This window comes from Glycine max, chromosome 10 (assembly GCF_000004515.6).
Source record: "Glycine max cultivar Williams 82 chromosome 10, Glycine_max_v4.0, whole genome shotgun sequence".
Taxonomy (NCBI): domain Eukaryota; kingdom Viridiplantae; phylum Streptophyta; class Magnoliopsida; order Fabales; family Fabaceae; genus Glycine; species Glycine max.
The window spans coordinates 31,846,080-31,918,168 of record NC_038246.2 but is presented as its reverse complement, the minus strand read 5'-3'; the positions used below and the strand labels follow the sequence as shown (position 1 = coordinate 31,918,168).

At 36.0% G+C, this 72,089-nt stretch overlaps 1 protein-coding gene and 1 non-coding gene across 3 annotated transcripts; both read right to left on the bottom strand.

Annotated features, from left to right (window-relative positions):
• Positions 1 to 42,121: 42,121 nt before the first annotated feature.
• Positions 42,122 to 42,228, bottom strand: LOC112998294 (small nucleolar RNA R71). The gene has a single exon (XR_003263330.1). It is a non-coding gene; the product is annotated as a small nucleolar RNA R71 (small nucleolar RNA).
• Positions 42,229 to 55,138: 12,910 nt separating this feature from the next.
• LOC106794834 (sulfite exporter TauE/SafE family protein 3-like) lies at positions 55,139 to 59,444 on the bottom strand. Of its 2 annotated transcripts, XM_026124090.2 has the most exons (6): positions 58,663 to 59,443; positions 57,877 to 57,940; positions 57,504 to 57,592; positions 56,809 to 56,949; positions 56,215 to 56,287; positions 55,139 to 55,496 (listed from the first exon to the last, which is right to left on the bottom strand). In XM_026124090.2, exons 3-6 carry the CDS (start codon positions 57,517 to 57,519, stop codon positions 55,490 to 55,492), a joined length of 237 nt encoding a protein of 78 aa, XP_025979875.1. In that variant the 5' UTR covers positions 57,520 to 57,592; positions 57,877 to 57,940; positions 58,663 to 59,443; the 3' UTR covers positions 55,139 to 55,489. The 2 variants fall into 2 exon arrangements, with proteins under 2 accessions (XP_025979875.1, XP_040862299.1); XM_041006365.1 differs by lacking the exon at positions 57,877 to 57,940 and having other exon boundaries at positions 58,663 to 59,444.
• Positions 59,445 to 72,089: the final 12,645 nt, after the last annotated feature.

Genomic DNA, 72,089 nt, shown 5'->3' with positions numbered 1-72,089 from the left:
TTAGATCATTGATTTTTCTTGCAGATCAGACCCATTCTGTGAGCTCCACTGTCTTATGCAGTGTTTGAGGAACTTTAATTTCTATTTGAGAACATAACCACCCCAGCCATTAGGATGATAATTACCCCAGCTATGAGCCACCATATTCTGAAAGCCTTTGTCCTTCAACCACCAATCCATTACCTTGAGAGGTTTAGGCCCCCAATCAATGATTGAAGACCTCAAGAGGATGGGGCAGTGGTCTGAAAAACTTCCCACTTGTTGGATGAGGTTGTGTTGCTATCTAGATATCTGATACAGCCTTGGAAATTTTTGCATTAATGCAACTCCTTCACCATTCCAGCAATCGGTAGTGATCATAAAATAGAAAAACTAACATGAATTTAATTTAAATTACTGCTTTGTTATCATTCTTGATGGATGTTCTAGCATTCATGAGTATTGACTTTGGTTTAATGGCTTCCATTTCTTACTATATGATTAAATCCTGCTCTGATATTGGATGACCATTGGTTGAAATAAATACCAAAATCCTTCTCCAAATGTGTCAGCCATGTCCATGACCATTGGTTTTTTTTTTTTTAGGTTATCATAGACTACTTTTAATTGACATTGTTGTTGAAGGTCGTTCGGGTTATAGCAACTCCAGGTACGTACGTAGGAACTAGCATGTATATACTGTTGTTTCATTTAAAATATTATATAGTGGTGTTTGCTTTAAAATGTTATATACTGATGTTTGATGTAAAATGTTGCATACTGGTTTCAATGAATGAGGAATTGAGTCCCTTAGGAAATGAATTGATGTAAAAAACAGAAAACCTTCTGCAATGCTTATTTTTTCACCCACATTTTTTTTATCAGCCAAGATAAATTATATTTATATATATTGTGAGTACCAGAGGTACAAAACAGTACATGAATTAGATTGACTTGCCAGCAACATGGTTCCAAGCTCAGACTGAGATCAGTCTCGCAAGGAACCAAAGCTATGTATTACAAAGACCTACAACACCCACTGTCTATGGTTTCTACCCCCCTGAAAAGACAAATCACGATGCTATGTTAGATGACCAATAGCTGTAGGTGAAGGCGAAGTCCTTCTCAAAGTTCTTCAGCCATGTCCATAGTGTAAAAATAGTATCCTCCATTAACTTGTTACCATCAAAAGTTTGATTAGAGAAGATGATTTTATTCCGGTGCTGCCACACTGTCCATGTGAGGGCCAGCCACCAACTTCTCCATCGGTTAAGACGAATTCTACTAGGCAAACAGAACGCGTGCTGGGAAAAGTGCTGCCACGGTTTCTGCAGAAAAGCTCCATGAATGTTGACCCATGTCATAGATTCCCACCATAATGGAAGTATTCTATCACATGTCAAAAATACATGTGCTTCATTCTCCTCAAAATTCCTATAGAATGGGCATAATGTGTCATTAATTGCCACCCTTCTCCTCCTCAAATTTGTCTTTGTTTGTAGTCTCTCCTTTAATTACCGAATATTGTCCAGTAGGGTCTATTTTCCAAATCCACTCATCTTTTTTGTGAATCTGAATACAGCTGCCAGCAACATCATTACGAAAACAATCAGCCATCTCAAGCTCTCTGTCAAACAAGTGTCTTCTCCATTTAAAGTTCCACTCCCACCCTTTTTCCACCCACATACTGCAGATGCTGCAGAATTTCTGCCTTAAATAAGTTGCAGTGCTTATTTTTGTAAAAGCTGCAGTGCTTGTACATAACTTCAATTAATTTGAATCTGCTTTGCAAATGCTGCAGAATTTCTGGCTTAACCAAATTAGGATTTTCCACCCAGAAACCATCAATTTGCAGCATGAAGACACGACTCCTCAGATTGACCAAAAGCTTGTAAAGCATTGATTTGATACTACTTCCCTCATCATGTGGCTCATGATGTTTACAATTTAATGATCCTTTGCTACCCTGCAATGAGACACACACAGATACACAAACACACACACATAGAGACAAACACATGCAGACACAAACACAAACACAAACACAAACACACACACACACATAAAGATACACACACACACAGACAGAGTCACGCACACATAAAAGATCATGGGTTCTCCACCTGCCTCCACTACTCCTCCTCCTCCTTCTCCTTCTTCTCCTCCTCGTCCTCTTCCTACTTCGGACGCATCGGCTTCGACGTCTGCCGTGAAGCGGACACGCAAAGCCTCACGTCTACGATCGTTGTCCACTAGACCACCTGGTGTTGAGAGACCAGTGGTGCATGTTGATCCTGCTACCGGGAAGGCCGACGGTCCCCATAGGAAGAAATTAAGAACATATTTGGGGATTGTGGCACGTGATAAGGTGGAAATCACCTACGAGAACTGGAAGGAGGTCCCTACTGCTCAGAAGGACCTGATTTGGGAGGATATTCAGGTATTTCTCTTTTCTTATTTGATTTTGTGTAATCAATAGCCAAAAATTTTCAATATTGTAACAAATAAACTTTGTTTCATGTTGTCAGGCGGAATTTGATATCCCAGAGGCTTCTGACAGTAGGACAAAAAGGAAGTTAATATAGACCGTGGGGGAGAGATGAAGGCAGTTTAAATCAGACCTCACGAGGAAATGGGCCCTTGCAGCCGATCAGGACGGTGTCGAGGACACTGTATGTGACAAATACGGCATCAGCAAGGAAAAGTGGGCCTAGTTTTGCCAGACCCGCAGAGACCCTTCTTGGGAGGTATGTTCCTTTGCCATTTAAGTTGTTTTTCATATTAAACATGATGTTGTTATACTTCATTCTACCCATTTCAAACATTATTGTTTAATTTTTCCAGGATGTGCGCATCATGGCACAGGTCATCCAGAAGCAGAATATTGCCCCCCACATTTTGTCTCGTGGGGGTTATGATTATTTGGAGTAGAAGCTCCTGGCTGAGAAGACCAAGAAGAAGCTACACAATCAGGAAGCGTTGATGGCGTCATCGACCCTCCATCGCTGGTCAGACGCCACGTGAAGTGGAAGATGGCCCGCACCAAGAAGACAGAGGAGATGACGACTGAGGCCGCAAAGGAAATCGCTGAGAAGATTGTAAGTCATTTTCAACTAGCCATTACAATTATGTTTGAATATTTTGAGAATGCCATGTACCATTTTGTGTTTTCTGTGCAGAATTCGTTTGAGGAGCAGGCCACACAGGGATTGTTCGTCCCCCATGGACATCAGGATGTTCAGGCCGCTGCTATTGGATGTCCAGAGCACCCTGGACGTGTCCGTGCTGCTGGAGCCGGTGTCACCATCAAGCAATACTTTGGATCGGCTCCACGAACGTCCCGCAGTGCTTCCTCCCTATCTCCTGACGAATTACAGCAGCTGACTCAGCAGATCAGGGACCAGCTAGAGGAGTCCATCACAGAGAAAGTGACGAGGCAGGTCATGGCATCCTTCAGCCAGCTTCAGTCACAGATGCAATCTCATGGACCTCCTGAGCCTCTCTGGTTGGTCCTGGTCCCTCCGATCCTCGGGTGAGCACAAAGGGGAGTTGTGTTGATCCCTCAGGAAACGATCCTGAGACGGGTGACTCTGACAGGTGCGGCTTCTACATAGAAGCAGATCCTGCCCGCCTAGTTTCCGTGGGGAGAGTTTATGAGGGATCCACTCTTGTTCATAACACTCCTTTGTTGCCTGACCAAGTAAAGGTGAGTGCGGACGAGGTTAAAGATGCAGATGCTCCAGTTCCTATACCCACTGATGATGTTTCCTTAGTGGGGCAGGCACTTCACACCTTCCTTGCTTGGCCGACACATCTGGTCAAGTCTTTATCACACCAGGTACTTATTGTCCTTACTATATGTTTCTTCTTTTTAAATTAATTCATTAAGCGTGCCTCAAATTTGGCTATTTAACTTTGTTTCATGAACAGGTAGCTGTGTCTCCGCCAAAACCACCTCTGAAGCCCGACCCGAAGGTCGATGATCCGCTTTATCTGATGACATTGACCATCCCAGAGCTTTTCTTGAGGCCTTATCAGGTTAGATGGGATGCCACCGTGTTCGAGGTCGTTAATCCAGATTTCCCCCTGTACATAAAGCACGAAGACCTCTCCAAAATCGTACACGGTGGTCAATGTCTCAGCATATCAGTGTTACAGTTGTGGATTCTGTAAGTCTTTATATAAAAGGCTTTTATTTACCTAAGTTATGGCTTTCAATTCATAAATATTTAAATTTGACTTAACATAAACAGGCATCTCACTGAAACATGTATGCGAGCGGGGAATTCTGATATCTATGGATTCCTCGAGCCTCAGTCCATTCAGAGGTCTGGGCAATCGCAGTTTGAATCTGAAAGTTACATAAAGAGTTGGATGCAGAGTTCACAACAGGATCTGTATCTTGGAGCCTACCTAAATGGGTAAGTCACAAAATAACACAATTTAATTAATGTTTACTAATGTACTAACCCATTTTAGGTTCCACTGCAGCGGACACTGGCAGATGGTGGTCATCCTGCCCAAGGAACACTTAGTGTTCATTGCATAACAGGCCAGACAACTACCTTAAGGGGATTATTAATAAGTTAGTGTTCTTTTCAATGCATTTGCATTGTAATACCTCAACGTACAACACCAGTTTTTAATTGTTACTCATATGGAACAGTGCTATCAAGGGTCTTGATGATGCTCCACAGCCTAAATAAAAGGCTCCTGCTAGGTGGATGGTCGTCAAGGTACGTCATTTACATAAAACTTCCACTTATATATATTTCTTTATGTGTCAGTACACTAGTTGTTTAATTAATATCCAAATTTCATTATGTATTTAGTGTAATAGACAAAAAGGAACTACTGAGTGCGGCTACTATGTCATGCACTGGATGTCCACCATCATTTTAGGAACTTTTAGAAATAATTGGGAAGCGATAAGTTTATTTCAAAGAAAATCGATTTATTTATAATTTGTATTACATTATTAACTTAATATGATTTATTTCATCATGCAGTATTTTAACGATCCTAGACCATTGGAGCCTGAGAGATTAAAAGCATTGTGGATCCAGTGGGCACAATTTTATCTCCAAGTTAGAGATCAGGCCTAGGATTTAGGGACATTTTTTAATATTTTTTACATTTTCTATGTAACATGAACATTGAATTCATTTGTTGATTGTTCTTTATAATATATAAATAAATTATTTGATGTTTATTATCATTAAAACTGCTTGAAAGCAGAATATAATGTTTATTTGCTGTGAATTGGGCCTCCTGAAATTGCATTTGACAGGTACAATTTTGGGTTTACTGTAAAAACAGAAAGTATATATAAAAAAAATACTTGAAAATAACATCGGTTATTAACAAAAACCGATGTTAATATCATAACCAACATCGGTTATAATAGAAAACCGATGTTAACGTTTGTATATTAACATCGATTTTTTATGTATAACCGATGTCAGCGTTTGTATTTTAACATCGATTATCTGTAGATAACCAATGTCAACTATTGTACATTAACATTGGTTAATTATAAATAACCGATGTGAATATTTGAATATTAACATCGGTTATTTATAATTAACCGATGTTATACACAAAGAACTACACCAAATAAGTGTATGCATCATCAACGTTGACATCGGTTTTCTAGCAAAACCGATGTTAAGGGCATATATTAACATCGGTTTTTTTAGAAAACCGATGTTAAACTAACATATTAACATCGATTTTACTGGAAAACCGATGTCAACGTTCATCATGCGTACACTTTTTTTTTTGTTGTTCATTGTGTTTAACATCGGGTATTTAGAGAACCGATGTTGTCATATGTATGTTAACATCGGTTCTCCAAAACCGATGTTAACATTCATACATTCAACATCGTCACTTTCAACATCGGTTTTAGAACCGATGTAGAATGTTCTACATAACCGATGTTGAAAGTGTATTTTCTAATAGTGAAAGTGTCAACTTTCTCTTCATTTTGTCTATTATCACTTGTTGCCAAGTAATGTCTTCCCAAGTAAACAAAGGATATTCATAGTTGTGAAATTTAGGATGGTTGCACATCTATAAACATCACTATGCTCCATGTGTATACTCCAATATAAATAAGGAACTCTATATCACTGAATCATGCCTCCTCAAAATCTACTTTAAATACACAACATGACTTCTCCTTAACTTTCACATCATGTATTAACTCATTTTGCTATGATGACAACTCCATTAAGCATATCTCTATTGATTCAGATGAAAATCGATTCAGTTTTGAAGCAGTTTTTTTCACATTTCTACTTAACTATAATGCAATTGGTTATAGGAGACATAACTACCGATTTCATGTAGGTTTTTTTTTTTTTTATTGAGGGGGCTTTAGAACTTCTCTTTCTCTCAAAGCTAGATTCTTCTTGAGTTCCATGATGCTTCCATATGCACTTTCTCTCTCAACCAGACCCTTCTTCAGTTTCATGATGCTTCCATCTGCATTTACGTTGATCTTGGTATTGTAAGCACTATTATCCAGGTATATGAAATAAAAGTTTCAAACATGTCTCAATATTTGAATAATTTCATGTGTCTTGAAATTAATTGATTAAAGTCTTATGAATTCATCACCTAATCGTGACAACTCGACCTTTATTCACTAAAATAACAATATTTTGAGTTACAAAATTTGTTTTGAGTTATTAGAAAACCATTAATTGTTGGCTAATATCGAGTTCTATATTTATTATGAAAACACCTAAAGCTGATTCAGTCACCAAAATTCAATTTGTGAGTTAAATTCGCTAAGCAAATTTCCCCCAACAATTTCACCCAACCAGCAACCAGAATTTTTCAGAGTGAAAATATTTCACTCACCAAATTTCCTCCTATTTGCTAAGTGAATATTTTACTCAGCAAATTTTCCCACAAACATTCCCATTTTGACCCAATTTTCTCTCCATAAATCTCGACGCATAGAATGTCACAGTTTTTGCATTTTTCTTATATATCCGATGAGAGTGGTGCGAGTATGTGGTGGTGGGGATTCACCATGTGCGATGATGGCTTTTGTGGTGGTCTCATGTAGTTGTGAGGTTATTGTAACTAGTTCACGAGAATTTGGAGGGTTTGTTGGATGATAACATAATGGAGGTCATAAAACTTCTGATTTAGGTCGTCTACTGTGGGAGAGAGTAGACACTATGAAAGTATTAATGTTATATAACTAAAACGAAGGCTAGTGCAAATTAACAAAAATAGAGAAAGAATCAAGAAGCTAAAGAGATAATACTGACATAATTCATTTCTTCATATCCCTAATTACACAAGAATATTAGCTTAAATAATATATAGCTACTAACCTAATTGGATAACAATCTACCTGTTTCCTCATCTTTTTTTTTTTCTAGATCATAGATATCCTCTACTGGAAACAATCAGCTTATTTGAGCAAGATATAACAGAACCATTATGGATAACAAAATTCTCCCTCTAAGTATTTGATGTAACTGTATACCTAGAACTCAAACCTCAAGACTACAAGTTAAGCTAAAAAAATTTCACGCCAGTTGATTCCATCATCATACAACTTTAGAGAATAAAAGAAAAACACAAAACATCATATTATTTTAATAACTTAATTTATAATTACTAACTTTTTTTTATTAACAAATGTTAATTTGTTAAAATGATAGTTTTGTTTGTAAAGGAGATCGAACCTGTGATTTTTTTTTCCTTCTTCCTTAATCATTCAACCCACGTTATATCTATAGCTACTAACCTAATTGGATGACCATCTACAAGTGTCATCATCTAACTTTAGAGAATAAAGGAAAATTACAAAACATCATATAATTAACCTAACATAACTTCAAATAAAATCTTTCAGTCACTTAGGTTCATCTCTTTTGGCGATCACATCCCAAACATATATAATTATATCATGTGTTAATTCTCTCACCAAAAAACAATTTTATGGACGAATTAAAAGAATAATAAAATTCATATTTCGTTAATTCAACAAAACTTTGGGTTATTTTCTTCTTTTAGTAAAATTAGTGATAATTCTATATTTTTCACAAATTTCTGTTGACCAAACATAGCCACACAATGTAGAGGGACCACTTGAGACTTCAAGGTTACACATCGTCTCTGCGCATGGAAAGTAATGTAGAGGGACCACTTGAGACTTCAAGGTTACACATCGTCTCTACGCATGGAAAGTTACATATCGGAGTGTTGCCACCATCGCTTTAATGGTTGAGAATCCGAAACCCAGGAGAAGGCACTCGACAAGGACGTTGGCTTTCAGATGCAACCATCCACATATGAATAAATTTGTACTGTAGGCTTTCCATTTATTTTAATGGACTCCAACTACAGCAGCGTGCACCTTGTGCTCCTAATCAATGGCAACATATAAACATTGTTGAACTGTCCTATATGTTACTGCATGTACCTATCATGTGGTGTCTAATGAATAATGGCTAAAATGTTTCTTTTCATCGTCTCTGTGCATGCAAACTGCATCTTTATAACATTCCTCCATTTCCTAAACAAGAGCGGTAAATCCTAAACAATTAAGATTTTTTTTTCTAATCATGATACTGATACGAAATAATTTTCATTAGAAATAGTGACTAATATTTGTTAAAAATAGTAAGAATTCACAAAGTGAATATTTTTCTCTTAACATAATTTATTTTATATTCAATTAAAGGTCAATCGAAATTCTAATCCTGAATTACTTAGTTAAGAAATATAAATCACAAACACTTATGTGGTAAACAACTAGGTATTTGCTTTTGTTGTCCAATAATGATTGGACTTTTACATATAAAAATTGCAAAACCATTTATGATATTCATAGGTCAATTTTAACGTTTTAATAGACTTCCCGGCAAAGAACCAATGCGTAGAGTATCATTATCAACAATATTGGACAACTTGATCTCTGCTGTTTTTTCTTTTTGTGTGATTGAACAAAAGTGAATAGAAAAAGACTCTTATTTTATTAAGAAATATGTATTTTCTATTAACTCATGAAATGGATCTCAGCAAAAAAAAAAAAAGAAACCTCATGAAATGGACATTTTTATGTTTGCTAACACAAAAGTATGGACAGAGGAATGCTTCCTACCAAAAAAAAAAAAAAGACTAAGAATTGGTACTTTTATTCTATGTTTCAATCCATAGAACATGAATTACTGATGTTTTATAAAAGGGTAAGATTCATGAATTCGTACGTGTTCATGAGATTTTATTTTAATTTTTTAACCTCAGTTTGGGATATGTTTTGATATTTATGATAGGCTTAAATATATTTTTGGTTTTTGTAAGTTAGTATTTTTTCACTTTTGTTTCCTATAAGTTCATTTTTTTTAATTTTAGTCCTTGTAAATATATATATTTTTAATTTTGATCTCTATAAGATATTTTTTCATTTTTAATTTTTGTAAGTTTGCTTCTTTTTTTTAATTTTGTTCCCTATAAGCCTAAACTTATGGAGATTATAAATGAAAAAAAATAAAATCTTAGAGAAACCACAATTAAAAATACAAAATTATAGAGACTAAAAATAAACAAAATATCTTATAAGAATCAAAATTAGAAAAACATTAACTTAAATAATAAATATTAACATATGTCATAAATTAAAAATTAGAAAAGTATAACAATATACTATCGAATGCAACTATTTTATAAAGTATCATAAAGAAAATATATATCTTCAATAATGAATGGATTACGTTCTTCAAGTACAAGTTATTTTTCTCAAAAATAAATGTTTGCTCTTTTTAACAATCATTGACAAAATTAGTTGAAAACTGAAAACATTAGTTGAAAGTTAAAAAGTTAATTGTGTAGAAGCAAGCTTCATGATGTTGAATCAAGATTGATTCAAGTTGTTTTGATGATAACAAAGATGATGACAAAAAGCCCAAGAGAATGATTTCAAGATTGAGTCAAGAACAATTCAAGAATCAAGAGAAATTTGATTTCAAGATTCAAGAAAAAATGAATTCAAGATTCAAGAGAAGAAATCAAGAAGACTTCACAAGGAAAGTATTGAAAAGATTTTTCAAAAAACAAACATAGCACAGTTTTGTTTTTCAAAAGAAGTTTTCACAAAATTTTCTAAGTTACCAGAGTTTTTACTCTCTGGTAATCGATTACCAGTTTCCTGTAATCGATTACCAGTGACAAAGTTTGATTTCAAAAGTTTTCAACTGAATTTGCAACGTTCCTATTGATTTCAAAATGGTGTAATCGATTACAAGATATTGGTAATCGATTACCAGTGCATCTGAACATTGGAATTCAAATTCAATTGTGAAGAGTCACATCCTTTCATAAAAAGCTTTGTGTAATCGGTTACAAGGATTTGGTAATCGATTACCAGTGAAAAGTTTTGAACAAAAATCAAAAGATGTAACTCTTCCAATGATTTTCAGGTTTTTCTAAAGGTTATAACTCTTCCAATGATTTTCTTGATCAAACTTGAAGAGGCTATAAAAGCAAGACCTTGATTTGCATTTGAACAACACTTACAATACTTACAACCTTTACAAACAATTATTCCACATATTCTTTTACAACCTTTGAATCTCTTTGAACTTCTTATTCTTCTTCTTCTTCCTTTTTATGCTTTTCAAAACCTTGAAAACAAAAGTGTGCTATTCATTTTTTTCTTTCTCTTCTCCCTTTGCCAAAAAGAATTCGCCAAGGACTAACCGCCTGAATTCTTTTTGTGTCTCCCTTCTCCCTTGTCAAAGAATTCAAAACGACACAGTCTGAGAATTCTTTTGATTCTTCCCTTTTCCATAAACAAAAGATTTCAAAGGACTAACCGCCTGAGAATTCTTTTGTTTCCCCCTTCACAAAGTTTCAAAGGGCTAACCGCCTGAGAACTTTGTCTTAACACATTGGAGGGTACATCCTTTGTGATACAAGTAGAGGGTACATCTACTTGGGTTGTTGTGACTGAGAACAAGAGAGGGTACATCTCTTGTGGATTAGTTTTAGTGGAGGGAACATCCACTAGGTTGTTCAAAGAGAACAAGGGAAGGTACATCCCTTGTGGATCTTTGCTTGTAAAGGATTTTACAAGGTTGAAAAGAAATCTCAAGGACCGCAGGTCGCTTGGGGACTGGATGTAGGCACGTGTTGTTGCCGAACTAGTATAAAACTCTTGTGTTTGTCTTCTTCTTCCCTACACTCTCTAATTTCCGCTGTGCACTTTAATTATCGCTTTTACTTTTGGTTAAGTTTATATTTTTGTTCTTTACTTACTTAACATTATAGTAAAAGCCTAAGAAGGGTAGATTTTAATTAGTAATGGTTTAGTAATAATTAATTGAACTCATTTCTTAATTATTTCAAGGGCACTTGATCCAACAAATTGGTAACTTAAAGCTAATAGTTAGTACGTAACTTATAATTGATTAATTAGAAACTTTTAAGTTAGCTTATTAAATCATCAGTATTCAATAAAACTAACTTTAAAGTAGTTTAGAAATATAAAATGACATATTTAAAAACGATAATTAGAAAATCAAATAAATATTTTAAGAATAAAAGGAAAATAAAATATAAAAAGATAGATGTTACCGTTTTAAAAACATCAATTCAAGTAATATTTAAAAAAATATTAAAGTTATGTTTGAAAAATCTAGCTAAAAAATTACACTGAATATGAAAAACTAACTTATTAAATTACAAGTGTTCAATAAAATTAATTTTTAAAGTAGCTGAAAAATAAAATGATAAATAATAATAATAATAAAATTATAATTTATTTAAAATTGGCAACTAGGAAATTGAATAAAGACTTTGAAGATAAAAATAGAGAAAATATAAATTGCTACAAGCTAGAAGTTACCATTTAAAAAAACATTATTTCAAGTAACATTTAAAAAAACATTAGAAATTACTAATTTTTTTTAAAACATAATTTATATACCAAACAATCTAACAAGTTTTTCAGCTAAGAAAAAAAATTAAAAGCCAGCTGAAATATCTTACTAATTAAACATGGCAAAAGCTACTAAAAAAATATCTTCAGTATACAATGGGTGCTCTAACCCTTATAAAATAGTGTTTTTGCGCTAAAAATACATAGAGGTACATACAGCTAGATTTATTGCCCAATCGGTGAAGGAAAAAAGCCTTCATTAAATCCAATTAGTGAACCTTCACGAAATCCAACTAATGAATCATACAAACAATAGTTGAGTTTCGGATCAACCATAAAGACCATATCGTTGCATGTCAAATGTAACGTGCAAAATTTTCTGTCATATTTATTAGACTGAAATACAAACAACACTCTTCTTCCCTCTAATTGCTTAGTATTTTAAAGGTTTTATTTTTGTTTTGATTTGCTTAAGCCTTAAGAGACTTTCTAAAACTAAAATATAAATTAAATCAGGAACATAGGATAAAGATATAGACTGAATTTCTATCAAACATGCAGGTAGATTGTTGCTTAGAGAATGTAAAAATATAAAACTCCAAAAATTTGAAATATCTAGCAGCTCAAGCTTGCTCGAGATAATAGCTCAAACTTAGGAATCCAGGAAAGCCCCATCTTTAAAGTTCTAATTAAGGTTAGATTAAGAATTTTAAATGCAAATTACATTATTATAAGTAATATTGAATACCTAATTAAATTATATTTTTTAAGGAACCTAAATAATCTAATTAGATTTATTCTATTTAATTTTAATTAATATTCATTAGTTAAAGTTGATCTTAGTTGATTGGATAATTAAAATTAGTTTCAAGTGAGAATAAGGACTTACATTTTTTGTTTAAGTTAAAATCATTCTAAATTACTATGCTTGGAAACCTGAAAATTAACTAATTAATACATTTTTTATGATTAAATTAAACCACACTTATATTCTATTTAAATTTGAGTTAACTTTTTTTTAAGAGAAATTTGAGTTTACTAAGTTAGTTTAAACTAGGATTAGTAATGTAATTAGAAATAAATTAAATCAAAATAAAATATCCAGAACTTTGATTGAATATGTTAAAGCTAAGTTTTAAAATAAACAAAAATAACTTGAAAAAAAAAACTACACGTTAATAATAAAATCAACCTGTTGTTATCATTCACAAAAATCATAATTTCACCTAACATAATAGGTTTGGTTAACTACTCAAGTAAGATAAGAAAAATCATTATTATACATGTAACAAGAACCAACTGAATCAATTAAAACTAAAACTAAAATCTAAAATCTAAAATCTTATTATAAAAACAACTTAGAAGCAGATAATATAGAAAAAAGAGAAAACAAAAGAAAAAAAAAGAATTGATAGCTCTAGTATATTTTCATAAATGGAGTAACCTACTTAAAGGTCCAAGTTGTAAATACATGGTGAAAAATGATTTAATTGTATTAAGACAAAACATAGTCATAATGGACCGTCACTATTAAATATTCAAAATACTTCCTCTTGGATGTTCATGGTTTAAAAATGTGTCTTGTTAAAATCTTACTATTAAAAAAGTTTGTGAAACAAAAACCTGGCAAAGAAAAAAAAAGATATCATTCTTTAATACGATATCATATTTTGTCTTATTAAAAGAAAAACACAAAACATGCATCATATAATTTTATTAACTTAATCTATAGTTACTAACCTTTTTTATATTGACAAATGCTAGTTTATTTCAATCTTATTTTTGTTAGCACAAGAGATCAAACCTGTGAATTTTCTCTTTTTTCTTATTCCTTAATTATTCAACCCACGTTATATCTATAGCTACTAACCAAATTGGATGACAATCTACAAGTGTTGTCATCTAATTTTAAAGAATAAAGGAAAATTACAAAACATCATATAATTAACCTAAGATAACTTCAAATAAAATCTTTCAACCACTTAGATTAATCTCTTTTGCCTATCACACCCCCAAATAAAATCCCAGGAGAAGGCACTCAACAAGGACATTTGCTTTTAGATGCAACCATCCACATATGAAAAGGTTTGTATTGTAGGCATTCCATTTATTGTAATAGACTCCAACTATAGCAGCACCTTGTGCTCCTAATCAATGGCAACGAATAAACATTGTCGAACTGTCCTATATGTTACTGCATCTTTCTATCATTCCTTCGTTTCCTAAACAAGAACGGTAAATCACCAATAAATAATTTTTTTTTTCTAATCATGGTATTGATACGAAGAAATTTCCATAAAAAATAGTGACTAATATTCGTCATGAGTGCAAACAAGATGAATATTTTCCTTCTAACACAATTTATTTCATATCCAAACAAGGGTCAATCGGGATTCCAATCCTAGATCATTTGCTTAAGAAACACAAACCACTACCATTTGTGTCAATCGTTGTTGTTGGTAAACAACTAGGTTTTTGCTTTTGTTGTCCAATAACGATTGGACTTTTACATATAAAAATTACAAACCATTTATCATATTCATAGGTCAGTTTTAACGTTTTAATAGACTTCCCGACAAAGAACCAATGCGTAGAGTATCATTATCAACACTAGTGGACAACTTGATCTGTGTTGTTTTTGCTTGTGTGATTGAACAAAAGTGAATAGAAAAAGACTCATTTTAGAAAATGTATTTTCTATTAACTCATGAAATGGATCTCAGCCAAAAAAAAAAAAAAAAAAACCCTCATGAAATGGACATTTTTATGTTTGCTAACACAAAAGTATGGACAGAGGAATGCTTCCTACCACAAAAAAAAAAAAAAAAACACTATGAATTGGTACTTTTATTCTATGTTTCATTCCATAGAATATGAATTAGTGTCGTTTTATAAAAAGGTAAGATTCATGAATTCGTACGTGTTCATGAGATTTCATTTTTATTTTTTAACCTCAGTCTCGGATAGATATACACTTCTGATATTTTTGGTCTTTTAAAGTTAGTGTTTTTTTTTTTTGGTCCCTAAATTTTTTTTTTTAATTTTAATCCTTATAAATGTATGTATTTTCAATTTTGATCTCTATAAAATATTTTGTTCATTTATAATTTCTTTTAGTTTGCTTTTCTTTCTTCTTTTTTTTTTAATTTTGTTCCCTATAAACCTAAACTTATAGAGATTGTAAATGAAAAAATAGAATCTTACCGAAACCACAATAAAAAAACATCAACTTATATGAATTAAAATTAAAAAAAATAAACTTATAGAAAAAAAAATTTAAAAAAATACTAACAAAGACTAATTACATATTTAACCCAAAAATATTAATCCATGCTTTGTGTAAGGATTTTTTTTATAGAATACGCGAATTAATTACATGATGGGGGAAGTAGTATTCATACTACTGCCTTTATATTACAAGTATGGTTCAGATCAAGTACATGCATGCTCTTGTAAAACGGATAAAACAATTCCTTTGACACCTAACGTTATTTATTCTGCGGAAGACAATTATAACCTTTCAATAAGTTTTCTTTTCAGAAATTTTAATTTCATTTTCAGCTTATCTCGATCGACCATATGCAATTGTTCTTCCTTAGTAATTAAAGTAAAAATTTAATAAATAATAAATATTAAATATTAACATATGTAATAAATTAAAAATTAGAAAAGTATAACAATATACTATCTAATGAAATTATTTTATAAAGTATCATAAAGAAAATATATATCTTCAATAATGTATGAATTACGTTCTTCAAGTACATGTTATTTTTCTCAAAATAAATGTTTGCTCTTTTTAGCAAACACAGACAAGATTAGTTGAAAGCTAAAAAATTAGTTGAAAATTAAAAAATTAATTGGTAACTTAAAGCTAATAGTTAGTAGGTAACTTATAGTTGATTAGCTAGAAACTTTTAAGTTAGCTTATTAAATTATCAGTATTCGATAAAATTAACCTTTGAAGTTGTTGAAAAATATAAAATGACATAAATTACATATTTAAAAAGGATAATAAGAAAATCAAATAAATATTTTAAGAATAAAAATAAAAAATATAAAAAGATAGACGCTAGCATTTTAAAAAATGTCAATTCAAATAACATTTCAAAAAATATTAAAGTTATGTTAGACAAATCTAGCTAAAAAAACTACCTAGAAGCTGAAAATTTAGCTTATTCAATTATAAGTTGTACTTACCAAAATTCACTGTTAGGACACGTCAGGGTGAATATGGCCAAAGTCGGCTTCTGGATTTCGCACGTTGGCTTTGAGAGGGGCCTTTGTCAAGAGGACAAGAGGGGGGACCTACAAAACAAAAGACTCTGACGTTCAAGTAAGTATGAGTTAGGAGATAAAAAAAGTATATGCTTGAATGTAAGCTCGAGTGAGCAATATATATATATATATATATATATATATATATATATATATATATATATATATATATATATATATATATATATATATATATATATATAGAGAGAGAGAGAGAGAGAGAGAGAGAGAGAGAGAGAGAGAGAGAGAGAGAGAGAGAAGTGCACAGGCATGTTGCTCATGTGTTGAAGTGTGTGTTGGATGTGTTGAGGGTTCAATGAAATCTGGTATTTATAAGAGTGGAGTATAGCTGCGGGTCCTTGTTCGTAGGGGTTGTTATAGCCTTTGCAGATAATTCTTGGCTTATAGATAATAGCTGATAGCTTGCAGATAATGTTAGAGATAAACTGTAGCTTATAGATAAAAACTAGTAGATAATTTTACCTTGTAGATAATGTGTGGCTTTGTAGATAATTAACTACCTGCCAATAGATAAAGAGATTCAAATATATTCAAATATTAATAGGTTAGATATAATCTATCAGTTATAGAGTTCGTGCTCCTGTTCCAAGGTTGGCGTAGAGGGTTGACACGTGTCTTGGAGTACCATGTAGGGTGCCACGTGTATTTTGTGGGCCATGGATAGTACATAAGCCCCCGAAGCTTTGAGCTGGCTTGTAGGCGAAAGAGATTGTCCTGTATTGAGGGAAAATATTTGATATCTGGGTAGTAGTCTTGATGGGTAGAGGATGACGAGTTTATCAAGATCTCAGGTGTGGACGAGTGTTTGCCCAATGTTTGGTGTCATGCCCCCGAGCCTGGACAACTGTTGTTCGGGCTGCTTCTGTTAAGTTGTTCAGGAGGGGCATGTCTTTGGCGTGTCAAGTGAGGGAAGTCTCTAGGTGTGGACGAGTGTTTGCCCAATGTTTGGTGTCATGCCCCCGAGCCTGGACAACTGTTGTTCGGGCTGCTTCTGTTAAGTTGTTCGAGAAGGGCATGTCTTTGGCGTGTCAAGTAAGGGAAGTCTCTAGATTTGGCAACTCTTCCCTTTTTTGACCGTTGGAGAGTGCATTGAAGACAAACATTACGTTCTATTTGCTGCTGTAGGTGTTTGCAGCACATGTGTAGTGCTCTTGCATACGCGTCACTTTCTGAGTGAACACGTACTGGAGATGCGGTTCGTGCCTAGGTGAGTGGCATGTCTCCCTTTTAAATGGAGTGGACATTTGATTTCGAGTCACCGTTACTTTGATCTCTTACTTCCTTGCCTTCTGCTTGTAATCTCTTTTCTTATTCCTTCACTTTCTTCAATTCCTCAAGGTATTTTGTCTTCCACAATGTCTTCATTCTTGCTAACTCTGCCATCGACATGGGTGACAATGATTCTAGGGGCTCGATTAAGTAACCCATGATGGACTGGGAGGTTATTTCTATTGGTAGTTCCTCGTCGAAGGATACTCACTGTGGTGCCTCCAACAATGAGTCCTCCTATTCAGAGATGGTGAGGGCTTCACGCAAGACAGGTGAGGGATACTTCTCGCCCTCGCAGGAGGGCACAACCTTTCGCTGCTTCGAGGGATCATATCTCGGTTACTGTAATCCTCCCCCCTTCTGCTTCTAGGGGTGTAGGAGAGGTAGTTGTAGTGGAGATGTCAGGGTGTCTCCCCACGTGCGACGTAGCAATAGCGTTGGGTCGCTGTCATCTACCCTTGCCATCACTGGCTATGAGTGGGGGAGGGATGAAGTTCTGAAATATAAGTCCTCTCTCACCTCTACGAGGAGTGTTGCTACTCTTCAATGCCAAGTGAAGCTGGCAAGCCCTGAGGACTCCTGCAAGTTAGCCATTTAGGCTTGCGGGAGTGATGACTTCCTTTTCTTCAAGGCAGGATTGGACAGTCTGCCTTTCTTTTTTATGTATAGGTGTCAATTCAAGGACTTGGGTCTCATTCTCCCCTTGACCGCTTTCCAGTGTGCTCTGCTTGGACACTTCAATGTGGCTTCTTCTCAGCTTCACCCAAATAGTTGGTCAATGGTGAAAGCTTTCGAAATCTTGTGCCCTTTCTTCAACATTCGGCCCTGTGTGTCGGTCTTATTGTTTTTCTTCCAGATGAAATTAACTGGCAAGATTTGTTGGGTCTCCTTGAACAATGTGTCAAAGAAGCTGTCTGAGTTTGATTCAAATATCTTTTTCTACTTTAATGTCTTAGCTACTAATATTGTAGCTGATGGTTTGCCACTATTGTTCAACAGGGAAGGGGAGCCCCACTTCCTATTCTACTGGCAGTCTGACCCTACTAGGTTCACGTCATTTGATGATGATCTGTTGACCCTTGTGGAGAGGATCAACAAAGCTATTTTGGAGCAACTGTCAACCCTCGCAGGACGCACAGGCCATTCTATCTTTTCCTTTCAGTAAGCGATCCCCTCACTGCCTTGGACAATAAAGTGCCCAACCTTGTCTTCTTTTGTATCTGAGGTCGGTAACGGTTGAAACTAACACTTGCTTGTGCTATTGTTACTTGTTTCGCAGGTATTATGGGTGACTTCGCCTGGAGGCCACTTGTGAAGCAGGTCGAACTTGCGGGTGGGACTGTGCCACTGTCTACTGCTGCATCTGTTGTTGGAGAAGGGGATCAACCTGCTAGTGGGATTGGCCCTATTGCTCTTGTTGCTGAGGTCACCTCTGGTACCCCTTCCTTTATTTTGGCAAAAAGGAAACAAGATGATGGTGTTGGGCTATATGGCCGTAAAAAGTCAAAAGCCCTTATGAGCCTTTGTGCCCTAAGGAAACAAGATGATGGTGTTGCACCCTTGTTGAGTGTTGGTGTGGCAACTGCTAGTGCTCTTGTAGTGTCACCTCCTCTTTCTTCAGCTCTATCGGTTCCACCCTTTGCTATATTAGTGATGGCATCACCTTCCTCGTCTTCTTGCCCTCGTGTCTCATTAGATCACCTATACACCTCTAGCGATGCTGATTCATTGTGGGGTACAAGTTATAGGCTGGAGTAGAAGACCCCAGCTGGCTTTGTGTCAGCCTTCGACAAAAATTTGATTCGGCCGACTGGGATGCAAGACACTACGGATTCTGCCAAAGTCTTTCTCCAGAGAAGTTAAGAGATTCTAGAGGAGAACAAACAGTGGCACCAAAAGGCCTTGCACAAGGAGGCGTCCTTGGAAATGGAGGTTGCCAAATTGAGGGCTACTGCTCGCACTATTTGGAGAATAGAGCGCCCTAAGGTGGCTAATGCCACTATTGCCTTTGTTGAGGCTGTAAGGTTGAACCGCCAACTATCTTCCAAAGTTGGCGATGTGTTAGCCAAGTTGTTGCGGACCAGGTTGGATGGTGATGAATTGTTGGCACGTTGCAAAGGTGTGTAGGAAGATAAAAAGGACATGGCTTGCAAGATGGAAGGCATTACGACGGAGACGGACGAGCTTGCGAAGGTGGTCGTTGATTTAGAGGCCCGACTTAAGGATTCAGAGTCCAGACTAGAGGAGTCCAAGTTGCGGGCTGCTAGGGAGAGGGATAAAAGTAAGGAGCTTGAGGAGGAGTTGCTCTTTTACAAGAAGAAGGTCATGGAGGAGCATGAAAATGGCTTCAACAAGGCCATCAGGCAGGCCGAGTTCTTTGGTAAGGACCTAGACTTGGGTCTCTTTGACCTTTTCAAGGATGTGAAGGGCTGTGTTCTGCTTGACGAGGAGGAAATTGTTGCAGAGGAGGAGGTTGTTGATGATGAGCAAGGTGCTGAGGAGTGAGGTGATAATGCCCGTGTCTAGGCCGCCTTTGCCTTTATCTTTCTTCTTTTATTCATTATTGGAATTTTGGCTGTACAAGCCTTGTAACTATGTCAATTATTTTTATTTTTCTTTAATGCATATGCTTTCTTTCGTTGATGATTTTTGTCCTATGTGTATGTTATGTATGTTGCCATTGTCTATGCAATGCTCCATATTTGTGGTAGTATGAATAGGCCTTCATGATGATAAGTGTGGAATCCTTAACGATGCAGGAAGCAAGACCTTATCGATGTAAAGGTAGGATCGTGGTGGTCTTGTAAAAAATGGATGACATGAAATCATCTTAGGTTTGATTTCAACTTGATTAAAGGTCTTGTCACCCATTTGGTGGGGCTTTCTTCTGCTTTGTGGAGCTTCTCAGCTGATGCTGGTGAGGAGTATGTTTGACTTGCCCCTGGTTAAAGGTCTTGTCAATTAGTCTGGGGGTAGGTATGAGGAGTAGACCTGTTGAGTTTCTCCTCTGATGGTTGTGAGGAGTAAGCATGAGCTGCACCTGATTGAAGGTCTTGTCAAATGGTAAAGTGGTAGTTCGTGTTGTTCAACTTGGACCTTTGATGGTGGTCATCGTAGTTGCTGCGAGTGAGCAGACCAAGGGGGTGCCTTGGGTTTTGTAAGAGTGCGTACCAAGGGCGGACCTTGGGTTTTTGATATACTTGTATTCCTGCACAAATAAAAATTAGGAATATAGAAGATTATCTAGGTTAGACCTTGCGTACCTTGAGTTCCTATGGAGATGGAACTTAGTAATAGAAAGGGCTCGCCAAAGGTGAACTTGGGGTTTGCCGAGCCTTAGACCTGGGATGTGTTTGCCCTGGGTTTTGTCAAGCCCGTGGAGCTACATCGAGGCTTACCAAGGATGAGTCTTGGATTTTGTGAACCTGTGAGGATTACCAACCATAGAGCTTGGGTTTGACGAGTCTTATGTACAACGCATGTGCTATGCTATTGCATACATGGCATTCGCTATAGGTGGCATGTACTGGAGATGTAATGGTGTGCTCTTGCGCACGTGTCACTTATGAAGTAGCACGTACTGGAGACATAGTGGTGTAAATCAGCGATACTCACCAAGGGCAGAACTTGGGTTTTGTTAGCCCTTTGGATGATCAACCAAGGAATTATCTGTCCTGGGTTTCGGGCGTTGTGCTATTGCATACATGCCACTCATCGTGGGTGGCACGCATTGGAGACATGGTGGTATGCTCTTGCATATATGTCATTCGCCATGGGTGGCATATACTAGAGTCATGGTAACATGCTTATGCGTATGTGTCACTCACTGTGGGTGACATGTATTGGAGACGTAATAGTGTGCTTGTGCATACATGTCACTCGATGTGGGTGACACATACTGGAGATGTAGTAGTGTGCTTGTGCGCGCATGTCACTCGCTGTGGGTGACACATACTGGAGACTTAGTTGTGTGCTCATGCGTACATGTCACTAGTTGTAGGTGGCACGTACTGGAGACATAGTAGTGTGCTTGTGCGTACATGTCACTCGCTGTGGGTGACACGTACTGGAGATGTAGTAGTGTGCTCATGCGTACATGTCACTTGCTGTGGATGATATGTATTGGAGACTTAATGCTAGAAGAAGGGTTCACAGAAGGCGGTTCTTAGGTTTTAAGAGCCTTAGAGCTACGACCATGGATACTCTTGTCTTGAAAAAAGAAATACGAAAAGGAAAGGATGTAGAATTTTTATTCAATGCATTTGATTGCGTACAAATTCCCTTCGTTATCCTAGATGTGCCTCGTTAAAACCTCTAAAGTTAAAACCCTAATTTTTCTATTTTGGGGACAAAAGACCTAAGTAGGAAAAAGAGTACAACATTGGGTTTGTATTTAGGTCTATTGAAGTAGAACTTCGGGTAGGTGGCATTCCATGTTCTTGGAATTGCTTTGCCATCCAATTCTCTTAGTCTATATGCTCCATTGTCAAGGCTTGTTGTGACCTTGAATGGACCTTTGTTAGTCCATGAATACGACTAACGTTTGTGTAAGAAATATGTGAAAATTGTATCTAACGCTTTCCATTTATGGTTATTTTGTAGTGTTGTAATTAATTTTTGTTAAAGATAGGTAATAAATACTTAGTACTCACTTTTTTTGTATTTAATAATCATTTCCTCTCAATTTCAGGTTAATTAGGCAAGTTTGTGAAGTGCTGATTTTCATCTGCTCGCTAAGCCAATCTGCCAGCTCAGCGAGCCATTCGCTGAGCAAAACACTCCATCCGCTGAGCGCAAGGAAGAATCTGGAAGAAGGATGAGTTGTGCATGTTCACTGAGCGAGGTGTCATCCCGCTAAGCGCACCGCTTGAGTTCATCCGTTGAGCGAAAAGATGCGTGCTAAGCCGAGATTCACTAATGCGCGCTAAGCGGTCTAGATTCGCGCTAAGCGCACAAGCACCAACAAGGCCACCTATTTAAGCCTGAAATCAGAAATGAAGGAGGAGTTTGGGCAATTCTCAAAGCTTTTGCATGTTTAGAGATTTCTAGAGAGAGAAAGGTCCAAGTTCCAGAGAGTTTTGAGAGTTTTTGCTCTGGGAAGACTGGCAGAGAACTGAGCATGAAGAGGAAGCCATCCTGAGAGCATAAGATGAGTCTGTGAGTGATTGTGAGGTCGTAGAGGTGGAGGAGACATCCCCACTACTTGTATTTCTTCAATCCTTCATTTTTCTCTTCTCTTTGTTGTAAAGGAAGCTTCCCAAATATGGAGAGCTAAATCCTCTGTTGGTTCTTCCTTGTAGGTACTTGATGTAAATACATGTATATCTGTTTAATGATGTTTTATGTGTTCTCTGTGCTATCAGTATGTCATTTCAATGTGCTTTTGCCTTGATCATGTAGATGCATGCTTTGTTAGGATCATTCAATAGTGGAAACTAGTCTGATTCTTAAAACTTGATAGGACAGGGCTAGTTTATCGTATTATCACGAGGGATCGGGGTACGGTAACCTAGTTGTTTGTATGTTTGTCTTAATGCGGTTCTGGTCGTGTTTAGTCTAACAAGAGGAATTTAAGGATGATGCTTGATCAAGATTAGGCTAGACTATCATGAGGAATCGGGTTTTAGCATTTCAGGAGACACCATAGAACATATGAGCATTGTTAAGTAGAGAATATCCTTACAACATCAGGCACCTAATAGGAAGACCAACATGTTGTCTACTTGTCTTTACACATCATTACTCACGTGATTTTCCTTTTAATAGTTAGTTTACATACCTGTTCATAGTCCACACATATCTTTTCATACTAGACACCTATTCACTGAATATAGTTTTACCAAGTAACACAAGTTCCTCGAGAGTTTGATACTCGGTTCTTACCATTTTATACTACTTGCGCGATTCGGTGCACTTCCCGGGTTCGAACAAGTTTTTGGCGCCGTTGCCGGGGATCTTCTTTCTATTTGGAAAGTTAGTTCAGTCCTAGGTGTCTATTCTTTATTCTTTGATTAATTGTGAATATTTGCTTTCAATGCATATTTGTTTTCCTCTTGAATTAACTGTGAATATTTGCTTTCAATGCATATTTGTTTTCCTCTTGAACTGGATAACCGTTGTTTTCGTTAGTGTTTTATATTCATAGATCTCCCACAAACAATTTAGTTCCTTTGGACTTAGAGATTGAAGCTACGTTAAGAAGGAACATAGCCGAGAGGAGAAGAAAATTATTGCAAGATAGGATAGTAGCGTCCATTCTTCCGAAAGAAACTCATTTTTCTGATTCTACATCATTTGACTCACCATCATCAAGGGAATCCGTGACCTATTTACCAAAAGTCGTTTCCATGGCTGATGAACACCAGCAAAGAGTTACCCTTGAGGACTATTCAAGCAGTTTAGTGCCGCAATTTTTTTACCAGCATTGCAGGTCCTGATGTGCAAGCTCACAACATAAACTACCCTCATTCTTTGATTCATTTAATACAAGGGAACTTATTTCAAGGATTACCAAATGAGGACCCCTATGCACATTTGGAGACATTCATTGAAATTTGTAACACTGTAAAGATTGCAGGCGTGCCAGATGAAGCCATTAGACTCAGTCTATTTTCATTTTCCTTGGCAGGAAAAGCCAAGAGATGGCTCCATTCATTTAAGGGTAACAGTTTGAAAACTTGGGAAGAAGTTGTTGAGAAGTTTCTGAAGAAATATTTCCCAGAGTCAAAGACTGCAGAAGGGAAAGCTGCAATCTCTTTATTTCATCAGTTCCCTGATGAGTCCTTGAGTGAAGCGTTGGAGAGGTTTAGAGGTTTATTGAGAAAGACTCCCACCCATGGGTTCTCTGAGCCAATTCAATTGAATATGTTTATAGATGGGCTGAGAGCATAAACCAAGCAACTGCTAGATGCTTCAGCAGGGGGAAAAATAAAGTTGAAGACCCTTGAAGAGGCAACTGAGCTAATTGAGAATATGTCAGCCAACGATCATGCCATTCTGCGCGACAGAGTTCATCAACCCACAAAGAAAAGCTTGTTAGGACTATCATCACATGATGCTTTATTGGCATAGAATAAGTTACTTTCTAGGAAATTTGAGATTTTAACAGAAACACTTGGTAAGTTGTCAACTAAACTGTCTATTGTTCAACCTACGCATTCTTCTATTTTACAGGTTACAGGTTGTACCATCTGTGGTGAGGCTCATGAAACAGGCCAATGTATTCCCATTGAAGAAAACACTCAAGAAGTTCACTATATGGGAAATCAACAGAGACAAGGATATACTCAAGGAGGATTTTCAGGCTTCCAACAAGGTCCTTATAACCAACAAGTACAGTGGAGATCACACCCTGGCAATTAGTTCAATAAGGACCAGGGTGGACCTTCTAACAGGCCAATCCCACAAGGGCCTAACATCTTTCAGAGGATGACTAAGCTGGAGGAGACTTTGACTCAGTTTATGCAGGTAACAATGTCAAATCATAAAAGCACTGAGTCAACACTGAAAAACCTTGAGGTCCAGGTGGGATAATTGGCCAAGCAGATAGCTGACAAGTCATCTAACAGTTTTAGGGCGAATACAGAAAAGAATCCCAAGGAGGAATGCAAAGCTGTGATGACAAGGAGTAAGTGGTTTGTGGAGGCGGAGGATGAGGATAGTGTTGTGTCCAAGAAGAAAGCTGTTGAAAAGAAAGGTAATGATGAAAAGAAAGATGATGTGAGAGGTGAAAGCAATCAGGAAAAAGAAAAACAAATAATGGTCAAGAAAAAATAATTAAATGACCAAGGAAAAGAAAAAGAATCAGAAAAAGAAAAAGAAAATGAAAAAAATGAAAAAGGTGAAAAAAATAAGAATGAAGAGAGGAGTAGAAGTGAACAAGCTAGAGAGAAGAAAAGAGAAAAAGTTGTGAATGAAGGTGCGAAAGTACCATATCCTGTGGTACCTTCCAAGAAGGAGAAGGACCGCCATTTAGCGAGATTCTTAGATATTTTCAGGAAACTGGAAATAACCATGCCCTTTGGAGAAGCTTTATAGCAAATGCCACTCTACTCCAAGTTCTTAAAGGATATGTTAACAAGGAAACACAAGTATATTCACAAGGAAAACATTGTTGTGGAAGGAAATTGTAGTGTTGTGATTCAAAAGATCCTTCCACCCAAGCATAAAGACCCTGGGAGTGAAACCATTCCTTGTTCAATTGGAGAAGTCACTGTGGGAAAGACTCTTATTGATCTGGGAGCCAATATTAACTTAATGCCACTCTCCATGTGTAGATGGTTGGGAGAGTTGGAGATCATGCCCACTAGGATGACTTTACAACTTGCTGACCACTCCATTACCAGACCATATGGAGTAATTGAAGATGTGCTGGTAAGAGTAAAACATTTTATCTTCCCGATAGACTTTGTGGTAATGGATATCTGTGAAGATAATGACATTCCTGTAATTTTGGGAAGGCCATTCATATTAATTGCAAGCTGCATAGTTGATATGGGGAGAAAGAAGCTGGAGCTAGGCTTTGAAGATCAGAAAATTGATTTTGATTTATTTGTTGAATGATAGATATAAGGGTTTCAATTTCTTAAGGAAGGGACTGAAAAATAACTTGGAATTTTTTTTTTTTCTGAAAATTAGTCCTCTCACTAAGCGCAAGCCTTGTGCTAAGCGCATATTTTGTCATGTGCTAAGCGGAGAGTCTCTAGCGCTTAGGGTCAACCCTTGCATCTCAAGTTGATTTGGTCCGCTAAGCTGGCCAAGGTTGAGCTAAGCCCTTTTCAATTCGATCTAAATCGGGCTAAGCGATGGCCTTCTTACTAAGCGCCTCGTATTCACTGGCTAAGTGTGACATGTCGTGGCTAAGCCCATTTCTATGCGGCCTAAACTGGGTTTCATTGAGCTAAGTGCCACTCATGCCAGCTAAGCCCAATTCCTTGCGGCTATGGTAGTGCTAAGTGATTCATCTTCCACTAAGTGCATGCCCCTCTGTATTCAAGATGCATTATTTTAGCTAAGCCGACCTAGACCTCGGTTCAGCGAGAGTTGCAGGTTTTATGACCTGCAGAATTCGCTAAGTGCCCCTTCTGTGCGCTAACCCCAACTATGTGTTAAAAAAAAAAAATCAGATTTTGAATTTCATACTTGGGCTAAGCGCGTAGATCCGCTAAGCGAACCCCTTTGAGAAATCAAACGTCTCTCTGGCTCGCTTAGCTCTCTGGCTTGCTAAGTGAGAGGCTCGAAATTTGTTTAAGTGAGTGTAACATCAGTTACACTCACCTTTGCCAAAATTCTCAAAGCATATCCTGCATTTTCTCTCTCGCCCAAATCTGTGCAACCTGCATTCTTGCTTTCTTTTTGCATCTTCTACGCATTATTAGCAATCAACAATCCAAGTAAGTTTCTCATTCCCTTTACTCTTTTATTTTGGTGAACCTTAGGGTAGAAAACCATAGAATTTAACTTTTAATTTTTAGGGTTTTAATGATATTAGATTAGTTAAAAATTAGGATTTTGTGAATGATTGTGCTATGTAGATAGTTTTGACTGGTTTACATGTTTGGTATGTCTTTTAGAGGCTAAAAAATGGAAGAAAATGAACTGCATTTTCTGCGTTTTTTCTAGAAAACACGATGAATTCGCTAAGCGTGAATGCTGCGCTAAGCGAGTTCATCAATATTGCTTGAATATATGTGTTTACAAACAAACTCGCTAAGCGCGCCTACCGCGCTAAACGAGTTCATCTTGTGAGGATGAACACTCATCCTCCTGCTGAGATACCTGTGGCTAAGCGAGGCTGATTCGCTAAGCCCAGGTAACTTTGTCAAATTTTTTTGTTGATAGCCGCGTGCTAAGCCGAGCCTATCTCGGCTAAGCTCATTTCATTGCGGTAGCCATTGGGCTAAGCGAGCCTAGCTCGCTAAGCCCACGCACTTAGTGAAATTTTCTAAAATTATAAGGCCGCTAAGCGCAACCCTACTGAGCTTAGCGCTTATCTATTACGACTGTCATTAGGCTTAGCGGTCGATCGCTTGCTAAGCTGATTATGCAGAAGCAGAATTTTCTGCAATATTCGCTAAGTAGCCCTCCATGTCGCTAAGTGGTAGTGTTTATTTTGTGAAGGTGAGCTAAGCGGACCATGTCTCGCTAAGCCGCCAGTGTTTTTCTCAGTCTTATTTTTTTGTTTTTCAATTTGAATAACTTGTGGTCTAACTAACTTTTTAGGTTCCTTTGTGTTATAGATGGCCTCCAGGAAACGTAAGAGCATTGGGGCAAGGCCAACTGCTCAGTATGATACTAGACGGTTCCATTCACTTGATTCTTGGAACCGTTATACAGATAATGTCTTAGGGAGGAGTATTTTTACAGAGAGGAAGGTTGAGATATACCACACGGAGTTCGATGACTTCAAGACAGAGTTGGAGAGGCGTAATCTTCACAAACGCCTCATCAACTTGGCTGATGGGACTATTGATCTTGCTTTGGTGAAGGAATTTTATGCTAACCTCTACAGCTCTGAAGACCCTTCACCAAAGCAAGCCAGAGTTAGAGGCCACTTGGTGAAGATAGACGGTGATAGCCTCATCACATTTCTAGAGACTCTTGTAGTCCTAGAGGAGGGGAAGACATTACCCATCTACTCTAGGTATTGCAGGTTACCCACAGATCACAGAGAGATTGAGGCTGCTCTATGCATACCTGGGAGGGGGTTCATTTTGAATGCCGAAGGCCATCCAGGGAGGATTCTCAGGAAGGATCTGACTACCTTGGCCTAGGTGTAGAGTGTTCTCTCTTACACCAACTTGGCCCCTACATCTCATACATCAGACCTTACTGTGGACAGAGCCAGGTTGATCTTTGGCCTGGTCTCTCATATGGATATGAACATCGGCTCTCTCATCTCAGGACAAATAACTTCTATTGCCCAGTAACTCTTGTAGACGTGGGTGTCCTGCTTTGAATATTGCATTATGCCGAGCCCGAGGGGTTGTATTTGACAACCTCACATTTGAGCGCCTGAGCCCAGCCATTAACCTGGCCTACATCAGAAAGAATTGTTGGAACATTAATGATCTAACAGTTGCTTTCTGGGGGGCTAGGAGGGCGATGGTGAGGCCACCTGATATGCCATCTTCTTCTACAGCTCCAGCACCTACTCTAGCATCTACTTCTGCAGCTCCTTTAGTTCCAGCTCATGTTGACTCGCAGCGCTTTGAAGCTATGCTTCAAAGTATCCATCAGGGTCATATTATATTGTTGCAGAGTCTACAGGTGGTAGCTCCTCCAGGATCCATCCTATCAGCGGAGTAGTTTTTAGATAGGGTAGTCTGGCCTGGGACCCAACCTTTTCTTGATAGGGAAGGTGAAGGTCCCACAGCCCAGGTACCCTAATAGGTACAGGATGCTTCCTTCGAGACCACCATTCCAGAGCCATTCACTCTTCATCCTGAGGCAGGGGAAGAACAAGCAAGACCAGAGACTGTTGCTACTCCTAAGAGATCACTGGAGGGCACATCAGAGCCTCCTACTCCAGTAGAAGGCCTCTCCTCACCACAGCCTACAGTTGACCCTTCCATTCCTGTACTTGACATACCAGAGGACCAGACCACACCAGTCCTAGCACTGAACACCTCTCCTCTAGCTACTTAAATACTTCACTTGACAGATGAGCAGGATGCTCAGACTCAGGATACACAAGATCTATCTCAGGACTTTTAAATTCCTGATGATTTTGCTTTTTGGATAATGATTATAACTATATTAGTTTCAGTACATTGTTTTTAGTGATTTTGATTTATGTTTATATACTTATTTTTTTTGTGGATAGTTGGTATGCTTGTTTTGAAGCATATGGAACAGTTTAACTTGACTTTGATGATTATGCAGTAAAACACTTTTATCTTTTTGTGAAAATTGATGTTATGAATTGATTTTGGATTGAATGCATGATTGTGATAGAGACTGTGTTTCTTTTCATAAGTTTGAGCAAGTATGTATGTTAGAAAAAGAAAGAACAATAATGTGAGCTTGCAATTAGAATTGTTAGTCATTAGATAGGTTGATTGAGAAAGAAAAGCTTGAACCACAACCGGTAAGAGTGTGATCTTAAACTGTGAGTGAACGACTAGCTGAGGGTAACATGTATTGGACACGTAATAGTGTGCTCATGCATACATGTCATTCGATGTGGGTTACACATACTGGAGACGTAGTAGTGTGCTTGTTCGCACATGTCACTTGCTGTGGGTGACACATACTGGAGACTTAGTTGTGTGCTCATGCATACATGTCACTAACTGTGGGTGGCACGTACTGGAGACATAGTAGTGTGCTTGTGCGTACATGTCACTCGCTGTGGGTGACACGTACTGGAGATGTAGTAGTGTGCTCATGCGTACATGTCACTTGTTGTGGGTGATATGTATTGGAGACTTAATGCTAGAAGAAGGGTTCACTGAGGGCGGTTCTTAGGTTTTAAGAGCCTTAGAGCTACGACCATGGATACTCTTGTCTTGATAAGAGAAATGCGAAAAGGATGAGATGTAGAATTTTTATTCAATGCATTTGATTGAGTACAAATTCCCTTCGTTATCCTAGATGTGCCTCGTTAAAACCTCTAAAGTTAAAACCCTAATTTTTCTATTTTTGGGATAAAAGATCTAAGTAGGAAAAAAAGTACAACATTGGGTTTGCATTTAGGTCAATTGAAGTAGAACTTCGGGTAGGTGGCATTCCATGTTCTTGGAATTGCTTTGCCATCCAATTCTCTTAGTCTATATGCTCCGTTGTCAAGGCTTGTTGTGACCTTGAATGGACCTTTGTTAGTCCATGAATACGACTAACTTTTGTGTAAGAAATCTGTGAAAATTGTATCTAACTTCTTCCATTTATGGTTATTTTGTAGTGTTGTAATTACTTTTTGTTAAAGATAGGTAATAAATACTTAGTACTCCCATTTTGTGTATTTAATAATCATTTCCTCTCAATTTCAGGTTAATTAGGCAAGTTTGTGAAGTGCTAATTTTCATCTGCTCGTTGAGCCAATCTGCCAGCTCAGCGAGCCATCCACTGAGCGAAACACTCCATCCATTGAACGCAAGGAAGAATCTGGAAGAAGGATGAGTTGTGCATGTTCGTTGAGCGAGGTGTCATCCCGCTAAGCGCACCGCTTGAGTTCATCCGTTGAGCGAAAATACGCGCGCTAAGCCAAAATTCAATAATGCGCGCTAAGCAGTCTAGATTCGTGCTAAGCGCACAAGCACCAACAAGGCCATCTATTTAAGCCTGAAATTAGAAATGGAGGAGGAGTTTGGGCAATTCTCAAAGCTTTTGCATGTTTAGAGATTTCTAGAGAGAGAAAGGTCCAAGTTCCAGAGAGTTTTGAGAGCCTTTGTTGTACAAAGACTGGCAGAGAATTGTGCATGAAGAGGAAGCCATCCTGAGAGCATGAGATGAGTCTATGAGAGATTGTGAGCCTTTGTATTAAAGGAAGCTTCCCTGATATGGAGAGTTAAATCCTCTGTTGGTTCTTCCTTGTAGGTACTTGATGTAAATACATGTATATCTATTTAACGATGTTTTATGTGTTCTCTATGCTATTAGTACGCCATTTCAGTGTGCCTTTGCCTTGATCACGTTGATGCATGCTTTGTTAGGATCATTCCATAGTGGAAACTGGTCTGATTCTTAGAACTTGATATGACAGGGCTAGTTTATCGTATTATCACGAGGGATCGGGATACGGTAACCTAGTTGTTTGTATGTTTGTCTTAATACGGTTTTGGTCGAGTTTAGTCCAAAAAGAGGAATCTAAGGATGATGCTTGATTAGGATTAGGCTAGACTATCATGAGGAATCAGGGTTTAGCATTTCAGGAGACACCATAGAACACAGGAGCTTTATTAAGTAGAGAATATCCTTATAACATCAGGCACCTAATAGGAAGACCAACATGTTGTCTACTTGTCTTTATGCACCATTACTCACGTGATTTTCCTTTTAATAGTTAGTTTACATACCTGTTCATAGTCCACGCATATCTTTTCATACTAGACACCTATTCACTGACTATAGCTTTACCAAGTAACACTAGTTCCCCGAGAATTCGATACTCTGCTCTTACCATTTTATACTACTTGCGCGATCCGGTGCACTTGTCGGGTTCGAAAAACCTTCCCAGTTGGGGCCAAGCTTTCTCACTCGGGGATTTTTTCTGGCTTCACCTTGGTCTCGCCATACGAGGTCACCAGGTTGAAAGGCTCGTGGTTGAACCTTCTTATTGCATCTCATTGCTACTCGAAGCTTGGCAGCTTCTTCCCTAATCCTCTCTATTTCTTGGACTTTGTCTGTGGTTTGAAGTTCTACCCTCATATTTTCTTCATTTTGCTATTGCTAGAACAATAGTCTACTTGTCGACGGTTCCCTAACTTCAACGGGGATCATGGTGTTTGTGCCATATGTGAGTCGATAAGGAGTTTCATTGGTTGTTGTCTGGGGTGAACAATGGTACATCCAGAGTATGTTGGGGAGCTTCTCTTTCCATAGACCCTTAGACTTGTTGAGTCTAGTATGCAGGGCCCTGAGAATCACTCTGTTAGCTGCCCCTTCCCGACTGTTGGTTTGAGGATGTTTGATAGAGGTGACTAGGTGCTTGATGCCTTGTTAGGAAGTTTGCTTAAGTCTGAGCTTTTAATTAAGTGTCATTGTCTGTGACAATGGTGTATAGGAGGTTGTACCTGCAGATGAGGTGTTTCTAGGTGAATTTCTCCACCTCACTAGCCGTAATTTCCCGTAGTGGTCTTGCTTCTATCCACTTGATGAAGTAGTCCATGACGACTAGTAAGTATTTGACTGCTCCTGGGGCTTTTGGCAGTTGTTCCAGTATGTCCATTCCCTACATAGCGAAGGGCCAAGGGGAGCTTAGACTGTGGACATTGTTAGGAGGAGTGTATGGCATGTCTACAAACTCTTAGCATCATCTACACCTCATGGTGAAGTCGAGGGCGTCTGCCTTGAGTGTTGGCCAGTAGTAGCCAGCTCGCACCACTTTGGTGGCAAGGGAGCATCCTCCGATGTGGAGACTACATATCCCTTCATGAAGTTCTCTCATGACGTAGTTTGCATGTTGGTTGTTTAGGCATTAAGTAAAGGTGTTGTCAAGCCTTTATTTAACCATCAAGGATGACGTAGTAACTGGCCTTTTGTTTAAGGCGTCAAACTTCGTCCTTGTTTAGTGGTAGTACCCCTCAATTTAGGAAGTTCTTGTAGGGGGTCATCTAGTCTGGTTCTTCCTATTCTCCAACTATAGCTTCCTTAGCATCTATGGTGGGAGTTTGGAGTGTCTCCTTAATGATAAGCCTTAAGGTGCCCGGCCTTTTATGTATTGGCCAGCTTGGAGAACAGGTCTCCTTTGGTATTACTCTCCTTTGGTATGTAGTACATTTCGAAAAATTTGAAATTGTTAATTAGAATCTTCATGATGTGATAGTACTTGAGCAATATTGTTTCCTTGGTCTGGTATCTATTGGCAACCTGTCCCTGGACAAGTTATGAGTCTGTGTAGCATCACAACTTCTTAGCTCTGACTTCTCTTGCTAGCTTCAGACCCGCAATGAGTGTCTTGTACTCTGCCTGGTTGTTTGAGGCTCTAAAGTTAAGCTTAAGGGCTTTGCTCTAGGGTGATATTGTTAGGGCCTTCGAGGATGATCCCTGCTCTGCTTCCTTTTACATTAGACGCACTGTCAACGTAAAGGTTCCACCAGTCTGGGGTGGTTGTGTCGTTTCCAGAGAATTCTGCTAAAATGTCAGCCATGAATTGTGCCTTCATCGGGCCACGAGGTTTGTACTGGATGTTGAACTTTGAAAGTTGTACAGACTAGGCTACCTTCCTTCCTGCGAGTTCAGGCTTTCGCAAAACCTGTTTGATGAGATAATTTGTTTTTACTACCACTTAATGACTCTGGAAGTAGGGCCCGAGTTGTCGAGTCGAGGTAATGAGTGCTAACGCCACCTTTTCTATCATTTGGTAGCGCTTCTCAGTGTCATGGAGTATGCGACTGATGAAATAGATAGGGAGCTAATGCTTCATTTCCTTTTGTACGAGGGCTGAGCAAACAACTTCATCAACTACTAAGAGATATAAGAGTAGGGGTATTGCCGGCTTAGGTGACGGTGTGGCTATGGTCTTATTAAAAGCCAGGAAGGTTTGTTTCTAGGTCTCGTCCCATAGGAAGGGCTCAGTTTTCTTGAGCAGTTTGTAAAATGGCTTCTCCTTTTCGGCGAGCTTTAGGAGGAACCTGGACATGGATGTTAGCCTACCATTTAGTTTCTGGACTTCTTGGACATTGGTCGAGTTGTGCATCTCCAATATAGCAGTTCATTGGTTGGGATTGGCTTCAATCCCCCGGTGAGTGATCATGAAGCCAAGGAACTTGCCTCTGATACCCCGAAAGTACATTTTTCGGGGTTGAGGTGCATGTCATATGTGTAGACTTCCCTAAAGACTTATTTTAGGTCCGCCATGTGCTGGGGTATGCTTTGCGACTTGACGACCATGTGTCCACATATACCTTGACGTTTCGTCTGATCTGCTGTTTAAAGACTAAGTCCATCAATCATTGGTATCTATCACCTGCGTTTTTTAGGCCGAAGGGCATGACCCTATAGCAAAGTTGGCATCTGCAGTGATAAATGTCGTTTTCTCATCGTCTAGATCATGCATTCTCATCTGGTTGTATAAGCATCCAAGAAGGTTAGTACCTGGAACCCGGACGCTCCATCGACTAGCATGTTGATGCTAGGTAGAGGGTATGCATCTTTAGGGCATGCCCTGTTCTAATTTGTGTAGTCGGTGCACATTCGTCATTTGTTGTTGTGTTTTTTTTATCATGATGACATTGGCGAGCCAGGTAGAATACTTGACTTTTCTGATGAAGTTTGCATTGAGGAGTTTGTCGACTTCTTCTTTAACAACTTTGCATCGTTCTTCTCTCATCTTTCTTTTCTTCTATGATATCGGTTTGGCCTAGGGACAGATGTCAAGTTTGTGGCAAATTACCCTAGGATGGATTCCTTACATGTCAGATAGCTGCCAAGCAAACAAATCCACAATTTTGTGTAGCACATTGGTGATGTGCCAATGCTCATGATTAGTGAGGTCCCTACTGAGCTGCATACTGGTTTAGGTCTAAGCTGCAGGTTGACAATGGGTTTTGGGTCTCTGTCAGAGGTGTCATCTTGCAGATCTATATCAAATTCATCGTCCAGGCTTGGTTGGAAAACGGTTAGGGCTTGATATGGAGACCTTTTGTCTATGCTCATGACTTGAGTGCCTTCAGTCGCTGTAGGGTAAGGCTTGGCAGGCTCCATAGTGGGAGGATATGGTTCTACCTTTAGGCTCTCTGCATAGCATTGTCATGCTTGTTTTTGGTTTGCCTTGTCGGTTAAAATCTTCCTGGTCAGGGTAGGGAATTTCATTTTCAAATGGGGTGTGGAGACTATGGCTTCAAGCTCATTAAGTGTCTTCCTGCTGATCAAAGCAAAATATGATGTGTCTCCATCAACAAGTATATATCTTATGGTGAAGTTCATGGAGAGCCAGCCTTGACCGAAGGTGGTTGTTAAGTTCACGTATCCTTTGGTCTTTACTCTCTTGCCTGTAAAGTTGACGAATGGACCAGTGTGTGGGTGGACAGTGTCGGAGGAAACCTCGAGTCCCTGGAAATTTTTCCAATATAGGATATCAGTGGAACTACCCTGGTTAATGAGGACCTTGGACACCATGAAGTTTGCAATGATGATGGAGACAACCATAGGGTCGTCCTGATTGATGGGGTTGATACCCTTGAAGTCCCTATCCCTAAAAGTGATAGGAGGGAGATTTCATTGTAATGGTGTGCCAACAAAATTGATTTCAATGTCCCTGATGGCGTGAATATGGCATTTTTGAGACTGGCTGGACTGTTCCCCATAGGAATGGTGTTGATTACACCTCTGATATGTTGGGCGGGTTCCTGTTCTTGTGGAGGTTGTCGCTTGCGCCGCTAATGTTAGTGTCTCTGTCATCCTCGGTCTTCTGCTCTATTTCTTCTTTTGTCTGCTTTGTGGTTCCTATGCTACTTCTCTTTGTGGCTGCTAGGTCTTGCTCATGCTTGGTGGTTGTCCGGCCTTTTCACAAATTGGGCTAGGTACCTAGCTTGCATAAGTTCTTCTATCTTGTCCTTTAGGGCCTAGCAGTCTTCTGTGTTATGACCAATAATGTGATGATACTTGCAGTATTTGGTTGCGTCTAACCCCGACCTGGTTGGTTTCATCAGGGGTAGCCTAATGGGTATCTCCAGGTTGAAAGCTTCCTCCATAATTGTAGTGCAATTGGCCGTTAGGGATGTGTAACACTTGTCGTACTTGGGCCCTTTTGGGAGAGGCTGGCTCTTGTGTTGCTTGTGCCTCTTGTCCGACTTATGTGAGTCAGTCTTGGTGCTTCATTCTAGCTTTTTGCGCTTCTGTCCGACTTGTTTGATTTCATTCTAGAATCTGGACATTTTTTTATTTGAATGTAGCCCTTGGCTCATTCATGCTACCGAGGGTTTTTTTGCACAGACTGTCCGCAAACTTGTCGGGCCGTAGGGCGAGGAGCATGGAATGCAACACTACCTCCGGGTTAAGATTTCGGATCTGGAAGGCTGTGCGCCCAAATTTCTGCATGAATTTTCTAAGAGACTTGTCGTCTGCTTGCCATAGATTGGCCAAGGTGGCTGAGGTCATGCGGTGAGATCTACTAGTTGTGTACTACGCATTGAAGCATTTGACAAAGCGTTTGATGAGGGTGTTAAAGCTGTCTATGGACCTAGGTGGGAGTCCAATGTACTAGGTCAATGCCGGCCCCTTGAGGGCGTTGGGAAAACACGACATAGAATGGTGTCGCTATTAGTGTATAGGTTCGCCTAAGTCTGGAAGCCATCCAAATGCTTATCTGGATCTATGGTCCCATCATATCGCTCGAGGTTGAGAGGTTTCCACCCCACAGATATGTCAACCTCCATAAGACAGTTGATGAAGGGATGCCGACGAGTAGTCCGCCCTATTGGACGGTGCACGTGGGAGAGACATAAGTCATCTACAATGTTGACTGTGCGTCGGGGGTGTTATTCCCTTAGGGTGCACTCAGGTAAAATGTGAGTGAAGTGCTTGTCGCCCTGGGGATGTCTAACATGAGCCTTCAGCTGATTGTTGTCAGCCTTTAGCTTTCGTAGCTCTTCCTCATGCCATCGCTCCATCTCCGCAATGCAGTTTTGGGGTTGCTGAAAAGTATGTGTCTGTCATGGCTGCTGGTGGAAGGTTGGAGCCTTCGAAAGGGGCTCACGTTTGAGGCCAGACAAAGTTCTAACCATGGATGAATGAGAGACCATGAGATATGTTTTACTGCAGCCCCACGGTGGGTGCCAAATGTACTTACAGAAATCCAGAGCTAGGACACATCAGGGGGGACATGGCCAAATTGGGCTCTTGGACTTCACACGTCGGCTTTGAGATGGGCCTTTGTCAAGAGGGCAGGAGGGGAAACCTGCAAAATAAAGGACTCTGACACTCAAGTAAGTATATGAGTTAGGAGATAAAGCAAGTATATGCTTGAATGTAAGCTCGAGTGAGCGATAGAGAAAGAGAGGTGCACAGGCGTGTTGCTCATGTGTTGAAGTGTGTGTTAGATGTGTTACGGGTTCAATGGAACTTGGTATTTATAGGATTGAAGCTTAGCTGTGGGTTCTTGTTTGTAGGGGCAATTATAGCCTTTGTGGATAATTCCCAGCTTTTAGATAATAGCTGGTAGCTTGCAGATAATGTTAGAGATAAACTATAGCTTATAGATAAAAGCTAGTAGATAATTGTATCTTGTAGATAATGTGTGACTTTGTAGATAATTAGCTACCTGCCAATAGATAAAGAGATTCAAATATATTTAAACATCAATAGGTTAGAGATATCCTATCAGTTAGGGAGCCCAACTTCTAAGGGTTGAGTGTCTATGCTCCTATTCTAGGGCTGATGTGGAGGGTTGACATATGTCTTGGGGTGCCATGTAAGGTGTCACATGTATTTTGTGGACCCTGGACAATACATAAGTGTCCAGTAAAACTAGTAGTGAAAGTAGCTTAAAAGTGTAAAATGATAGAAAATTAATAAAATCATGATTTATTTAAAAAGGGGTAACTAGGAAATTGGATAAATACATTAAATATAAAAATCAAGAAAATATAAAAAGCTAGAAGTTAGAAGTTAGTGTTTTAAAAAATGTTGCTTTAAGTAGCAATTCAAAAAATATTAGAAATTACTAAAAAAAACTTATTTACTGAACAATCAAACGAGTTTTTCGGCTAGGAAAAAAATTAAACACCGACTGAAATGCCTTACTAATTAATCATAGACAAAAGCTACTAAAAAATATCTAGAAGCTACTTAAAAAAGATCATTTACCAAACAATCAAATAAATTTTTCAACTAATAAAAAAAATTAAAAACTAACTTACATGTTTTTTTCCCAATATCTACAATTGTTATTTAAGGTACACACACATAATTCAGTTTAGTATTAGTATTGCCATTGTGTGTGTGTGTGTTTTATAGTAAAAATCATCTTATTATGAGAGTAAACAATGGGTTATAAAATAGTGTTTTTGTGCTAAAAATACATAGAGGTACATGCAACTAGATTTGTTGCCCAATCAGAGAAGGAAAAAAGCCTTCATCAACTCCGATTAGTGAACCTTCATGAAATTCAACTAATGAATCATACAAACAATAGTTGAGTTTTGGATCAACCATAAGGACCATATCATTGTATGTCAAATGTAACATGTAAAATTTTCTATCACATTTACTAGACTGAAATACAAACAACAAGCTTCTTCCCTCTATTTGCTTAGTATTTTAAAGGTTTTATTTTTTGTTTTGATTTACTTAAGCATTCACTAGTTGAATAAAAACCTTTAATGACGGTTCTTTAACACATTCAAAGATGGTTTTAAACCGTCTTTGAAGTCAACGTCGTGGAAAGTCTTGACTTACGATTGTACTTAAAAAATCGTCTTAAAAAATCGTTCATTTAAGACGGTTTTCAGGCACATAACTTAGAATGTCTTTTTTTTTTTAAAAAAAAAAGAGAATTCTAAGACGGTTTTTCCAAAATTTTTCTTAGAATGTCTACAATCTAATATGACTTTTAAAGAACCGTCTTAAAATGTCTTTTTTAAAAAAAATAATTTAAAAAAATTGAGAATTCTAAGATGGTTTTTCAAAGAAATGTCTTAGAATGTATTTAAAAAAAATTAACTACGACTACCCAAACATATTTGTACGTACATTTATGCTTATTTCTTTATTTAAATAACATAATTCTACTAAAAACGAGTAATAATAAATTATATATCACTTCCAGTTATCCCACCAAGATCTTGTTTTTTACAATGAATGTGTAAAGAAATTATAAACTCATCACAAAAAGTAAATAGTTATATACAAAAAGTATATATGCACTAATAAATAGCAATAATAATATATGAATGATAATACTCCACCAAGTGACTAATAAATAACATGTTTCTACCCGAAAAATTAAAATTTATTTATCTCTATATGAATATTAGTGTCTAAGACAATAGGATTCATATGCACACAAATTAATTTACTTAAATCAAGGTAAAAAAATGAGAAAAAGTTTGAGTATTCAAATTATCCAGTAACTCAATAATAAATTATACATGATTGGTTACTACCTCATTCCCATCAGCACAATACCCCTTAAGAAATCCTTCACAAATAGATGCCTTGGGGTTCACATTGACATGTCTATATGGACAATTTCTATTGGAGCATAAGCTTGCCATGAAACATGTTAGAATCACATTTTCATATTATTCACTCGATGAAAGACTGTTGTCTATATAAGACGCACCAATGCCACATGCATAAAGGCTATATTTTTTACTTGACTAAAATTATAATTTTTATTTTATTAATTATAAAATATTAAAAAATTCATACACTTGTATTAATTAATACTTGACTAAAACACTTTTATTTTATAGTTAATTTATTTTTTTTATTTTCGGTCAAAGATCACGAGTATTTCTCCAATCCACTAGATCAAAAATTAATTCCACTTGTAATACATAATTGTCGTAATCTAAAACATTTTTACATACGAATGTAATCTGATATAAAATCTCTGAAAAATAAGAATAAGTTCACCTTTATTTGCTTTATAGAAAAATTCAGTTAATGTTTCCTTTATTTGAAAGCATATATTTACAAATCCAACCAAAAAATTTCACTTGCGAACTTTTTTTTTTGTGATAGTAACAATATACTATGAGAACCAGTAATTTCACTACTATAAAATAGGCTTTTAATATCAGCTATAAATTAAGAACTTTCAACATCGATTATTAACTTATGTGCCATTATTTTCTCCTATTTTTTAACCCTTTGTGCACCATTTTAAGTACTGATTAGCCTTAATTGTCAAATTAATTATTCAGTTTTATCATTTGGCCCTACTTGACTAATTTTGTGTTTTAATTTAATTTCAGGAGAATTATAAGCATTGGGCTTGAATCCAGAATTGGGCTTGGACTTGAAGAGGGCAGACTATTTTATTCTACAAAATTAGATTTTATCTTATCTTTATCTTATCTAGATATTATTTAGATTTGATCTCATCTAGATATTATTTAATCTAGATCTTATCTTATCTTATCTAGATTTGAATTTAATTTATTTATGGGCTTGGATTTAAAACAGATTTGTAAGCTTTGGGGATGGAAAACTATATAACAGCACCAAGGTTCTAGTTTAGGCCATCTCTTCTCTCTCTCCTATTTTCGTTTTTTTAGTTTTAGGTTTTTCTTTGAGACATCTTTTCGTTTTACAATTCCAGTAGCAATAAAATTTCGTTCCTCAATTTATAAGTTCGTTCTCTATTGATTAATGGAAGGCTAAGTCCCCAACGTTGCTTTCTCTTGAGGATCAAGCACAGTTCTCTTTGAGGTTATATTATTACTGTTAAATTCTGTTAAGTTTTTCCTCTTCACTAATTACTCTAAATTTGTTTCTATTAATTCATGCATGCTTGGTGCTTGATTAATTGTCTCTGCGCTTAATTTACGTTCATGCTTAATGATCGTTTCTGAGTAATTGGTGTATGTGTTGCTTAATCACATAATGAATGCCTTATGTTAAATTTTGATTAGTAATTTAATTTAGGGTTGGATTAAGTGGTTAAACTAATAAAGGATAAATTCTCGCAACCTAGGATAAGAAACTTGCTTGTGAATCAAGGGGAAGCAACGTATTTTAATTATGATATTTTTCTAATTCAATTTTACTCGCTATTTAATTTACAAAAGCAAACAACCCCCCCCCCCCCAATTTGTTACTATTTCCTACTATCTGTTATGAACATTTGGTTTAGCATTGCTCTTTTGGAAACGACCTAGGATCAATTCCTAGTTACTACATTTTAATGTTTATTTGATTCGGGTACGGCCTTGATCAAATTTGGCGTCGTTGCCGAGGAGCAGTGTCCAAAGGTTCATAATAGCTAGTGTCGTGTTAGTGTTTAATTCTTGTGGTTGTGTTAGTGTGTGTGTTATGTTTTAATTTTTCTGTTAAGCGCTTCCCCTGTTTCAGTTTTTGGTGTTTTGCTGTGAATAGTATTTTGCGACGGATTTTGCGACCATTTTTGCTTGCGGCAAAACTGAGTAGTAGTGGAAATCCCTTAGCAACGGATTTTAGAGACTACCCTTGCTGAATTAATTAAGATTTTTTGTTTTGGTAGCTAGAGTTGTTATTTTTGGCTGAGGTCTCCTTCTTCCAAAAATTGCAATTCTGTCAAATTTTTTTTATTTTCCAAGTATTATTCCCTTATTTTTCTTGACTTATCATTTTTAGCTTATATAGTTAGACTTTGAATTTTCAGTGAAATTTTTTGTGCTATCTTCTCATCGTTTTATAAGGTTTCTCACAAAATTTCAAGTCATTTGGATATCATTTAATAGTAGTTGTAGTTCAAACCTACACTATTACTTGCATAAGAAGGCAACTAATTGTGCATGCTGAATTTAGTGTATGACTAGAGGAAATCCATCTGACTTACAACCCTTTGATCCTGAGATAGATAGGACATTTCATAGATTAGTTAGACATCATTTAGTACCTTTTGAGCATCCTGAGCATTCTGTTATTGGTGATTTTGAGCATTATAGTTTTAAACATTATGATTTTGTTCATTCTGAGAATATGGCACAACCTCTACCTCGTGAGAGGACTCTAAGGGAAATGGTTGCACCTGATTTCACCTACGAAAGCTTGTGCATCCAATACCATGATGAGGATGTCCTATATGTTCTTAAAACTGGACTGATCCATTTGCTTCCAAAGTTTCATGGCCTTGCAGGTGAAGACCCACACAAGCATCTGAAAGAATTCCATATTGTCTGCTCCACCATGAAACCACCAGATGTCCAGGAGGATCACATATTTCTGAAGGCCTTTCCTCATTCTTTAAAGGGAGTGGCAAAGGACTGGCTATATTACCTTGCTCCATGGTCCATCACGAGCTGGGATGACCTCAAGAGAGTATTCTTAGGAAAATTTTTCCCTGCTTCCAAGACCACGACCATCAGAAAGGATATTTCAGGTATTAGACAACTCAGCCGAGAGAGCCTATATGAATACTGGGAGAGATTTAAGAAATTATGTGCCAGTTGCCCTCACCACCAGATTTCAGAGCAGCTTCTTCTCCAATATTTTTATGAAGGACTCAGCAACATGGAGAGAAGTATGATAGATGCTGCCAGTGCTGGAGCCCTTGGAGACATGACCCCTGCTGAAGCCAGAAATTTAATTGAGAAAATGGCTTCAAACTCCCAGCAATTTAGTGCCAGAAGTGATGCTATTGTCATTAGAGGAGTGCATGAAGTAGCCAAAAATTCATCAGGTGAGACTAAGAAGCTTGAAGGTAAACTAGATGTCTTGGTTAACCTGGTAACCCAACTGGCCATGAATCAAAAATCTACACCTGTCGCCAGACTCTGTGGTTTATGCTCCTTTGCCGACCACCACATAGACATTTGCCCTTCTGTGCAACAATCTGAAGCAATTGAACAGCCTAAAGCTTATGTTGCAAACATCTACAACAGACCTCCTTAACTTCAGACCCAAAATTAGCCACAACAGAACAATTATGACCTCTCCAGCAACAAGTACAATCCTGGGTGGAGGAATCATCCCAACCTTAGATGGTCGAATCCTTCACAACAGCGGCAACAACAACAACAACAACAACAACCTTATTTTCAGAATGCTGCTGGCCCAAGCAGACCATATGTTCCTCCACCAATCCAGCAACAACAATAACAGCAAACAGTTGAGGCCCCTCCGTAACCTTCCCTTGAAGAACTTGTGAGGCAAATGACTATGCAAAACATGCAGTTTCAACAAGAGACCAGAGCCTCCATTCAGAGCTTAACTAATCAGGTGGGACAGTTGGCTACACAGTTAAATCAACAACAGTCCCAGAATTATGATAGATTACCTTTTCAATCTGTCTAGAATCCCAAAAATGTGAGTGCCATTACATTGTGGTAAGGAAAGTAGTGTCAAGGACCTCAACCAGTAGCATCTCCCTCATCTGCCAATGAACCTGCCCAACCTCACTCTACTCTAGAAAAAGATGATGACAAAAATTTAAAGAGTAAGTTACCTAACAATTTCTATGCAGGTGAATCTAAAGAGAAGCAGCATATCCCTCTCCCATTCCCTCCAAGAGAAATTTCCAACAAAAAAATGGAAGAGGCAGAGAAGGAGATCTTGGAAACATTTAGAAAAGTAAAGTAAACATACCTCTACTGGATGCAATAAAGCAAATTCCAAGATATGCTAAATTCTTGAAGGAGTTGTGCACTAATAAGCGGAAGCTTAAAGGAAGTGAAAGAATTAGTATGGGCAGAAATGTCTCCGCATTGATTTGTAAATCTGTTCCCCAAATCCTTGAAAAATGTAAAGATCCCGGTACATTCAACATACCTTGTATTATAGGGAACAATAAGTTTGACAATGCCATGCTAGATTTAGGAGCTTTTGTTAGTGTTATGCCTCTGTCTATTTTTAACTCTCTATCTCTAGGTCCTTTGCAGTCAACTGATGTGGTAATTCATTTAGCTAATAGAAGTTTTGCCTATCTTGTTGGTTTCATAGAGGATGTCTTAGTTAGACTTGGTGAGCTGATTTTCCCTGTTGATTTTTATATTTTGAATATGGAGGAGGGATTTTCTAAAGGATCAGTTCCCATCATTCTAGGCAAACCTTTTATGAAAACTGCTATAACTAAGATAGATGTATTTGCAGGCACACTATTTATGGAGTTTGGTGATATAACTGTTCATTTTAATATTCTTGATGCTATGAAACACCCATCTGAAGATCTTTCTGTATTTCGTGTTGAAATAATTGACCATATTGTTGATGAATACATGACTGATCTTCATTCTAATCTGCATGCCTGTCACTCTTCATGCATTGAATCTAAATTTGTACTTGATCATATGCCTGAATTTGATGCTGAGAGTGAATCTGAATTTGATATTGATTACATGTCTGGTGATGTTTTACCTCTTGAGATTGATTTTATAGAGTCAGATAGAACTAACCATGTTTCAGGAAGTACACATACCTCTGACTTTCTTTATGAGGTACAGGATGAGAAATCATCTCTTTCTACCATTATCCAGCCGCCTACACCAGAATTGAAGCCTCTGCCATCAAATTTAAAATATGCTTACTTGGATGATAGCAAAAGTTTTCCAGTAATTATATCTGCCTCCCTTGCTGATGAGCAAGAGGAGAAGCTGTTATCAGTTCTTAAGGAGCATAAGAAGGCTATAGGCTGGACCCTGGCAAACATTCTTGGTATTAGCCCATCCACATGTATGCATCGGATAAATTTAGAGGATGGGGCTAAACTAGTAAGACAACCACAGAGAAGACTCAACCCGGTGATTCTTGATATAGTGAAGAAGGAGGTAACCAAGCTTTTGCAAGCTGAAATCATTTACCCTATCTCCGACAGCCAATGCCAATGGGTGAGTCCCGTCTAGGTAGTCCCGCAGAAAACCGGCCTCACCGTGATCAAAAATGAGAAGGAGGAGTTGATTCCTACTCGGGTGCAAAACAGTTGGAAAGTCTGCATTGACAATAGGAGGCTGAACCAGGTCACCAAAAAGGGTCATTTTCCCCTGCCATTCATTGACCAGATGCTTGAACGCCTGGCAGGTAAATCTCACTACTATTTCCTTGATAGTTTTTCTGGTTATATGCAAATCCCTATTGCTCCTGAGGATCAGGAAAAGACCACATTCACCTACCCCTTCGGCACTTTTGCCTATAGGAGGATGCCTTTCGGCTTGTGCAATGCCCTTGGTACCTTCCAGTGGTGCATGATTAGTATTTTTAGTGATTTTTTAGAAAATTGCATAGAGGTGTTTATGGATGATTTCGCTGTGTATGGATCCTCTTTTGATGATTGTTTGGATAGTCTAGAAAAGGTTTTGAATAGATGCACTGAAACTAACCTTGTTCTAAATTTTGAAAAATGTCATTTTATGGTTGAGCAAGGTATAGTTTTAGGCCACATTATTTCCAATAAGGGCACTGAAGTAGATCCTTCAAAAAAATTTGTTATTTCACAATTGCCTTACCCCTCTTGCGTGCGAGAGGTGCGAAAGGAGGTGGAGTTTGACTTTAATGATAAATGCAAAGAGGCCTTTCATTGCCTCAAAAGAGCACTAACTACCACCCCTATCATTCAGGCACCTGATTGGACAACCCCATTTGAGTTAATGTGCGATGCATTCAATTACACATTGGGGGTTGTCATTGCTCAAAAGATCTCCTTACTTCAGCTTACTTCTTTTCCACCATGACTTAGGGAGTTTTTGTTTTCCTATCTTCTTCTTTACTTTTATTACATTTGTCCGATTCTATTTGATGGTTTAATTGCTTTTAATCTTTTAATTGTGCTACATTGAGGACAATGTGTTGTTTAAGTATGGGGGGGAGTGTTCTTTGGTTTTGGTTTTGCTAGTTTTGTTAGTTTTGTTTGTGTTAAATTTGTTAGTTTTGTTAGTTATGTTGAGTTTCTAGTTTAATATTTTAGGTCAATTCTGTTTGCATGTACAACTTTGCATATTTTTCTTTGAATTATAGGATATGTTCAAGAAATGGGTAATTGTTCTGAAAATAAAAGTCTCTTGACATTTTGTGATTTGAAATCCTTGTTTTTCCTCTACATGTCATGATAGTTTTGAAAGCTTAATTTGAAAGTGATAAGTTTACCTTTGTGAGAATTTGAGCCATCCATCATCATAATCTTTTGGTGTGTTTTGCCCCATTGATTGCTTGCACAATAGCCTTGGCTTGATTCTTGTTGATGCTTCCTAATTCACATGCATATTTGGAAATGATTTAGGCAATTTTGTTCTTATAAACTTCTAGCCAAATGGACTTACCTTGAATTAATTCCTTTAATAGCCCCTTTGAGCCTATGTTCCCCTCTCTTTGTTTTGAAGCTCATTACAAGCCTTAAGTGAAAAACCATGATATCACCTTACCCATAAGGAATTTTTGAGCTTTGGAATTGTTTTGGGAATAAGTGTGGAGGGAGGTATGTTTCATTGGAAGATATAATTTTTGGCCATGCTTAATGTTTTATTTTGGCCATGCTTGACGTATCTGTATATTGCCTAGTTCTTGCTTTAATCTTCAATTTCATACTATTCAATCGAAAAAAAAATCAAAAAAAAATTTTCAGTTTCTGCAAATTCAGCAAATTCGTACTATTAAAAAAAACCAGAAAAAAAGAAGAAAAAAAGTGAAGATGAATAAATGAGGTCTTGTTATGAGGACTTGATTTGGGAGCCTTGGTTGATTTTGTTGATATTAGAGGGTTTGGGTTTACTGCTTGTACTTAATTTCCACTTATTCCCCATTGCTCCTCTACTCCTCTGGGATTTAGCTACTCATTCCATATTTTTCTTCCCTACCTTGTCCTTGGCCCCATTACAACCTTTAAAGACCTTTTGATCCTCATGTGCATGTGTTTGTCAAGTTGTTGTCAATTTTAGAATTTTGCTAAGTCTATGTGGTGTTTGTCTTCATGGGTGCTTCGAGAGTAAACAGTAGCCTAGACACTTGAGAGATATAGTGTATATCTTGTGAGGCTTTATCACTTTTCATTATTGAGCTGATTAACTATTTTGCCATGATTGGGTTGCTTGGATGATTTTCACGAATGTCTTGACTATTTGGATCTCTTCATGTTAGATGTTACCAATTCCTTTCATTCCTTGATGTTCATTGAGATATATGTAAATGTTTTGTCTGTCTCTCTTTGATATCCTTGGATTTTGTTCTTTATTTCATTTTGCACAGGAGTGCAAAAGGCTAAGTATGGGGGTTTTGATGTGCCATTATTTTCTCTTATTTCTTAACCCTTTGTGCACCATTTTAAGTACTGATTAGTCTTAATTGTCAAATTAATTAGGCAATTTTATTATTTGGGCCCATTCAGCTAATTTGATGTTTTTAATCTAATTTCAGGAATTAATGAAGCATTGGGCTTGAATCCAGAATTGGGCTTGGACTTGAAGAGGGCAGACTATTTTATTCTACAAAATTATATCTTATCTTATCTTTATCTTATCTAGATATTTTTTAGATTTGATCTCATCTAGATATTATTTAATCTAGATCTTATCTTATCTAGATTTGAATTTAATTTATTCATGGGCTTGGATTTAAAACAGATTTGTAAGCTTTGGGGCTGGAAAACTATATAACAGCACCAAGGTTCTAGTTTAGGCCCTCTCTTCTCTCTCTCCTATTTTCGTTTTTGTTTTAGTTTTAGGTTTTTCTTTGAGACATCTTTTCGTTTTACAATTCCAGTAGCAATAAAATTTTGTTCCTCAATTTATAAGTTCGTTCTCTATTGATTAATGGAAGGCTAAGTCCCCAGCGTTGCTTTCTCTTGAGGATCAAGCACAGTTCTCTTTGAGGTTCTATTATTACAGTGCTTGATTAATTGTCTATGCGCTTAATTTACGTTAATGCTTAATGATCGTTTATGAGTAATTGGTGTATATGTTGCTTAATCACATAATGAATGTCTTATGTTAAATTTCGCTTAGTAATTTAATTTAGGGTTGGATTAAGTGGTTAAACTGATAAAGGATAAATTCTCGCAACCTAGGATAAGAGTCTTGCTTGTGAATCAAGGGGAAGCAACATATTTTAATTCTGATATTTTTCTAATTCAATTTTACTCGTTATTTAATTTACAAAAGCAAACAACTCCCCCCCCCCCCCAATTTGTTACTATTTCCTACTATCTGTTATGAACATTTCGTTTACCATTGCTCATTGAGAAACGACCTAGGAACACTTCCTAGTTACTACATTTTAATGTTTATTTGATTCGGGTACGGCCTCGATCATTAACCGATATAGAAACTACCAACGTTTAAGTGTCAACATTAACATCGGTTTTCCAAAACTAATGTTTAGTAAATTAGATAACATTAATTTTGTACAAAAACTGATGTTGTATCACAAAAAAAATATAAAATATGTAGAAATCCACATCAATTTTCATAAAAAAAAATCGATGTTGTCAGTCAACAACAACGTCGATTTTTTGGAAAACCGACGTTGTTTTTTACTGACAACATCGGTTTTTCTAAAAAAGTTGATGTTGTTTCTTGTATATTTTTTTTATATCCTGTATTTTTTCGTGATTACCCCAATTAACCTATAAATTGAAAAGCAGAACCAGACCAGATAATAAATATTAAGCAGTATAAATTGTCCATAATATATAATTGAATATTTATAATGAATTATAAGAAAAATGAAAATCAATACATAAAATCATTTGTATACGTAAACTAATGTAAATTAACATAATAACTACTCTACAATTCTAAAATTACTTAAACTCCTAGTGTTTGATTTTTAACTTTCAAATGATATCTTGCCTACTGAATGCGAATTGCCTTCATTCTCTTTGTTCCAATGGTCTTTGATTAGTAAAATATTGCAGGATATAATAAAACATAAGTTAGTAAATGAGTCTAAATAATAACAATGATAAGAAATTGAATTTGTTTTGAAGTAAACAATTACCATTTCTCAGTTATCCTTGAAACCTCCTAGAACTATTGTTGACATCCAATGCATTATGTAATACCGGCACTCATTGCTTCCTTTTGCCTTATTACACTAAATTGAATAGAATATTTACATATTCAAAGTTAACCGAAGCGTAATAAAATTTAATTTTTAAAACATAAAACATTATTTAAATGACTTACTTTAACTACGATCCATCTAGCAGCAACCTTGGAGATTTACTTCATTGACTATCGTTGAATCCCTTCAAAGCACTGATTAAGAGAAACATGCATGTGTATTATACAATAAAAATATTGATGTCAAATTGTAATCATACAATAAATGTCTTACAAAATACAAATAACATGTTAATAATTCCTTTCAAGTAGTTGTCAGGCCTATTGTGCCCGGAACAAAACCAGATGACAACATTGTCCTTAGGTAAAATGACGACCATTTGCTAATGTGCATTGCATTAGAGAACATTAAGTTATTATAAAACATGCATGATTTAAATTGATTTGTTCAGTTTAACTTACCCATTCAAGTAGGTTGTTGGGTACACATCTCTTTGTGAATTCTGCATTCATTTCTTAATATAATCTTCTAATTCAAATTGCAATTTCCCATATCTTTGTATAGACTGTGACTCGAGGAATCCATACACATCAGCATTCCCCGCTCGCGTAGTTGTCTCAGTCATATGCCTATTATTGTTTAAATATAGTAAACTATGCATGAATATAAAACAATCAGTTAGGTAATATACAATAATGTAAAGTGACTTACAGAATTCAGAATTGTATAACATAGATGCTCAGACATTGACCACTGTGAGCTATTTCAGAAAGATCTTCATACTTTATGTACAATGGGAAGTTATCATTATACACCCTAAACACGCTAGCATCCCACGACACCTGCAACATCTTGAGAAAAAACTACGGGATGGTCAATGTCATCAAGTAGAGGGGATCAACGTCAGGATCCAGCATATGTACAGGTTTCGTCGATCCCTCAGCTACCTGTTTATGCTACACAGTTAATAAACATTAAGCGAATGACAGTCAAAACTTGATTTGTAACAAATACTTTATTAATAATTATTAAAAAAAAACTAAATGAAATATTTATTCTGAAAAAGGCTTCACTAGATGTGTCAGCCAAGCAAGGAAGGTGTTATGTGTTTGCTCCGCTAACTAAACCACTTGATTGGGTACAGGAATGCAAGCATCAGCATCTCGAACTTCCTCAACATTGAACTTCACTTGATCATTTCCCAAAGGAACGTTGTGGACATTCGTTGACCCCTCATAAACTTTTCTAAGAGCAACCATTCGGGAAGGACTGTCATCGATATACAACCCGCATTTGTCTAAGTCTCCCATTTCTAGGTCCTGCCTCAAGGGATCGACACAACTTTCCACCGTGCTGGCACAAGTAGTAGAAGGACCAACCTCAGCCTCATGAGACAGTGTGAGTCCCTGTGATTGCATCTGCTACTACATTTGGGATCGCATCTAGCTGAAGGACATCATTAATTGTTGAGTCACTTTTTGTGTGATTGACTCCTCTAGCTGGTCTTTGATATTTTATGTCAGTTACTCTAGATCTTCAGAAACCATGGACAAAAAGGTGCAGGAGCCCCTTGAAGTCGTTCCAAAGTAGTGTTTGATCATGACACCAGCTCCAACAGCACGGACACGATCAAGGTGCTCTGGCCGCCCAATGGCAGCAGTCAGTACATCCTGACGTCCATGGGCGACAAAGCTTCCCTGTGAGGCTTGCTCCTCCAAGGAATCTTGTAGTAAACAAACGAAACAAAATTGGTTTACTCATCCAATAATTATTATAAAAAATGACCACTAACAAAGGAAAATGATAAATAATTTTGTCTGCGATTTCCTTTGCTGCTTGAAATGTCATTTGGCCAGTTTTCTTTGTGCGGGCCATCTTCTGCTTCACATGTCGTCTAATGGGAGATGGAGGATCAACGACTGTTTCAGTGCTCCCAAATTGGGTTGCTTCCTCCAAGTGTTTCTTTTGCTTCTCCTTCATCAACTTTTTTTCTAGAAAATCATAACCCCCACGAGACAACACGTGAGAGGTAGTGTTTTGTTACTAAATGGCTTGCCCCTTCTTTCGAACATCCTATGACAATAACGCATAATGGTTAATTAATACAGTTGACAATAGTACGTGAATATAAAGTTTAAAAAACAATGAAAACCAACTAACGTCCCATAAGGCGCTGACAAAACTGAGTCCACTTCTCTTTGCTTATTTCGTACTTCTCTCAAACATTATCATCCTCACCCTCCTTTCCATGTGTCAGGGCCAATTTGGAGGTCAAATCTGACTTAAATTTGCTCCATCGCTCTCCTATGGTCTGAAGTATTTTTTGCTTTGTCCTCAAATCGGACGATTCAGGAATATCAAATTCATCTTGCGATACAATAAATACATTTTGTAGTTTGTCAATTACAAATAAGGATTTTTATTACAAAACAACATTCAACATTTAATTGAAATACCTAAATATCCTCCCATATCAGATCCTTTTGAGCGACAAAGACTTGTTTCCAATTGTCATATATAACATTCACCTTATCGTGAGCGACAATCCCCAAATATGTACTTAACTTCTTTCTGTGGGGACCATCGACATTCCTAGTGACAAGATCAACATTAACCATTGGTCTTCCCACCCCAACTGGTCTAGTAGCCAACAATCTAAGTCGTGTTGTTTTACTTGTCTTCTTCGACGTAGACAGTGAAGAAGGTGTTGCTGACTCGGAAGGAGGAGGAGGTGAGTTGGGTGGTGTAGCCATGTGCCTATTAAAAAACATTATTAATTAAACAACGTATGAAAACTATATTAATTTGTGTAACTAAAATTAACAAAGCAAGTAAATATAAAATAAATTACATTATATGATGTTAATTAATTCTTCTTCATCATGATAATTATGATTTGCGAGGACATCATCAACTTCTTCTTCTCCGTTGATGTTACTCAGCATTTGTGTGGAGAAAGGAGAGAGACAAGTATCAAGGGTTGAATCATCATCTTCAATATTAACACCAATTGTTTTTTCGTGTAGAACCACCGACCATCTTTCATCACAAGGATCTTGAATATAAAATACCTATATAGCTTGTTCTGCCATGATGAAAGGATCATTCTGATAAGCAAGCTTCTTCAGATCTACCAAAGTAAATCCAAAATCATCGGTTTGCACACCGATATTTCTATCTACCCACTTATACTTGAAAACACAAACACTGAATTTGACATAATTAACCTCTCAGATTTCTTCAATGACTCCAAAGTAAGGCATCAAAGCTACACAGGGTTTGTCATCATGTACAATAGCAAAGTGTTGAGATTTAGCCCTTAGACTTACACCACTATTTTGCATTGTACTCTTGTCGTCTTGTGATTTTGTGTAAAACAAATACTTGTTGATACCGTATCTTTGCCAAGTTGTAACATTTCTTTTAGGCCCATCTACTAACTTCCTTAATGTTTCAGATGCATTATGGTCACCGAAGATTATATCTTTAAATTACAAAAGTCTTGTTATTCTTTTTCAAGACTCTATTCTTGGTCATTTTTGGGTTACATTGCTTGACTAAAGCTTTGTGAAAAACTATGTGCGGCAAAACTTCATTACTATTATTCAGTATATACAAATGAGCTTGTTGCAATTCTTCTAGAGTTGGAGTGATAACATGCAATCCCCTTAAACCTTTACCTCTCACTCTCTCGTCAAGGCGAGACTCCAGAATCCCAACAGGTTTTGCCTTTTCCATGTACTTAGAACAAAACTCAATAGCTTCTTCTGCAATGTACCTTTCAATAATAGATGCTTCAGAACAGTGTAGATTCTTTATATACCTTTTTAAGATCTTCATGTATCACTCAATCGGGTACATCCACCGCAAATAAATGGAACCGCAACATTTAATTTCCCTCACTAGATGAACAATTAAGTGAACCATGATGTCAAAAAATTAAGGAAAATACATCTCCAAATGACACAAGATAATAGCAGCCTCATTTTCCAACTCATCTAACTTCAGAGGATCAACGACTTTGCTAAATATGGCATTAAAGAAAAAACACGGGCGAGCTATGGCATGCCTAAATTTCTTTGGCAAAATGTCTCCTATTGCCATAGCTAACAGTCGTTGCATCAAGACATGGCAATCATGAAACTTTAAGCCTACTAACTTGAGATCCTTCAACTGTGCAAGGCTCTTAATATTTGAAGAGTATCCTTGTGGCACTTTCACATGGCACAGACACTGACAAAAACTTATCTTTTCCTTTTTGGACAAAGTATAACAAGCTGGAGGCAAGTATATTTTGTTACCAACAGACCTTGGATGTAACTGGTCTCGTATACCCATCTCAACTAGATCTTGGTGAGTATTCAAACCATCCTTTTTCTTGCCTTGAATGTTAAGAAACATGTCGATGACATTATCACAGACATTTTTCTTGACATGCATAACATCAATACAATGTCTGACATCTAGATCGGACTAGTATGGAAGATCAAATAATATTGACCTCTTCTTCCATATGGAAGTTTTTACTTTTTTTCTTCTTTTAGGTCTTTCCAAATACATTATTGATGCCATCAACCCACTCAAGGACCTGTTGACCAGTTAAGGGTGACAAGCTTTCAGAAAACGTTGATGCTGAGTGTATACTATTTTTCTTCCATGTTTCAGTTGTACATAGTTTATGTCTTCTTCACAAATAGGGCATGCATGATGGCCCTTAATCTATATCCACTCAAATTCCCGTATGTAGGAAAGTCATTAATGGTACAAAATAGCATTGCAGGCAACTTGAATGTCTCATTTCGATACCCATCAAACACAGCAACCCCCTCATCCCATAACTTTGCCAAGTCTTCAACCAATGGACTAAGATAAACATCAATGTCATTTCCTGGTTGTCTTGGGCCCGATATCATCACAGACAATACCATTTATTTTAGCTTCATGCACAACCAAGGAAGCAAGTTGTAAATTACTAGCAAAATAAGGCAAGAATTGGGTTGCGTGCTTAAATTGCCATACGGATTCATTCCATCACTGGCAAGTCTAAGCCTAATATTTCTTGCCTCTTTGGCAAATTCTGGATATAGACTATTAATCTTCTTCCATTAAGAGGAATCAATCAGATGACAGAGCATTCCATCGTAATTTCTCCCATCTACATGCCATGTAAGGTCTTTTGCATCATCTGCATTGGCAAATAGACGCTTAAACCTTGGAATGATCAGAAGATACCAAAACACCTTCGCTAGGGGGCCTTTCTTGGTGCTTTGATCACTACTACACTCGCCATCATCCTTCACTTTGTATCATGATACCCCACACCTAGGTCAGTTGTGCATTTCTTCAAACTCATTTTTGTACAGTGTGCAATCATTAGGGCATGCTTGAATCTTCCGGTACTCCATACCCATCGGACATAGTATTTTCTTCGCCTAATAGTAAATTTTTGGCAATGTGTTTTCCTCTGGAAGCATATCCTGCACCACTTGAAGAAGTGATGTGAAGCTTTTGTCACTCCACCCATATCCGACCTTCACATTAACATAGGGGCACGTGCTTGCTGAAAAGATTCTTGTCCAAGATCATCAATCATTTCCTCTAAGAAATCTCTCATTTGTACATCAAGCGGTTCAGATTGGGACTCCCTCTGCATGTCTATCAATTTACCATGCCATATCCATGTCGTATAATTCTTCTTAATCCCATCAGACAGTAGATGTTCTCGTATGTCATCGAGTACTTGCATCTCCCGTTTAAACAATTTATACAAGGACAAAAAAAATTTCATCCTCATCCGATTGACTTCTTTCAGAGGCGAATTCCAAGAATTGTTCCACGCCTTCCTCACACGTAGGGCTCATGCGATTTGCATTCATCCGACTTCGATCCATCTAATTATTAACTCTGTGATACTCAGAAATTTTTTTGATCCATGAAAATCTCACTTTTACATTAAAGGTGTGGCCCTATCCCATTCAGAAAGACATTTTTATAGTAAATTCATACGTTAAGGTTAAATCTCTTTTTTAAAATTTGACAAAATTTTGGCAGCATTTCACATTGGTCTCCAAGTACACGATATGAAAGCGGTGAGATTAATTCCACGACAATCAAGTATGCACTCAGAGAACAAAGAGAAATGCATTGTACCGAAATTTCATCAAATTTAAGAAAATAATCTTAACCTTTACACATGAATGTACTATAAAAATATGATTGTTTCCAAATTGTCCAAATAGACAATTCAAGATTCAATACAACGATTAATGTAAATTATCTGCAAGAATCATTGTATTAAATCTCAAATGGGAATTTAAGGTTCACTCATCATGAACATAACTTGTACAAAAATCAATACTCATTAATCACAGTCAACAAGTAATAAAAGCATTGGTAACAAATAAGAGCATCAAAACTTTATGAAGAACAAATGTACCTGTGATAATGATCAATATAAAGTCCAACAATGAATGTCGTGATCACGATGCAAACAATAAAATGAAAAAGTGCCTACTAATTACATTGAAGATTAGACATCGTTAACTAAAAACTCTTAAGCAAAAACTTCATGAATATCGTTGTATCTATTCTAAACACACAAATATCGTTGTTAACTAGTAGCCAACATAGGTAGCATCCATAGTTACATGTTCTCCTCAGAGTGAGGGTGTGTGGATAGAAACTTCCCCGATGCAGTCAGCACGATCCAAAAATAGAGCAACACTCCAACAAATAGGTCAATCACCACCTGGATCAATCATCATTCCCAAAAACATTGGATAGAAACTTTGCAAACACAACAAATTGATAAGTACTTGAAGCCTTGAACTAATTCTACCATAGGCATCAAACAAATAGGGAACAAACAAAACACCAAATAGAACAATGGGATAAATATATAAATGAAGCACCATACCACTGAACTCTCAAACAACCCAACCATCATTTGTATAGTGGGTAATAATCCAGTACAAACAATTTTCAATTTCACAACATAATATCTAACATTTCACAAGATAATAATCCAGTACATTCTATATATATATATATATATATATATATATATATATATATATATATATATATATATATATATGCAAATCCCACATGAGCATGGCTCCTGCATGTACCACTTATCAGTTAGAACTTTTAAAGCAGCATCTTCAATTGAACCAGAAATTTGCACATGTATTAAGCCACACCTCAATAGAGAAACTCACTGAATGACACAGTATTGGTCTAGGGTGCTTGCCACACTATCTATGAGTATGCCTAACTTCAACTACAAAAAAACATTAATAACTTCAACTGCCTTAACCAAGAATGCTTAACTTCAGAGTTCATAATGCCACACTATCTTCAGAGTTCATAATGCCTAGTGAAGAATGCCTAACCATAATGTCATTTTACACTTGTTCAAGCTAACTTCAGAGTTAATAATGTCATTCTACATTACAATAATGTACCTGACAGCGCCATATGCAATGTAGCGAGATGGAGAGACATAGCGAGAACGGAGGTGAGATGGAGAGAACAGACCTGAGACAGAAGGACGCAGCTAAGAATACAGACCGAGAACATAGAGGAAGATAGTGCAGCTCAGACGAAGACAGGAAGAAAGGGCAGCATGAAAGACTAAGTGGACATTAGGGTGGTATTTTTAATAATCGACTTTGTTAACATCCATTTTTTAAGAAAAATGATGTTAACATCATTCTGTTAACATTGATTTTGGAAAAAACCGTTGTTAACATCGATTTTCCAAAAACCGATGTTAACAAATTCCTTTTGTTTACAAATATGCCACCGTATTTTTGTTAACATCGGTTTTATGAAAAACCGATATTAACGTATCAACGTTAAATCTATATTTTTAGTAGTGTTTGTATAATATTTTTTACAAGCTATTTTAGTATTTAATTTAATAAAGTGTGACATCTTGGTAGACACTAGCCAAGCTTAACATTTTCCATGGGTACTACTAGTAGGTAGTAACCTAATAAAAATGAATAATTTGTTGAGAATGTCCACGAAGCAATGCTCCAAAAAATAGTACTTACCAAATAAAACTACACTAACACTAAGTGTGAGGGTAAGTATGAAAATGATCACAGATGCTCTCCCTAGTATGGCAATAGCCTTTCTCACCAAATGTTGTCCAACAAGTGCAATAGTAGTGGCTATAACTACGAGGTAAAGAGCTGCAAGATAATATCGAAAGTTGAACATTAAAGTTCCATATGATAATAGCAAGTTATGGCTTCCTTAACCTATTAATTAGTCCATAAGATAATGCTTTTGGGCCAGTTTGAGTTTTGACTTAAAAACTGGTCAGTAAAATTTAAGTGATTACTAAAAACAATTTTAATTAGGACCTCTTACCAAGTTAGTCAATACCTTTTTCTTTTTTCTTTTTTAGAAGTTTAGCTAGCGAACACTACCTAAAACTTACATAGGAAATAATGATAAATTGACCTATACAAAAGATTAAAATAAGATCTAAAAAGCATCCTAAGTTACAAACAGAGCATCCTAAGTAAGTTATCGACCTATAGATATCCTTTCTGTCTTTTGAGTAGTAAATTTTAGTTCTCTTTTCCTTATAGCCAAGCTAAACTATATATACATATACTGTTCAGTAGTAATTTAGCGGAAAAACTAGATATATCCATAGAGTATTTCATTATCATAGTAAACATTAACTATAAGGAAATCTTAATACATACTGCATCCTGTAGTTTCCAAGTACCTCTACCTGAAAATATGCACATATTGATCTGGCAACTTTCTCAAAGCATTGATAGCACCTTTAATATCATTGTGTTCGTAAAAACTCTGCACCACCTACAAAAGCACACACATTATTACTACTAACTAGTCAATGATGTTTATTGCAAAATGGTTCTAGTTTTTCATCATTTTCTTTATTTAGCCCTATTTAGAATACATGTGGCCTAACACTGTTATAAGTTCCTTGGCTAAGAATAATACAAATTGAAATATCAAGTATTAATAAATAGGGACCAAACACAATAACAAATAATATTAATAACCAGTAAAAATTATCTACAACTTTGTCAGGCGGGAGCTAAGATTACTTAATGTTACATCATAAGTTTGCATCAGACCTTCAATGATTTGCTCTTAATTTACAGAGTTTGAATCCTCTTTAGAAATTTGAGGCTCAACTTTCTGCAAAATTATATAACAGAATAAACATGAATTAGTTGAACTACCCAAAAGTAACAATTCGTGAAAATGAGTGCATGATTAAGTTTGATCTTTCACAATCTTTCAAGGCATATTATATTTCATTTTTTATTTAGTACATTATAGAAGAAAAGACAGTAAAATTTAGAGAAATCAAAATAGAAACAAGAGCAATGACACTAGAGCAATGTTCCAAATTTGGATAAGGATGCGTTCAGATAGAGGTTCAAGAGAAAACATATGAGAAGCTAACTCCTAAACTTATGATACCATGTACAATGTTAGAGTCTGTTTTAATAAATAATAGTTTTTTTAAAAGCAATTACAATTTGTCTAGCTATTTCCAACCAACAATTATGAAATTCTGTAAGTGGATACTATCTAGTTACACATAGCATTTAAACTAAAGTTCAATCTAGATACTTAAAGCATACACTTACAAATTGCAAGTCCCAACTAAGTAACTTCCCATATATGGAAGCCTTGCATATCTTATCCTTCTTTGCCTCCTATATTTAACTAGGTGTAAGTGGATACTGGTTACACATAGCATTCCAACATACATATATATGACAAGTAATTTATGAAGGAGACATGGCTGATTTTCTTTACCAAATTAAGACTAAAGCACAAATCAATAGAAGCTTAGACAAAAGTAATGTTAATAGCAACATTGATAATAGTGAAAAAGCTCTCTATCTCACCTTTACTTCCTTTAATGCCACCGTACTTGAAACATAGTGATGTTCATTCCTCTAAGGTGGTGCTTGATCTTCAATATCTTCCAATCCAGCCCTAGAATCAGTTGTTAACACTACTCATACCCATTCCAAATCACTACCACGTCTTGCAGTTGCCGCATCATACACACCCTCCCTATGAATTGAAGCATAACGATGACTGCCACCGTGTAGATCAACCACTTCAATCTCCTCTGGCTGATCATTTAACTGCATTTCCACAGAAAAATTCACACTAACAAATTTGATTTAATTGCATTTCCCTGGCCCCCCGAACGTTTCCATTATTGCCTCCCACCTCCCTAGCTTCCCCTCCGAATTCTTCACCATCTACAAATCCTCCTCACTCCACTCCTTCTCCTCCTCCATCATCATCACACATTTCTCGATTCCATCAGATTCTTTTCACTTTTCTACCGCACTAATGAAAACCACCGGGCCTATAGTGGTGGCTTCCTCGGGCCTCCGCTGTCATTGTGAGGACTTCATATTGGTGTCCTCATTGAGCTCAGGCTCCCGATCGGGAAAGTTGACAACCTCGCCACGGTCAACGCGGACATCAGTGCCAGTGATAGAGGGAGGGGCGAAGGGGCCAACAAGGAGAAAGAGTGGGAGGCAGAAGAGGAGCGATTTAAAGAGCTCTGCTTCGAGGAAGAAGAGGGAGAGAGTGAGGAGAGAGAAATCGTAAACACAAGACCGAGGAAGATGAGCAGGCTTTGTTGAAATTTGCATTTCTCCAACAATGACAGTTTTCTATAAAAACAAAAACCATCGTTGAACGCAATAAATAAATATGGTTTTGTTAAAAACTACATTGCTCATTTTATTTTAATTATGATTTTGCCACCATATTTTCTTGTATGATGATTTTTTGGAAACCGTCATCGATAGAGCATCGTCGAATGTTATTATTTTAATAGTGATTAAGAGACTTTCTAAAACTAAAAAATGTGAAATATCTAGCAACTCAAGCTAGTAGCTCGAGATAATAGCTCAAACTTAGGAATCCTAGAAAGCCTCATCTTCAAAGTTCTAATTAAGGTTAGATTAAGAAGGTTTGCGAAAATGGGTGACGTGATTTTTTTGCAAATCAGTAAATTTTACTAAGATAATTACTTATGAGGGTTAATTTGCATTATATGCGGACACGTGATACTCAATGTTTTACATTAATAGTCAATGTTTTACATTAATAGTCAACGTCTAATTTTTTTTCTAGGGACTCAGATAGTCAATTTGGAAAAAAAAGGGGACTCTAATAGTAAATTAAAAAATTGGGGGACCAATTTAATGAGTTAGGAAAAATAGAGGGAATATTTTTTTCAATTAAGCCTAAAAACAACTTAGAAGCAGATAATATAGAAAAGAGAGAAAACAAAAGAATGAAAAGAATTGATACCTCTAGTATATTTTCATAAATGGAGTAACCTACTTAAGGGTACAAGTTGCAATTACATGGTTAAAATGATTTAATTGTATTAAGACAAAACATAATCATAATGGGTAGTCATTATTAAATATTCAAAATTCTTCCTCTTGGATGTTCATTGTTTGAAAATGTGTCTTGTTAAAATCATACTATTGAAAAAGTCCATGGAACAAAAATCTAGTAAAGAAAAAATATATAATTTTTTAATATGTTATCATATTTTGTCTTATTAAAAATCTTGTTATGAAAACTCAATGAGACAACAGCACGAATGATTAAGCATTTTTAGTTTAGTATTTTTATATTCTTCTTCGCTTATTTTACCTCTCTTTGACTCTTATTTTCTCACCTTAACTCGATTTTGGTCTTGGGAAAATAATTGATCTTAACTAATAATTGTTGCTTATTTTCAGAGTTTTTGCTTACTTAATCCATCTGCCTTGTTGAAGGCCTATAGGACACTATAGACCTCTAAATGGAGCATGTGAGTAGTCCCTAGAAAGCTAAGGAAAAGAGCCCTCAATGGGAGGAGGAAGAGTTTTTGACGAACCTCTCTTTGGTCTTGTCAATTTTATGTGATGATGTGCCTTGAATGGCACTTGAAGAGTTTCCTTTTCCCTTATTTCATATGTTGTCTCTTAGTTTGTATTTCATTTCATGCTCACATTGAGGACAATGTGCACTTCAAGTGTAGGGGGAGGGTTTAGAAAAATATTGTTTTTTGTTTTCTCTGTTTCTATATTCTATTTTAGTTTTTGTATATGTAACTGTTTTTTGTTTATGTTTAGCTGTATGTTATTTCTGTGGGTTTTCTTGTATCTGTATGTTGTTTTTGTTTTTGTTGCTATTTTTTGTTTTGCTGTATTTGTTTTGTTTTGTTGTTTTACTGTTTTCACATATAGAAAATAAAAAAAATAAAAACAAAACAAATAAAGATTTTGCAGTTGCTATTTTTTTATGTTTTTGTGAAATTTAGGTATTTTTCCATATTTTTCATAGGATTTATAACTTGTATAAATTGTGAGAGATGCACCATTTTTAGTTGAGAGGTTTCATGCTGGATGTGAACCATTTTTAAAATTGTTTAAGTGGTAAGTAGGCTTGGAAAATAAAATTTAAGGTGGATCATGTGCGATAGAATTATGCCTTGTGAGTTTTGGGGCTTTTGTGGATAGATTGCACTATTCCGTTGATGATCTTTCATGTGTGATTTTACCCTTGTGCTAGGTTACTCTAGGTTTTGCCTTGCCTTTCTTGTCATTCCTTATTGAACATGCATTGATTGAGATGATTTAGGCCTTCTTTCTTTTAGCCATTAGCCAAATAAACCTACCTTGCATTGATATCCATTTTCATTGTCTTTGACCCTTTAACCCTTTCTTTCATTTTGTAGCTCATTACTAGCAAAAAGTGGAAAACCATGGTGTCCTAAACTTTAGGGAGAAAAGGGGCCTTGGAATTGTTTTGGGAGTGGTTTTCAAACAAGTGTGGGAGATTTGTATTTTATTTTATGAAAGTTCCTTTATGTTTGTCATTTCATTTTCTTCTGACTTGTTGAAAAAAAAAAGTAAAACAAAGAAACAAAAACAAAAATTAAAAATAAAATAAAAGGAAAAAGGGAGTATAAAAATTAAAAAAAAAAAGTGCAAAAACAAAGAAAAAAATGCATTGAAAGTGTAGTGTGGTTCATTTTCACTTTTGTAAGTTCTTTTTATTTTAATTTTGTTGTTCTCCACTTTGTTTCTTTGTTTTGAATCCTCTTTTCACTTGTTGGCTTACTCCCTATTGCCCCTCTTTTCGCTTAGTTTTAGCCTACATATCCTTCTCATATCCACCCTTACCAAAGTCACACATTACAAACCAATGAAAGCCATTTTGATCTTTTGATGCATGTGTAGTTCAAGTTGAATGGATTAGAGTCTTGTCGAAATTTGGATGTGCCAGTTACTTGTGGTGCTTGACTATAAACACAAACCTATGCATACACAATTGGTGAAGCTGAGTATTGTTCTTTGAGAGATTTCTATCACCATGGCACGTTCTTAATTTCACTTGACTACTTGTCCACTTTGCATTTTGTGATCATATGTTCATGGATTCCTTGTTACCTTAATACCATTCTTCCATTTTCTATCTCTCCCACTTTTGTGAATTGTTAGGATCCATTGAAAAATATGTGTGGCCTATTCATTCCTTTCTTTTAGTTGTGGTTTTACTTTAGTTTGATTTCTTTTCCTTAGTCTTTTATTTAGTTTTTCCCCGAAGTGCAAAAGATAAAGTGTTGGGGAATTTGATTGAGCATTTTTATTTTGGTATTTTATGTTCTTCTTGGCTTATTTGACCTCTATTTGACTCTTATTTTCTCACCTTAACTCGGTTTTGGTCTTAGGCAAATAATTGGGCTTAATTGATAATTGTTGTTTATTTTCATATTTTGTGTTTACTTGATCTATCTGCCTTGTGCAGGGCCTATAAGACACTACAGAACTCCAAATAAAGCATATGAGTAGTCCCTAGAAAGCTAAGGAAAAGAGCTTCCATTTTACCAGAAATAAGCTTGGGCCAATTATTCCTTTTTAGGGTATCTTTAGCTTGGAAGCCAGAACTCTACACTTGAATAATTGGGCTGCGAAATTGAGCTTTGATATGTGTAATTAGCTTAATTAGATAGATTAGATGGGCCTAATCAAGGACCATCCTTTCCTTTTCAGTAGTCACACTATATATTAGTGTAGTTAGGGAGTAATTTCATTTTGTACAAAAACATATTCAAAAACTTGTTGTGGAAGTTTTAGGATTAAACTGTTTTCTCTCTTTTTCTCTAAATTGTTCTTCAGTCTTCTTCCTCACTTCAACTATGTTCTTTCTTTTTCTTGTACAAATTTTGTTACTCTTCCACTGGTGATGATCATGGAAGGCTACACAATCAATCAATTCAAGGATCCAATCTAAGCAAGGCTGAATTTGAGTTCTGATTTAGTATTTCAATTTATGTGTGAATGTTCATCTTCTTGTTGAATCCTACTTTCGATTTTCATGATTATGAATGTGCTTAGGATTAGAAACAAATTAGGTTATGAATTCATTTCCTAATTTCAAATTTAATCACAAATTTTTTGGATGATGTTTCAATCTGATTTGTGATCTCAATAAATCTAGGAATTAATTCTATAGAACTATGTCCAATGACATTGAGTGAACTTTCACAATCTGAACATCATTTGTAGCAACTGTGGTAATTTGAATTGTTTGGTTTGGTGAATTGGATTGATGCTATTAAATTTTTTTCATATTATACTTCCAAAACTCTATTTCATTTTAGATTTGGCACTTATGTTTTTGTGTTTTTGTATTTCTTTCCATTGCCTACAAACTTTTTGTTGAATTTTCCACCACTGTTTATAAGTGAATTAAAGTGGGAACCAAATTGAATTGTATCTCTGAGTCGACCTAGGTTATTCCTATACTACAAAATTAATCCTAGTTTTATTTATTTTGAAACTAGTGTCGTTTCCAGGGATAAGATTCATTGTGTGTCAATCTTAGTTCACTCATAACTAGATAGTAGTATTAGTATAGTAGGTTTGCATATGTACATTGAAAAAGAAAAAAGATACACATATGCTACATGTTTTGCATTTTGTAGCTTTCTGCATTCTCCTTTTCATACCACTAACTGCTTGATATATTGCATTGGTTTTGTTAATGTTGTTATGTAGAGTCTGTGTGAGTAGTAGAGTGTTTTACATTGAGTAGCAGTGCAAAGTAGTAGTGTTGTGCATTGTGTAGTTGCATTGTGTGTCGCAAAAGTAAATTGACTTGTGGAGTTTTGTTGTGCAACTTGGTGTCCAAAGTTTATCCCACATTCTGATCAAAAGTAACTCTTTTAGGGTTGGGTTTGGGTCAAAATTTGCAAATTCAGCCTCTAAATATGAGTTCAAGTGGTAGGGACTTTTGGATCATTTCACATGTGACTACCTCATAATGGATTGAAATTTGGCTAGAATGTAGAAAAAAAATCATACATTATGGTGCCCCTGTAAGGAACAAACACAGGCATTGGGGGTCATTTTTGCCAAAGTCGATGATCTAGGCCACTTTTGGATTTTTATTTTATTTTCATGATTTTTAAAAATCACCAAAAATCAAAAATGATTTTTATACATTTACTGTGATGTTTTTGAATTTTTTAAAAAAAATTGGGGCATTTTTCCATTTTCTGTATCATTTCGGCAAATATTGTGAATAATGTTCTGGTAGGGTAATTGACTATTATTTCTGTTATTCATGCCATTTTTGTTAGTGATGAGTTGAGTTGTCTATGACTAGGTCCAAACTAGGTGACTTGCATCCATATGATCCTGAGGTAGGCAGGACATTTCATAGGTTGAGTAGAAATAATAGGAGTGTAGTTGTGCATGATAGTGTAGTTCTAGATAGTAGTATAGTGCATACTAATTTCACTAGTGATTTCATTCCTAATTTTGTCTTTGAGCCTACTGTTAGTGCTTTTGAGTCTGGAACTAGTGTTGAGCTAATAAAAATCAAACTTTTAAGGAATTGGCTACACCTAATGTTGTGTATCAATCTTGGTGTAGTCAATATCCTGAGACTGAGGTTAGTTATGAGCTAAAGTCTGGACTAATCCATTTTCTGCCAAAGTTTCATGGTCTTGAAGGTGAAGATCCACACAAGCATCTTAAAGAGTTTCATGTAGTGTGTTCCACCATGCGACCACTTGATATTCATAAGGATTATGTGAAGATGAAAGCATTTTCATTCTCTTTGGATGGTGTGGCTAAGGATTGGTTATACCTTCAAACAGATTCTATCAACATTTGGACAGATATGAAGAGAAGACTTTTAGAGAAATTCTTCCTTGCATCCATCCGGAAAGAAATTTATGGTATAAGGCAACAACCTAGAAAGACATTATATGAGTATTGGGAGAGAATTAACAAGTTGTGTGCTACCTGTCCTCACCATCAAAGACATTATTGATCTAGTATTTTTATGAAGGGTTGATGTTAATGGACAGGAGTATGATTGATGTAGCTGGTGAAGGTGCTTTAATGGACAAAATTCCTGTTGTTGCAAGACAATTGATTTCCAACATGGCAATAAATGACCAGCAATTTAGTACTAGAGTGGTTGCAACATCCAAGGCTTCTACAACTGAAGTTTTTGTTTTTATGATTGCTAATAACCAAAGGCTAGAGAATAAACTTACAGAATTAAAATCCCTTGGGAGATAGCTAGCCATTGGTCAACAACAGAATATGATGGCAGCAAATCAACCAAGGTTGTGTGGTATTTTTCGTGCACCTAATCATCCAACAAAATCATGCTCCACTCTTCAAGAAATAGAATAGGCTACTAAAGTTTATGTCATGCAATATAGACAACCATTCAAGCCTCAACAACAGCAATATAATCCTTACTCCAACACTTATAATATTGGTTGGAGAGATCATCTGAACCTAAGGTATGGTCCTGGTCCACAACAGCAGTAGCAGACACAACAACAAAAGCCATTCAGACAATAACAATATCAACCCTCCACAAACAAGTACCAAGTTCCCCCATACAGACAACAACAATTCCAACAATCTACACCTACACCTGTATGACCTGTGTAGAACAGTAGTTTTAGACCTTCCTTGGAGGAGCTGATGAAGCAAATGGAAACCAATAACATTCAGTTTCAATAGAATGTGAGTGACACCATTCAAGACCCGCAGACTCAGATTGGACAATTAGCTACAATTGTCAACCAATTGCAGAAACAAGGTTCTGGCAATATTCCTGCACAACCCATTATCAATCCAAAGGGAATGTCAGTGTTATTACCTTGAGGAATGGTAGAGAGCTTCCAAAGCCAACAAATGCTAATGCCAAAATTGATGATAATGCCAAAACATATTTGGCACATTTGCCTACACTAGGATGCCCTTTGGCCTATACAACACTTTTGGCACCTTTCAAAGGTGCATGGTGAGCATATTTTTTTATTTATTCGAGAGTTGCATGGAGGTGTTTATGGATGATTTCACTATTTATGGTTCCTCTTTTGAGACTAACCTTGTTCTTAACTTTGAGAAATGTCATTTTATGGTACGTGAGGGTATAGTCTTGGGGAATTTGGTCTCTAGTAGAGGTATTGAGGTCGATAAGGCCAAGATTGATGTTATTAATTCTCCTCCTTACCCCGCTTATGTGCTGGAAGTTCGTTCTTTTCTTGGACATGTAGGTTTTTATAAGAGATCTATCACGGATTTCAACAAGAATGCACTGCCATTGTCCAAGCTTCTTCAAAAGGACATAGACTTTGTGCTTGACTAGCCTTCCAAAGAGGCATTTGAGGAGTTAGGGAAGAGGCTTACCACCTCTCCCATCATGCAGCCACCAAATTGGGAGCTTCCCTTTGAGCTCATGTGTGATGCCTCTAACTATGCAATGGGGGTTGTTTTGTCATAGAGAGTTGATAAACTATCCCACATCATTGCTTATGCTTCACGCACTTTAGATGCATCCCAAGTTAACTACACCAGCACTGAGAAAGAGATTTTAGCTATTTTTTTTTCTTTAGATAAATTCAGATCTTATTTGCTTTGCTCCCATATAATTGTCTTTATTGACCTTCTAGCATTGAGGTACTTGTTGAAGAAGTCTGATGTTAAACCTAGATTGATTAGGTTGATGCTTCTTCTTCAGGAGTTTGATATTAAGATTAAGGACAGAAGTGGTGCGAAAAGCTTGGTTGCTGATCATTAGAGCAAGATTGAGGGGCATGTTGATTCCTTTCCTATTAGGGATAATCTCCCTGATGAGCATTTGATGCATTTGCATTCATCACATGTTACACCTTGGTTTGTTGACATATGAATTTCATTGTTGCATTTGTTGTTCCACCTCATGCATCTTGGTCTCAAATAGATAAACTTAGGAGTGATGTTAAATATTATGTGTGGGATGAACCTTATTTGTGGAGATTTGGTAGTGACCAAGTTATCCATAGGTGTGTGCCAAACCATTAGATTCAGTTTATTCTTCAATTTTGTCATGACACACTATTAGACTATTGTTACAATTGTAACAAGAAAAATGTGGGAGATTTGTATTTTGTTTTTATGAAAGTTCCTTTATGTTTTTCATTTCATTTTCTTGTGACTTATTGAAAAAAAAAAAAAGCAAAAAAAATGGAAAGGAAAAAAGGGAGTATAAAAAGAAAAAGAAAAAAAAGTGTACAAACAAAGAAAAAAAAAGAAGAAAAAATGCAATGAAAGTGTGTTGTGGTTCATTTTCATTCTTGTAAGTTCTTTTTATTTTAATTTTGTTGTTCTCCACTTTGTTTCTTTGTTTATAACCCTCTTTTTACTTGTTGGCTTACTCTCCATTGTCCCTCTGAGTTTTAGCCTAAATATTCTTCTCATATCCACCCTTACCTAAGTCATAGATTACAAACCAATAAAAGCTCTTTTAATCTTTTGATGCAAGTGTAATTCAAGTTGAATGGATTAGAGTCTTGTCAAAATTTATTGTCCTAATTTAATTTAAAATAGTAGAATAATAAAAAATGATTTTTTCTTATTTAAATATTTTTATCACAGTATTTTGAAATGATATATTATGCTTGATTAATCTTTTTACAAATTAAATTAAAATCTTTTACCTTTCAAGAAAAATATACAAAAAATAGTTTTCAAATATTCACCTTAGCAAAAGATTCTAACTTTCTTTAAATATGAAAATTTTTATTTTTACAATACTAATACCAAAATTCATTTACGTATTTATAATACTAAATTCTTAATGATAATATTTTTTAAATATGACTTTTTCCATTTTTTTTAACCATGATACTAAAATTTTAATGTCTTACACTATTTAATGTTTTATATAAAAACATTTTTTTATAAATTATTAATTTTATAAACGTGTGAATATATACATTAATAAAACAAAATACCAATAAAAAAAATTTACTGATTTTTTTTCACATTTATAGAAATAATTTATGATTAATTTCATTTATAAAACTTAAACTAATAAAAAAATTGTTACCATTGCATAATGTATTGTTATGATATTTAATGTTTAATGATAAAAAATAATTTTTTTTATTAAAGCGTCCTTTTATTAATCATTGTGAAAATAATAAAATAAATTGTTTTTAGAGGAAGAAAATAAATATGGTAACGATAAATATAAATGTATTTATTTAAAAGATAAAATATCATTATTGAAAATAATATTAATATATTACATAATTTTATTTATGTAATCTATATTATTTTTTTACGGTACATATAATTATTTGGTTTTTTAATTTTATAACTAATTAATTTTTTTGTGTAAAAATTAAAATAAATTTGATATGAATGAAATTGACTAAAAAGTACTATTTTTTTATTTCTTACATAGAAATAATGAAAGAAAAAACTATTAACTTGCTAATATTAAATGTCTTTTTAAAGCAAATGATTATTATTATTGAAATATGTGATTTTTAAGTATAAGATATGATAGGAAGACCCGACCACCATACAAAACCTCGTAATAGCTCATGTTTGTCCAACAATAAATACAATTAGCTAGTTATACAAAAATTCTTAAAAATAATAAAGAAAAAACATGAACAAAATATACAACTCTCATTGACCTACCACATACTCCACATGACAATATTAGAAACTTATCCCAAAGAAAAAAAATACAAAAAAATGAATTCAATAACAATAAAAATAATATAGTGGTGTTCATAAAAGAATAGAAGAAGAAAAAGAAGTTATTGTAAGGTAAAAACTGATAATAGTAATGTTTAGAAAAGAATAAAAGAAGAAATTAAATTCTTGCAAGGTTTGATGTTTAGAGGGTTAATCTTCATTCAATAGATTATTTATAATATATATTCGATGTTTTAAAAAATGAATTAAATCTTCAAATCGTGATATTAATTACCTACTTGTTAATTACCTTAATTAACTACTTGAATATATTAATTACATTACCTTAATTTCTCTTTTTTCACAAAAAAAAACCTTAATTACTCATTTAACATATTAATTTCTTAAATTAATTAATATATCATCATAGGTTTAAATAAATAAATCATACCAACCTTCCTTTTTTAAAAAAGTAAATGAGTTTGTCCTTAATACTAATTTTTTAAAAAATATTAAATGAAAAGATATATTGTTATGAATTAGTATAATTTTTTTAAATTATATCAAAGTTCCTACCAAAAAATTGGTTTAAAATGATTTTTTAAATGTTTGAATTCTCATTATTTTCTAATGAATCAAATGATTTCTATTCACTAAGCTCTTATTACTTTTTGTTGACAGTCTAATGAATTCACTAAATTAGATCACTTATATTAAGTCCACCTAAATCTAAATAACTAATATTTTTTTAATGATTATGTAAATAACTAATATAATATGTAACACATATTAATTAATTACCAATTATAAAATTCCTAATAGTTCTTGCACCTCCAATTTTGCTTCCTCTACCTTTTTTAGCTTATAGAACACTCAATCCGGTGTCTTTCAAGAATATAAAAATTTACATTCCAAGATAGTTTTTCGATAATGTGATTTTACATTTTGAATTAGGTGAAAGAAAAATTATGGAGGTACATGAAGTAATTGCCCCCTTTCCATAGCCGACAACATTAGAAGCACATGGATATTCTTTTTCCCTTTTTTGTTGATTGGCGTAATCCGTAATTGTCTTTATTATTATTTGGATTAGAGGATCCATAATGTTTTTTGTGCCTATTCTAGATCTGTGATCTGTATTGTGGTGGTCTATGGTTCGGATTAGTTGATCCGAAGTGCACAATAAAATTTAGATTAAGTAAATCTAGAATATAAAAAAAATTCATTCCGGATTAACCTTTGTAATGAAAATTTTGTACGTATTCCGGATTTTCCAATCTGCAACCTATACCAAAATTCACTCTTCCAGAACAGCCAATCCGAATTAGTTGCACCTGTTGGTTATATTTTCCCATGCACCAGTCGTTGGTACGTGAATAGGGAAACTGAACATCCCGAGTTGCATTGTGGCGATTAAGTGATAGTGTTATTGATTAAAGAAAGACAATAATTATTTATATATTTTTTTTATCATAAATGATACAAAAAACTTTTCTTTCCATGTTACCGTTTGACAATTCTAAAAGCATCTTTGTCCGTGGAATTGAAGATAAATATTAGAGATGTATAATAATTCATATATTTTTTCTTAATTAATTGAGTTAAACACTTGATGAAGGTATGTGTAGTTTTAGTTTGACCAGTTTATTTTTCTTGATAAATAAATGGGTTGTCACGTTTCTTCTCTGTTCTTTAGCGGCCATGTTAATTTAGAATGGTAAAATCTTGATAAATATTAGGATAAAACTAGAAGAGTAGGACTAGGTAGTCGAAATAAAAAGAGAATAAATATTATTGATTTTAGTTATGATAGTAAAATTGCATTTATTAGAGTAATTTGCTATGAGAAAAGTGATAAGCAAAGCTGCTCAGAGAAATGTTGCTAAATCAGTTTCTAATACTCTTCTGACACATCCTCTCCAATTAGGTAAAAAGAAAAATGTTGATGTTTACGAATTTACACATGCACGAAATACATTTCTTATTTGATTAGTCTCATTCTGAAATTAACATGATTCCTAAATTTTCACCATCAGGAAAAAATATATTATGAAATTTTTAAAAAAGTGTCTTGCTAGCTGTACTCCCCATCTCGGCAGACAGGGCCACGCTTTAAGGGAGAGAAATCTATATGACTAAAGTTGTTTTGTCTTTTTCTTCTACTTTACCAACAAATACTGTCCTATTTAGAAGTCTTTGTTCTTGTCTTTGGGTCCTTAGTGGCCTGTGTTTCTTTGTGAGTGCTGCTAGGTGCACCTAGCAATTGCTGTGAAAAGGTCATAATGTTCCTCACTAATTTTTTTTAAAAAAATGAAACCTCTCTCTCTCCCTTGTGTTTGCGCTTCTGCTTCTTCTTCTTTTGGATCACCTTCCTGCTTCTTCTTCTTCCTACTTCTTCTTCTTCCTGCTTCTTCTTCTTGCGTCTTCTTCTTCATTGCTTGCGCGTCTTCTTTGTGCCTCTTCTTCTTCTTCGTTGAGGAGGTTGCCGAGGTAGCTTGCGGTGGTGCTGTGAGGAAGCATCCGCGAAGAGCAACGGTCGTTGAGGAGGTTAGCGCGTCCACCATCGAGGTAAACACCGTGAAGCGTAGCTTTTTATGGTCCAGTGTTGCCGACGATGGCGGAAACCGCTGTCGAAAATTGCTGGGAGCTTTACGGATCAAGTGATCCGTAAAGTATGTTGAGTAGTTTACGAATCACTTGATCCGTAAAATACTCAACATACTTTACGGATCACCTGATCCGTAAAACTCACAGTTTGATTTTAATTGAAAAATTGCCAAATATTATTTGATACCTCTGAATGTATGCTAAATATTTGATAAATAGTGTCATGAATATCTACTGTTTCATACAAATTGCCATGAATGTATGCTAGTTATTTGCTAAATACTTTATTTGATTTAATGTGAATATGTAATTGCCTTTTATGTGATTACATCCAAATTCATTCCTTTAACTAAGTTATGACTAATATGATTGATATCCCTATAAGCTAACTTCCATGTGCTTCCATATAAGCCAACTTCCATGTACTTCCTTTAACTAAGTTATGACCAATATGATTGATATCCCTATAAGCCAACTTCCATGTGCTTCATATAAGCCAACTTCCATGTACGTCCTTTAACTAAGTTATGACCAATATGATTGATATTCCTATAAGCCAACTTCCATGTGCTTCATCTCAACATATCGAGGCACACAGTCAGCACCCAAGCAATCTGCAGCTTCTTGTACCTAAATTCATATCTAACAATTTAATTAGAGGAGAACAACAATGAATAGAAATAGAAAAT

What these genes read in the sequence shown, in the direction of transcription:
- LOC106794834 (XM_041006365.1), bottom strand. An exon ending in TGTTAGTGTAGTTTTATTTG is followed by an intron (nt 56,288 to 56,808) that starts GTAAGTACTATT and finishes CTTCTGTCTCAG; the next exon opens with GTCTGTTCTCTCCATCTCAC.